At 39.9% G+C, this 72089-nt stretch overlaps 1 protein-coding gene across 2 annotated transcripts; it reads right to left on the bottom strand.

The window, feature by feature from the left end:
• Window positions 1-8072: 8072 nt before the first annotated feature.
• Window positions 8073-29246, bottom strand: LOC120932246. Of its 2 annotated transcripts, none has more exons than XM_040344496.1 (10): window positions 29039-29246; window positions 24399-24487; window positions 21393-21455; window positions 18849-18905; window positions 17262-17312; window positions 16277-16342; window positions 13874-13924; window positions 12035-12067; window positions 8691-8791; window positions 8073-8233 (listed from the first exon to the last, which is right to left on the bottom strand). In XM_040344496.1, the coding sequence occupies exons 1-9, from the start codon at window positions 29229-29231 to the stop codon at window positions 8708-8710; spliced, it is 687 nt and encodes a 228-aa protein (XP_040200430.1). In that variant the 5' UTR covers window positions 29232-29246; the 3' UTR covers window positions 8073-8233; window positions 8691-8707. The 2 variants fall into 2 exon arrangements, with proteins under 2 accessions (XP_040200430.1, XP_040200431.1); XM_040344497.1 differs by lacking the exon at window positions 29039-29246 and adding an exon at window positions 28640-28764.
• Between the last annotated feature and the right edge of the window lie 42843 nt (window positions 29247-72089).

Genomic DNA, 72089 nt, shown 5'->3' on the forward strand with positions numbered 1-72089 from the left:
TTCCCTTCAAGATTTTGCATGTCACTGACCCAGAAAAAATGCACATATCAGAAATTCTGATTCCCCTCTTGGGTCCTGATCCATTTTCTTAATCAGTGTTTACATCTCAAAAAGTATTTCAGCCAGGCAGCTAGCATTTTTGAAAGAAGGTTCACAATGACAGGATATGTTTTAATGTTAAGAACTGTCATCGCAGGTGGCATGTACAGGGGAGGAGTGTGATGGTTATGACAGAGAACAGTATGTTCAGGGGTTTAGTGCAGACAGTATATTAGAGGGCAGTATGTACAGGGGAAAGGGCACGGAGTGTTCAGCAGTGAACAGAATGTGAAGGGGAGTAGTTTAGGGGAAATGATAGTAGGCAGTTTTTAATGGGGAGAAGTGCAGAGTATATGAAAGTGGGCAATATTTATTTATTGATTCATTTTTTTTACAGACATTTATACACAGCACACAACTTAAAGAGGAAGTAAACCCTGGTGGGTTTAACTTCCTCATTTTTCCCCTGCAAAGTAAAAGCATAATGGGTTAGTATGCACTGCATTATGTGCCACTTACCTGCAATCGAAGCCCGCGCTGTGCCTGCTGGTGGCCACATTCATCTTTGCCCCTCTTCCTTCTGGGCCTGCGGACTCCAGCTTTGTGACTGGCCCGAGTCACGTGACATCACTCCCGCACATGCACGCTGGAGCCGTCAGTCACAGCACTTGCTAGGATAGAAACGGCATGGAGGGCCGTTTCTTCACAGCGCATGTGCCGATGACATCATCGGTAAACTACAAGGTAAATATCTCCTAAACGGTGCACGTTTAGGTGATATTTACAGTTCCTATAGGTAAGCCTTATTATAGGCTTACCTACAGGTACAAATTCCACATTTACATGCTGTACATTAACCTCAGCCCTTGCCCTCAATAATGCCCTTATAATCTAAACTGGTGGTGGATATGATGATGCTCAAAAACCTGCAGTGGGCTGAAATGCATTTTCAAGAAATTTTGAGTGCCCAGATATCCCAAGAGGCAGTGGTAAAGCACTGTGACACAACCTGAACATCCTGGAAGCATTAAAAAACTGATTTGAGGCAAGTTATTAGCAACAGCTTTATTTTTAAGTCATCTTTGCTGGCAATTTGACTTTGGAGGGTGGGAGGTGGCATTTCAATGGAGTGACCATATTTGATCAGCGATGTCAGCCACCATCATCGCCCCTTTGTTTACACTCAACCATTACCCAGGAATCCCAGTCAGTGAATGTTGGTTTCCTAACAACCAGCCTGAGTGGGAAGCTGTCACATTTAGCATCAATGCTCCTACCAGTGCCGAATACTGAATAGGCAACGTTCAAATTCTATTTGAAGTTCATGCCAAATCTGTACAGTAAAAAATCTTTCAAAAGGATCAATATCTGTTCCCAACAACTGTTTGATAGTTAGCTCTTCGATTGTTAACACCTTTGCTGTTTTACTTAGGTAAGTACATGTATATATGTGACCAAACCCACTGTCACTGTATGTTTTGGGGGCTGTGGGCTGGCCTCCTACCCACAGACTATGGCCCAGCAGAAAATGAGAGACGTTTGGACAAAATGGCACTGGGATCATGTAATGAGGTCTCTATGTAAGCTGCATCCCTTCCCCCATCCCCCCTCTTGTTATTGTGTTTAATTATGTTAGGCCATGGCATGTAGACAAAAGTTATGGAGACACATCCCAGCAGGGGATGTGTAAGGAGGGACTGACTGCTTTATTTCCTTGTGTTTCAACTTTAGTTGTTTGAATATACAAATTGAGTTTCCATTGGTTCTTCCTTGTCCCCTACCCCCTCTATGACAAGGCTAATGGATGTGTCCCTAATTGTGTTTAAAAGTGTATGTTTTGTATCTAATAAACTGTTTTTATGCTTTGCATGTTTAGCCCTCAACAACTGTGTGTTTTGCCTCATGATTGGGGGGTTAAGGGCTGGTCATGGCGAGACTGCTGGCTGCAGGTGCATTTGGAGGACAGGAAACACAGGTCTGGCAGAGGTGCCCAGCTGGGGTATCCGAGATCCGTAAAAATAAAACAATAAAATAATCAACATTTGCCATAGGTGATCTTAGTGATCCAGGTCTGATTTCTTTTATTAAGAGTCATCTTTTTTCTCACAAATCCTTGCCTATTCCCTGTGTTTAAATCGTTCTCTGTTACTTACTCACCTCCATGCGTTATGCAATGCTCACTCTCTACCCCTGCACTCTGTGTGTGGCACACTCCTGATCCATGCATGTTGTGCATAATGCACTCTTGGTCCAGAACAGAGTAAGTTTAGGATTTATTTAATTATACCCCTATTAGCCCCTTCAACTGTTGCAATTTGGCGATAGTGTCCAAATGGAGGCAGGTTTTGTGAGTGTGGTTAAAATTAGGCATGGTCAAAAGCATGTCCATGCATATAATTTTGAAAATCTGCTAACCTTTTCTAAATACAGTTTAAAGACATTCCCCAAGCATGTAACTTAAAGGATTTGTGTTCCTTCCATGGACCATGTACAGTTGCAATCAAGTGGTCCTCTCACCGCTGTACAATATTTTCTTAAAGCGGGGGTTCACCCTTAGAGGGCACTTTTCCCCCTTAGATTCCTGCTCGTTTTTACTAGGGGAATCGGCTATTTATTTTAAAATATGTGCAGTACTTACCCGTTTACGAGATGCATCCTCTCCGTCGCTTCCGGGTATGGGCTTCGGGAATGGGCGTTCCTTCTTGATTGACAGGCTTCCGAGAGGCTTCCGACGGTCGCATCCATCGCGTCACGATTTTCCGAAAGAAGCCGAACGTCGGTGCGCAGGCGCAGTATAGAGCCGCACCGACGTTCGGCTTCTTTCGGCTACGAGTGACGCGATGGATGCGACCGTCGGAAGCCTCTCAGAAGGCTGTCACTCAAGAAGGAACGCCCGCTCCCGAAGACCCATACCCGGAAGCGACGGAAGAAGATGCAGCTCGAAAACGGGTAAGTACTGCTCATATTTTAATACAAATAGCCGATTCCCCTAGACCGAACGAGCAGGAAGCTAAGGGGAGAAATTTTTTTTTTTTACAAATGGGTGAACTCCCGCTTTAAATGTATTTTTGTTTTTTTTAAAGTATCCAGCTAACATGCTATTTTTGACAATTGGTTGCTGATTAGCCTTAAAAATGGAATGGAATTTCGTGTAAAGATTTTCCCCTATAGACTTTAGTGTATTTTGTTGCTAAATTTGGGTTTGCAGGTTTTAAACAGAATTAAATGAAGTCCCTGCAGCAGATTCACTCATCTTTCTTTATAAATATGTCAGAGGTCTATTAGAGACCTGAGGCCTCCCATGTGTCCATTAGATGCAGAGCAAAAACAGAAAGTCACTGATCTGTATCTAAAATGGCTTAGAGCACTAGCACAAGAAGTTCTGTGTTGGAAGTGTGACTGACTTTTTCTTTCTTAGTTGTCCCCCTTTTTGCTCTTCTGTGCACATAGCTATGACACTTACCATTTACCTACCAAAAGTGTTACTTTGCGCTAAAACCTTAATTCTATTGCTAAACTATCAAATTTTCTATTTTAAAAACCAGCATATACTATAGGAAAAATAATGTTAAAAATAAACAATTCTGATTTTAGCCAATAAGGTGTCCCAAGCTGTCTGGGGGGGGGGGGGGGGGTAGAAAAGGCATATGACAGCGATGTTGCAAGGAAAACCCTTCTATTAATTTAGACTCCCTGTCACTCACAGGCTCTTTCAGGCTCCTCAGATTAGGGATTAAAATCACAGTCATCAGCTTTGAGGTCTTTCATTCTTCCATTTTTGCCCTGAAAGTCAGTCCCTTAAACTCTACCCACCTACACATAGTTCTTTTAGAGTAAATCATTATTGAATTTAAAAAGCTGCAAGTAGGGATTGTTTTGGCAGCGTCTGAAGTATTATAATACAATGTGTGTGTAGCACTACCCCTGAAGGAGCTGCTGGAGTTTTGGGTGGCATGTTACCTCTATTTCCTCGCCGTCTGGGGTATCAGATGAGCGTTGAGAAAAAGTTCAATGTCCACACTTTAGGCTTCTTTTTCTTTGCTTTATTTGCTGAACTTGGTAAAAGAATAACATAAGTAGTTGAAGAGGTGGAAGGGTAATAGGTAAAAGATTCATGTGTACAACTTCTGTCTGGAAACACTCCTGCTTCCAGCAACGCAGATTTCGACGCAACTCTAGCCAGAGTGGGTATTGCGCACCTGCTTAGGCCTCTCTCACTAGCCTAGCAGCCAGGATTTCACACGGAAATTTGGTAAAGTCTCTGCCACAGACCTTCCCAAGATGGAAGTATATTTGGTCAAAAATCCTCTCAGCACAGGATTAAGCACCCAGCCCTCTCCCGATTGACTTCTTAGGAACTTAGAACTGGCAGGCGACCATCATTCAGCCTTTCAGTAATGGTGTGTCCTTCGATGAAGATCAAGACCTCTCCTGAGATACCAGCCTCGTGATCGGTGCTCTACAAGACAGGTTCTTCTTCGAGTGGCTTCCTCCCTCAGGACGCACAGCACAGGACCACTCTGCAAACGTAGACCCAGTCTGACTACCGGGCCTACTTGGTAGATAAAAACTCTGGGCCAACGTTGTCACGAAGTCAGGAACACTGTCGTCCCACTCACAGGGGGGTGGTGGGATGACAGACTCAGGATCGACAACCCCGGCCCAATGGCGTCTGTCCCTTAAGTACTGCTCCCCAGCATGCACAGCGGGACAATCAACTCCCACTGATTGGCTGCCAAAGGGGAACACCCAAAACACCTTGACCTGACTGCTGCCACCCTTGGCCTGGGGGGTATCGGCACCCCAGACAACAATAGTGGTCACTCACAGTACAGCCATGGCTGGAACAGAGGCCCAACATTTGGAAAGAATTATACAGTCTGAGGCCTTGTACACACGACCGAGGAACTCGTCGTAAATGAAACATCATTTTCCTCGACAAGTTCCTTGTTAGGCTTGTCGAGAATCTTGACAAGCTTGCTTTGCGTACACACTGTCAAGACAAAATCTCGTCGTTCTCAAACGCGGTGACGTAAAACACGTATGACGGCACTATAAAGGGGAAGTTTGATTCCACTGGCGCCACCCTTCTGAGCATGTGCGGGTTTCTAAGCATACACACAAACGTGTTTCTAGTCGAAAACCAGCCCGACGAGGAACACGATGAGGAAATTGAGACTTCTGACGAGGAAAAACTTGTTCTCTTTTTTTCTCATCGAGTTCCACGACAGTTTTCTCGATGAAAAACATACACACAACCGTTTTCCTCGGCAAAAAAAGCTCTGCCACTAAGTTTCTTGATGGATTCTGTCAAGGAAAACGGTCGTGTGTACGAGGCCTCAGTCAACTAACTCTCAGACTACCCTCTAAATTTGGAGCAGCGCCGGCTAAAAAGTAGCAGGCCGCTACATGTGTTTTTGGTAAACAATGATTTTTGGGTTTAGCTGGGCTAATTGTATTTCAGAGCCATCCATCCAATCACACTAAGGTGCAAAATAAGGAAAGCACCAAAGAAACATGGCACTCCTCCAGCCATGGTGAGTTTCTCAAAATGAAAGGGCTCGTGTCTTAAAGTAGTAGTAAAATCCACTTGGACATTTTTACCTACAAGTAAGCCTATATTATATGGCCTTCCACAGTACACAGAAAATGGAAATGCAATAGTTTGTGTAAATATAAACTGCTAAATACCTCATCATCAGTATATAGCAGTCTTATGACTTCTGTCAGTGTCTGGCCGAGCACTGGTTAAAGCTTGTAGGAGAAGTTTTCATTCTTCTCTTACAGTCCTATGAGTCTGCATGAACCCCTGACTTTCTGTCTGGACAGTGCTGATTGGCCATGTGCTGATCACATGCACCCTCCCCCAAAAAAAACACTCTCAGCTATACACACCAAACTTGAGAATGTGCAGAGTGCCCCCAAGGCTCTGTACTGTCAGCAAATGGATTGGGGACAGTGCAGGAAGCAGAGGATCAGAGAAAAGAGGATCAAACAGACTTTTTACAAAATGCAGAGGATTCCACAGTGGGTATAACAAGCATGCTATACTGCATATACAGACTGATTATACTGTTGTGGGTTTAGTAACACTTTAAAGCTGTAACATCCTGCTTCCAACTGCTCTGTGATTGGCTGCAGTTGGCTGCATTCTCTACATATTTATTAATTAAGTAAAGAAAGTACACAATCAGTATGACATTCACTGGGTAGAACCTGCTTTTACACAAATAGTATCCCTTTATTTTCAGGTTATTTGCCTATTCCTACATTTTGTCTATTCTTTTCTATTTTTGGTCTGAGGTATGAAGAATAATTTTGGAAAGCCCTGTCAGTGGTCTATACTAAAACAAAGATGAATACAACCCAATAAAACAATTTGCAGACCATTTTAGGTCATGTTTACAAATTATGGATGATGTTGAAAATTTGAGGAAAATTAGACATTAATACTTTGTTAAAGTAAGCCTGTTGTTAACGTTACTTCTAATATCTAGTGAAACTATCCAGTTGCAAAAGCAGAAGACACTATGTTGTTTAGACCCTCCATCACCAGAGACCAACGGCAAAGCATGCACATGAAGCAAGCTGAGGCAGGCCAGAGTTTTAATTTTTACAGAAGGCTTAAGTTAAATTTAAATTGGCTATTATTTGTTGCACAGTACATCACCCTATATTTCAGGGCTCTGAGGGCACTCAAGCAGATACCTGAAGAAGGGGCCCAGCATCTATAGGTTCCCACCTTCAAAATGTACTGCCGATTTGTAAACATGATGTAAACAAAGGATCAGTATTTTTTTTTTCTCCTCACGCTGAAAGAAAAATAAGCCGATCACCGGCTTGTGTACAAGGGATATCGGTCCTGAAAAGGAAGAAGCATTTCTGCCTCATCTGTGCCCACCTGCCAGTGCCTCCTGCCACCTCTGCCAGTGCCACCTGCCAGTGCCCACAGTGCCACCTATCAATGCCCACAGTGCCGCCTATCAATGCCCACAAGTGGCACCTATCAATGCCCATCAGTGGTGCCAATCAGTGCCTCTACAGTGCCACCTAGTAATGTTTCCTATCAGTGTATCCTACCAGTGCATATCAGTGCCCATTATTGCCACCTATCAGTGTCCATCACTGCCACCCATCAGTGCTCATCACTGCCACCTATCAGTGCCACCTATCAATACCACCTATTAGTGCCACTTCTCAGTGCCCAACAGTGCCACCCATTAATGCCCTTCAGTGCCACCCATCAGTGCCACCTCTTAGTGCCCACCTGTGCTGCAAATCAGTGCCCACCAGTGCTGCCTTATCAGTGCCCATTAATGAAGCCCATTGGTGCCCATCAATGCAGCCCATCAGTGCAGCCCATCAGTGCCCATCAGTGCAGCCTCATCAGCATACATCAATGAAGGTGAACAATTACCTGTTTGCAAAATTTTATAACAAAATAAAAAAAAATACATATATATATTTTTTAAATCAGACTTTTATTTATTTTTTAACAAAAAATAAAATCCGCAGAGGTGATCAAATACCACCAAAAGAAAGCTTAATTTGGGTACAGTGTTGTATGACCGCACAATTGTCAATCAAGGTGCGACAGCGCTGAAAGCTAAAAATTAGTCTGGAGGGGGGTTTAAGTGACCAGTAAGCAAGTGGTTAAATAGCAACAATAGCCCGCCTTTGGGGCACTAATGAGCGCTATATCTCTGTTCTCCGATGGGTGGAGTAAGTTTGCCCACAAGTTTATTCAATTAACTGGCGTGGCAAGTTTCACTGACCTGGGTTTTTTATCCTTTCCTCATCCCTATGAAACCCAAGTTACAAATCTGCTTAGTTGACATCTTCTTATCTGCTTATCTTCTATTTTTTTATCTCTGGCATGTGTACCACCCACTATCAGCCCATAGTTACACCTTTACCTTTGCTTGTGTATAATTTGCAACAACTCCTTTTTCTGTAATATATCTCCCTATTATTTTTTTATCATTTTCTACCTTAAAACATTGTCTATTTAAAGAAAATAAATACAAAATAAATACTTTTTAATGAGCATGTCTTTTATTAGATAGAAAGTGAACTAAGTACATAATCAAATGTCAATAGTTAGAGAATAATAGATATATGCCAGCATGCAGCAAAAGAAAGACCACTTCCAATAAGTCTTGTTTTTTTAAACAACCTCCAATTTTGGACATCCCTGAAAGAAAAAAAAAATAAAGAAAAAAAAGATTTTCTAGAAAAACGTATCTATGTTGTGCATTGAAAAAATCTGATTTTTTTTTTTCATGTGTTACAATTATATATGTTTCAAAGTCAAGTTAAAAAATATAAAAATATCAGTTATAGTTAGTGGTAGTCACAATAAACTGGACTAGTTTAGAAAGATTGAAGCTGTTTCACAACACATCCAAACAGCTTCCTAAGGTCAAACAAGTGTCAGTAATACACCCATATGGATAATGTGTCTGTAAACTATTACATTATATTATTACTATTATTATTACTATGCATGACTTGCATATAGTAGTAGCAAAAATAAATACTTATTTATATAAAGTTCTACAAATGTTAATCAAACTAAAATATAAACATATTCTTAACATGATACATATTGTTAAGTGACATAATATTTAAGAGAAAATGTTGGAACTTACAAATTGAATTTGTTTCCTTAAAGAATGCCAACAATTTTGACTTTGCCCCCAATATTAATCTGACTTGTTAAGCCTGTGACAATTTTCAGATCCAGTCCTTTCTAAAGAGGGGGCATTAGTGTTTAGTTAGAATCCATTTAGAATTTGTTTAATTATAACATAAGCATCATTAATTAACTAATAACTAATCTCAATTGATATTTAAATCATGAGTAGACAATACAGGTAGTAGGCTGAATTGGATACACAGCAACAAAGTGCCCAAGCCAGGCTGCCAAACTTTCTTCCATAAGCCTGATTTTGCACAAAATGAAGCATCACAATAACCCTGCTACCTTATACATTTTGTAAAATAAATAAAGAGCCCAGCAGAAAAGTGGGCCCACTTACAATGGCCAATGCAGATAAGCAAAGCTATGGACACAGAAATTATTCAACCCACTAGCATAAATACAAAACTAAATGAATACATTAGTTAGAAAGACATGTTCTATCCAACACACATTTCTACTGTGTAATATGTTCTAACTTTATCTAGTTATGAAATTAAAACATTATTAGGGTTAGAGATATTTTCTGTGATTCTATAAATGAATACTTATAGATACATTTAGGTAATACATTTAGGTAACATTGGTTTAAATCCTAATATTAAAAGATCTTGTTCAATCTAGGATGAATTAAGCTATTTGTTCAAATAATAAGCTTTATCAAACTGTAATGCCTTGTCATTGCATTGCTTTTAGTCAGTGTGAGCTTTATCAACATGCTATGTTGCTAAGCAGGAGGCACAGCCTACGAATGTATTGAGCAAATATGGCTAAACACCTTTGTATTTATATAGAATTAAACATCATAAATGTAAAAGTGCATGTTCAGACATTACCTAAATTTACTCAAGTCCTCCCTCTCCCCTTCATTTCCCAGCATTATTTGTTTACTTTATTCCTGTAGTGAGAACAGCTTTTAACACTCCCTGTGACATCATCATGCATGTAAAATCAATGCAGAGACAGGTGCTTGGAGTTCAGTGCCTACTAACATAAGAATACCTCTAGAAATGCATCACTAAAGACCCCTGTTTGGGTAGGATTTTGGGTGTAAAGGCATCAATACTGGGAGTGAAATCAGTGTATACATTTGGAGAGGATACAGAGGAATGGGGCACGACAGATCTTGGAAATCCAGCAAGCAAGCCCCGGTCGAGTGTTCCATCTAGGCCTTTGAAATACAGCTCAACCACATTTTACTCTGGCCTGAGGTAGCAACTAATGTGATGTCTGAAAATATCTATGCTGGTCTTCAGATTGATCCATGTGTCCCTGTAGATCACTAGATCAAAGCTCAGACAAGAACCTTAATGTCTGCCAAATGCAAGTCAAATCCTCTTTCCTCTTGGGGCAGTACACTGCCCGCTATTATTCATTGGCAAATGCTAGCACTTCAGCCAGATATGGCATTTGACAGTTGAATGAAAGGTGTTGGGGCTTAAAATGGACATGGGAAACCTCAAAGACCTATGCACAGACTTGGGATGGGAGTTAAATTTCAATTCTGTGTTTAATGTCACTTCAAATAGTTTGTTTGGGCCAATACAGAATAATGTGTAGTGTAATGCAGTGGTTCTCAACCCTGTCCTCAAGTACCCCCAACAAGGCCATGTTTGCAGATTTTCCTTCATCTTGCATAGGTGCTTTAAATCAGAGTCAATGGCTTGCTTTTTTGGAAAGCTATTTTATTTAAGATAAATTCCCAAAACATGGCCTGTTGGGGGTACTTTAGGACAGGGTGGAGAACCATTGGTGTAATGGACTATACTAGCATTAGCTACATACAGTAATGAGGCACTGTGTTCCAGCAGCAGTATGCATGACTTCCAGCATTCTATCAAATAAAAGTGCTAATGTACACTGGGCATTTCAATTTCTCCTCTGAATACATTTTTTCTCCTGGCATAAAGCAGATTAAAAGTTTATAGATTCCATTGGCCAGAATATTATTTTGTTCTGGTCACTGAAGCGAATGAACACTCAAGCGCTAAATGGTCCTAGCATTTAGGCATGTTAAGATGCGTTTACAGGTATCAAGCATTTTTTTTCTGCCCAAAAGCTCCTCTCCTTTTTTTTCAGCCTATATACACTCCTCTTCTGATACACCAGTAAATGCCTATGTGTGCCTGGACACATAGGCTAACATAGAGGTACTTTTACAGGCTCAAAAACAAATTTCAAACACAAGTAAATTTGGTATTTGTTAAGCCTTGTGTGCACGAGGCCTAAAGAGAGTTAAAGGGTTTGTTAAGGTACCATTTTTTTCCCTAAATAGCTTCCTTTACCTTAGTGCAGTCCTCCTTCACTTACCTTATCCTTTCGATTTTGCTTTTAAATGTCCTTATTTCTTCTATTTAGGAAAACAAATTGTACCTTTACAACCCCTTTAAGCTTAGTGCTTCTTCACCATTCAAGAAAGGCTTTGTATTGTTATCATTAAATACAAGGCTTCCTCTCTATTTATCTGGCAAAAGATTGGAAGTTGCCCTTACTGCTGCTGAAACACAGCACTGCTTATTTTATGTAGCTAAGGCTACTACAGCCCATTACAGATCACCCAGAGGCAGAGGCCACATCCTTCTGTGATTAAAAAATTGTTTGCCTGGACCAGTTTGGTGACATTAAACATTGAACTTTACTTTATTCAGACTCCACAAGGAAACCACAACTGATTTGAAGAATAACATGGTTACCTACAGGAACCCCAATAAATATAAAGGCAGGCGAGGCCCTGCAACAATGAAAATGTAGGTGAAGGGGTGAGTGTGCAGTTGTTTGGAACCCTTATACTCTTGGACCTGATCATAGTAGAGCTCCACCTTCTTGAGGAGTTCATGTGTATGGTTGCAAGGAAGCAGACAGAGATGTGTGCATGTCCGCACAGTGCTGTCTGGGACAGGACAGACAGAGGCCCGAGGCCTAAGAGACAAAGCAGCAGGGCTGCCAAAGAGAGCCAGGAGGCTGAATATTGTTATGTTTGTAATGAAGCTGAAACCCCCCCTGCAAGTGAAGCTATTTGTTTGCTGTGAACTTTTGTTTCTGTTTGAAATAAAAATGGCCATGGACTGGACTCACTGGTGAGCGCTAAAATTGAGTTTTACAGCCCCCAAGTTGTCACAGTATACAGGTTTCTGTGTCCCTAGCCTGTGTGCCTATTGCTATTTACCAGAAATATATATATATATATATATATATATATATATATATATATATATATATATATATATATATATATATATATTAAATCTAATATTTTTTCTCACATTATTAAAAAAAAAAAAAAAAAAAACTTACCAGGGCATCACTCAGCTTTATGAGAAGGTCACCCTAGAGGAAAATTATTATAAATTAAGATTTAGCCACACGCAAATATATTTCTATAAGCAAACAACAGGATTGCTGATTACACAGTCATGCAAAGGTGAAATCATTCAACACTCAAAACAACTAGAGTCAGTAGAGAAAGCAAATTTTGGTAAAAAAGGTGATGCTGTGTTCAATTTGAATACCGATCATGTGTGAAGGAATTTTTTTTAAAGTTTCTATCTTTCTTATGATATATTATGCAAAGCAAACACAGCTTCATTTGTTTTACTAACATTTACTTTGCCTCTGCTTAGGTCAGTCAAACCCAGTGTTTCATTATATATTTTTTCAATGACTTGACTAATAGAATCAAAGTTGAAAATGAGCAAATAATCTTGGGTTATTTCACTAAAAGAGCAGATTTTTTTTTTATTTTGCAAAGTAAATATTCACTTAGTATAGTGTATTTGTATGAAAACGTACTCATGTAAAAAAGGTACTTGAAAACAAGCGTACAAGTGTACCAAGTGTACCCTACCTTTTCCTCTCACAACCAAGGATGGGGAGGAAAGGGAACAAATGAATGAGTCACTCATTAGTTCCTGATCACTGTACAGATCAAGGCAGCAGCAGATGCAAGTAATGTTTTTTTACCCCTTTAACAGTACATCTGATGTCCATACCGTGTCTTCCTGTATATCAACCCTATGCCTCCCTTATCCTGCACATATGCACAGGAACCCCTTCTTCTCTATCCCCCAACTGCATCTGATGTCTACATTACCCCTTTACCACCTCCTCTATACATGACCTGTATGTGCCATATTTAGTGCACCATTACCAACTCAATACTACCACATTTTTTCGTTTCTGAAAAATTTGGGGAAAACAAAGAGATCACCTTGGGGTACATTTTGGAGTGTTCACACTATCCTAACTTTTTTATGACTTTTTTAGTCTTTTTTAGTCTTTTTTTATATATAGTAAAAAAAAAAAAAACACCAAAAGAAAACTCTGTCTACAAATATATATATATATATATATATATATATATATATATATATATATATATATATATATATATATATATATATATATATATATATATATATATATCATTCATTTGGGTATGGTGTTTCATGACAAAACAATTGTCAGTCAACATATAACAGTACTAAAAACTGAAAAGTGGCCTGGCAATGAAGGGGTAATATGGACTGTTATTCAAGTGGTTAGTAAACAATATTATCCCTTGATTTACATGACACCTTTTAAAAAGTATCAGTATATGTTTTTTTTTATTTTTTTTTATTGATAAAAGTTTATTTTCTAAATCAAACTTCTGGCAAGTGTTTTTTTTTTTCCTGGTAAGTACAGTCTTTTATCATAAGGCTCCGTTCACATCTCCATGTTCTGAATCGCTGGCAGAATTGCTGTGATTCGCAATACCAGCAAATTGTGGTACGCCCGTGCGTTCCTGGTGCGTTGCCCGTCAATTTTAATAGCACCCTAAATGCTGTGCGATCTTCCCGCGATTCATCGGGTGACAATCACGGTAAAATCATGTAAACAGATTTGCGGGATGCCTGTCACCCAAAAGAAGTACATGAGCTTCTTTTGAGCAATGGGTGTCCGGCGATTCTATTTGCGCATTTTTACCATGATTATCCCCCCCCCCCCCAAACACCAAGATGTGAATGGAGCATAAAATATATGATTACATAACATTTTCTATAACATGACAAGACATAACACTCTATTAATCCACTGGTTTATTCACAAAATACATGCAAAAACATTTGGATTGTATAATAAAATGTATCTTACTGCCAGTTGGCATAGGACATTAAACAGAGTTTTGGATAATCCAAGGTCCTCCTATAAAATTCATAAGAATCAATATTAAAATAATAAAACACATTGGTTTGTCACAATATAATTTTTTTTACAGATTACCAGAACAGAAAAGGCATGAAATGCAATATTCATATACCGTATATATAGTCAAAACACAAGATGAATGTTAATTACCCATACTCAATTCCACCTACCCATTTACTCTATACTATATACATGGATAATTCTATGTATATTGCACATTTTCTCCATTACAAAGTTGAGGTGATGAGCAATAGATTCTAGACAAAAGTCAATTTCGTATATCAGGTCATACCATATCTTCATACAGAACTGCCTATATGACCATATGTTGTGTCCACATTATAGGTGTTCTGACCGACATGTGGGCATATTTACCAATGAATTTTCATTGCATATAATATATGTCTATCCCCATTATACCTGGTAACCTAGATTCTATAGGTGCAAAATTTGGACACATTTGTTTTGTTTGTTTTTTACATATATTTACAATGAAACAATTGTTATCCATTCCAGCATCTACTTCTATGAATCACTTTTTAATGATGTATATGATTTATCCAATTGTGGTCTCCCCATGCACACATAGAGAATGTAATAACTAGTGTGTTGTATTATTAGTTTATCACAAGGTCTGTTAGATTGTGAGATTGTGCTTTAATCTAGTATTATATTTGATTACATGTAATGGTGAAATAATGTTGCAAGAAGATAGCACATGTTACAGCATAAATTACTGCTATGGAAGTGCTATCAACAGGTTGAAACCCAGTGAGCCAGGATAAGATAGGGAAAAATCCCAAGCAACTTTTTTTTTCATTATAAAGTTTCATTGTGTCCTTTAATATTGTTAAGACATCATAACAGTAAGCCAGCAATGTGCAAACATTAAAGGGGTTGTAAAGGAAAATATTTTTTCCCTAAATAGCTTCCTTTACCTTGCTCACTTCCGGTTCTTCTGTCTGTAACTCAACATCGTAATGCAAGGCTTTCTCCTTGGTGTGGAGAAAGCCTCTCGAGGGGGAAGGGGGCGAGCAGGCAAGTCAGTACACTCTCTACTTTGCAGATAGAGAAAGGAGCTGTGTGTTAGTGGGTGTCCTGACACTCCTGCAGCCCCCTCCCCCCTCAAGAGGCTTTCTCCACACCAGGAAGAAAGCCTCACATTACAGGGTTGAGTTACAGACAGAAGAACAGGAAGTGAGCATTTCTCAGAAGAAATAAAGACATTTAAAAGCAAAATCGAAGGATGTGGTAAGTGAAGGAGGACTGCACTAAGGTAAAGAAAGCTATTTAGGGAAAAAAATGTTTTCCTTTACAACCCCTTTAATAGAGAATATAACAATAATAGTCAAGAAACAGTAGTTGGTCATTTTCAAATACCTGCATCAAGTATGTAATCAAACAGACATTAAGAAAGTGATGGGATTATGAAGTAAAACCGGACTAAATTAATAGGTGCCTGAAGGCCTTGTATTAACCATAAGGGCAATGCATATTTTATGGGGAGAAGACATGTCAAAGGTCTGTCTTTATTTTAATTTTTTTACTATCTGAAATAATACCTGGTGAATCCCTACCTATCGGCCCATGATACTACTGTTAAGAGGAGGAATGGATCCCTAGCTACTTACTGGATATGGAGGAGCCACTGACAGGAGTGAACATGAAGCATCATGTTTATCACCTCTTTGCAGAGGATAGATCGAATGCTACAGCCTACAAGCTGCAGTCATCCCAAATTTCTCCTTAAACCAGATAAGCCAACCATTTGAGTGCCTAGAGATACATTTTTACACAAATCCTTACACTATGCCAGTGCACAGTGTTCTTCTTTGAGGTATGGCCATGCAATTACTTTGCTCTATAATGCAAGTGTTATTAAAAATCTTACGTTTTCAAAATGGCCCTTTATGTATCACCTATTAAAGAAATAGATGCCCTTGATTAAATATTACTGAGAGGTTTTACACTTTTGCAATTCTTACTGATTGCAAATTGAAATTGTTTATTTGGGATTTCCCAAAAAGAAAGCTGAGCCTACCTACAGAGTTCATAAAAAAACACAGTTGAGGATCACCACACTGTAAAAGTTCTGGGGACCCACTTAATGGATTTTTTCTTAGGAGTGTAGGCTGCATCATCACCATGGATTGACACTATAGGCTACATTTATGGTGAAGTAACATGGGGACCATGTAACTGTGTTGAGGTATTTGGTTTAATACCAAATTCAATTCAATGTTCAATGAAAAAATGTAAGGAATGATTTTTCAATGAACTGTAGCAATTGCTTCATTCTGTTGAGCAGTTTTACTTAGCATTAAAATAATTTTGTTACTTGCAACTTACCACACAGCCTAGAACTTGCTCAACAATTTTACGACACACTACTCCAAGTTGGTCACCAACGTTTTTCTACCAAAGATATAAATGTTAGTATATTTCATTGCATGTGCAGTGTGTCTAGCCATTATATGATGGGAAGTTAATAGTATTGAAAATAGAGGTGCCTAGAGACATAAGAGATTGTTTGCCAAGTCTGATGGTTTATGATGAGATCGGGGGCCATTTGACCCTTCTTGACATGTCCCTTTAAAGATAGCATACTTGGGGGACAAAATTATCACCATATTTTCTCTCACATTAAGCCACTCCTCAAGTGTTTGCTCTACTGTCCTGCAGAACTACAAATGTTTACTATTTATTGTCCATTTTTACACAATGATCATTTGTTTAAAAAAACATTTGAGGTTGTGCATGCATGGCTGGCTGACATCTAAAATATGCACATAAGCATTTGTTCAGTACTTTCTTTCTGCTCTGCCTTTTTTAGCAGCTTCATGCTTTGAACTTTTGTAGGGGTGGAAACAACATGCTTATGCTGATGCCCCCTCCCCGGCAGTAAAGACTTTTCTTTCCTCAGCCTCCTACTACTCTCTTTAGCACATCATGAGCAAATATACAGTATATATATATATATATATATATATATATATATATATATATATATATATATATATATATATATATATACCCTATAGGCCTGTTTTTAGAGAAGTATGTGATTTGCTCTCTGTGATTGGCCTAGGGGTAGGGAGAGTCCTTATCCCTCTGTAAGGGTCTAGTAAAAAAGTTTGGAACTTATTTAAACATTTTTTTTATGTTTGTTTTTTGGCAGCTGAACCAAGCAGCTGGTGAATAAACAAAAGAATAGTATGCAAAGGGGGAGGGGGATTAGGAGAACCAATTGTTGTATTGGCAGCTTAAGAAATAACATACAACAGTCAAGTGTATTGTGAAATCATATGATCATCTCCATCAAAATCTGTTTTACCAAGACGTCTTCTAACTTCAGAAGTTGATCCACAGTACATCCGGCATCTTTCTGTTAAGATATGATAAAATACCATATTAAAGAGGAGGTAAATCGCAGGGTTATTTTAGTTTTTTCTGACCTGCAAAGTAAAGGCATAATGTCAAACTTACCTGCAAAACAAGCCCTCCACCGATGTGTTGTTACCGCTGGAGGCTGCATCCATATTCACCCATCTTTCTTCCGGGTCCGTGGACTCCGGCTGTGTGACTAGCCAGAGCCACGTAATGTCACTCCTGAGCATGTGCGTGGGAGCAGCCGGTCATGGCACAGGGCTCTGAAGGAACGGCATGGGTGGCCGTTCCTTCAAAGAGCGAATGCGCCGATGACGTCATTGGCTGCATATACAGTAAATATCTCCTAAATGGTGCATGTTTAGGGGATATTTACAGTACCTAGAGGTCTGCCTTATTATAGGTTTACATATAGGTACACTTAATCTATGGGAGTTTACAACCACTCTGCTGCAACAATCAGAAATTAAAATGAGTAATTGTGAGAAATTGTCATGGATAATGCCACGTATCAAACAGTTATTCATTATTTAATTATCTATAGTGGGAAGGCAGCAGCTGAGATGTTATTTATTGTTCCTGGTTTCAACTTTCTTTACCTACTTTTCTTACACCTTAACACTTCTGATGATTTATTTAAATGCCATTTTGACCTGTTGATGTAATTATTCTGTTAGTAGATACCTAGCTATATTTAGGGATGCTGATAAGACAGTACAGCCAGCTCTCCAGTACAGCACCCTGACCTCATCAGTTCAACAGGGGGCCCAGGCACCTGACAAGCAGAAGGGCTGGCTGTATTGCTGGATTGCTACAAACCGATTCCCCTGTGACTCCTCCTGCAGCGTAGCCAGCTTCTCCTCCTCTCCCTCACTCAGGTACTCTGGCCATGTGAATGAGGAGTCAGTCCATGTGACTGGTGTCACCTATTGCTCTATGGAGACACAGCAACTGTAAGTGCAGGCATAACTGAGTGGTCCTGAATGCACACTGTCTGTGTCCAGGGTCGTGCACTTGCACCCACACACCTGTCAAATTATATTCTGTGGCTGTGTTTATACAGCTGCTGCAAACCCCATAGCATAACATAGGCTTGCACAAAGCTCCAGGCAGCTCCAGCTACATAAACAAACCACAAGTTCAAACTGTACAGGTCACAGTGCCCATGTGAACGAGCCCCAAGACCTCATTCACATAGAGCTTTATTTATTAACTCAGTACAGTCTTACCGCTTTGCATGAATTGTGTACGTTATGTTGTGTTTGTGTCTGCTAATAATAATTTTAGTCTATTTTTTTGTAAAAAAAAAAGGTTTTATATATTCTGGTGGTGGGTGTTAGGTAGCCTCAACAGGACCCTGTGATTTCTAACAGCAGCCCTGGCTATATTGCTTTTAAAAAAAAAAACTATCTGAGTGAAATATATAAAATGCCATTGCTGCCTTTCTTCTAATAATACTTTTTTTCCCAGCACAGTTATCTTAAAAAAAGAAATTAAAAAAGTTTTAAGGGAGGAAATAACAGAAGCATCTTACCAGAAGTTGGTGGAGTGCAGTGAGGAACTCGCGATACAAATCTGCATTTTTCGTTTTCTGTTACAGAATGACAATTCTTACATAATCATTTTTAGAGCAAACAAATGTTATAAAAAAATGCACAGCATTGAGCAAAGACAAATGTTATATTACGCCTCTTCTGATTGATTTATATATATATATATATACATCTATATAGATATATATATTTATAATTATGTAGCATGATAGCTGGGTTTACACTCGCCAGGTCAGTGGTATCTCTTCTCTCTGCTCTACTTAAAACTGTATTTTTGACTGCATATTATTGGATGATGGAAGTCAGCATAGTTTCACCCCATTCAGTAAGCTAAAATTCTTTTGAAAAGTAAGCACCCTATTTGTCTTTAGTAAAACAAACCCACATTGTATCAGTTTTACTGTATCTGCATTTGGATTTTTGTACCTCCAGTTCTGTGGTTTACACAGCCCTGCTACACAGAAAAGCTAGCCTAGTAACTTTACTTTTCTCTACTGCCTTTAACCACTTGCTTACTGGGCACATATACCCCCCTCCTGCCCAGGTGAAATTTCAGCTTCCGGCAATGCGTCGCTTTAACTGACAATTGCGCAGTCCTCTACCACAAGTAGAGCTTTCTTTTGGTTGTATTTGATCACCTCTGCGGTTTTTATTTTTTGCGCTATAAACAAAAAAAAGTGTCAATTTTGAAAAAAACAACAATATTTTTTACTTGTTGCTATAATAAATAGCCCAATTTTTTTTAAAAAACATTTTTTTTTCTCAGTCTAGGCCGATACGTATTCTTCTACACATTTCTGGTAAAAAAAAAAAACGCAATAAGCGAATGGTTTGCGCAAAAGTTATAGCGCCTACAAAATAGGGGACAGAATTATTATTTTTCTATTTTTTTTTTACTAGTAATGGCGGCGATCTGTGATTTTTATCAGCATTGCGACATTATGGCGGACACATCGGACACTTTTGACACCATTCACATTTATACTGCGATCAGTGCTATAAATATGCACTAATTACTGTATAAATGTGACTGGCATTGAAGGGGTTAACACTAGGGGGTGAGGAAGGGGTTAAATGTGATCCCTGCATAGTGTTTCTAACTGTGGGGGAAGGGGACTGACTGGGGGAGGTGACCGATCTGTGTCCCTATGTACAAGGAACACAGATCGGTCTCTTCTCTCCCTGACAGGACGTGGATCTGTGTGTTTACACACACAGATCCACGTCCTTGTCTCTGTAACCACCGATCACTGGCGCCCGCGGACATTGCTGCCGCCAGGCACGCGCATCGGCATCTCAATGATGCGGCGGGCACGCTCGCGCCCCCCAGTGGCTGGAGGCCGTTGGCCGTATATATAGACCGCCTCCCGGAAATTTAGATCTACCCTGCGGCTGTATAAAGTCGTACGACCGTCAGGAAGTGGTTAAGCAACATTGTCACCTTCCTTCCCCCGGCTTGTGATTGGACATAACAGTCTGATGGAGTATATCTGGGCTCTTGCCTTCTGTCAGAATAACCCTTGTCAGCACATATAAATGTAAGGCGATCATTGGCCTCCTGGACTGTCTCTCCCAATCCACCAGGGGGATTACTTAAGTAACGTTCAGATATTTACACTAGTTGCATTTAAAATACCTTTAATCATTTTTAATGAATTACGACATTCATTGTGTATTTTTATACCTGACCAAGAATGGCTGAAAAGAGAGGTTCTTTTAAAGCCAATCAAGTTAATAGCTGCTAAGGCAAGTGCATACAAATGCATCTGATTTGTTAGGAATCGCTAACTGTCCTTATTTGTAAACGGAGTTCACAGTTACTTCCCAAAATAATTGTTATATCCCTAAAATAATTATTATTTTGACAAATGGCAGTTTCATTTTGATAGCCAAATAAAATAAATATATTTTGTAGGTTTTCATAAATAAAGGAAAATACTAAATATGTGTAGTATCCTAGTAATATTCTTATTGCAGCTTTTAGTTTATTAGCACAAATGCATAACTTTTCTTTCAAGATATAATTGCCTATAATAAAATAAAATAAAGTAGCTTCCAATTTTTGTTGTCAAAGCTTAGTTGAACAAGCTAGCATTAGAAGCTGATTGGCTACCATACACATCTGCACCAGACTTTGCACTTTCAGGTTTTAGTAAAACAACCCCTGTGTGTGGCCCGGCAAAGCAGGAAAGATTCACTGGAAAATAAATCAATATACACATATGGAGGGGGAAAAAGAGTTCTGTAGTCCAGCAGTCAGTTCCTGACATACACTTTATCCAGGATGAGCACATTAAAAAGAAAATACAGTATATACAGTATAAAATGAACACTAGTTCTTAGCTCCTCATTGAAGATCAGGTTTAAGATAACTTGAACCAGTAATATGCTTCCTTAATCCTAATGATACCGATAACTATTATTATTATTATTATTATTACTAATGTTATTATTCAATATGCAGTGTATTTGGAAATTACATTTCGCAATGGTCAGTGTGTCGTAACAGAAAAAAAAAACCTTACCTCAGCTTCCGAAAACAAGCACAACATTTCCTGGAGTCTCATAAGAGTGTCAGGGAGAGAACTCTGTAAATATATAAAATGATTTATTTTAATGCATTTTGCTGAATGACATAATGGAAGTTATATAACAATACTGACATTTCGATCTATATTCTGCCAAATGAAAAATCAGTTTGCAATGAGGTTCCACGTCACTGAAACACATGCCCTAGTTTCATTATATATCACCTGACTAGAAAATGCTGTACATGTAAACAACCTCAGCCAAAAATAACAAGACAACATCAATAACCCATTAAAAGAAAAAAAATGAAAAAACAAAACCAGCTTTTGTTGTGGTATTCACCTTCAATGCAGAAATTTCCCCACAGTACGGTTTTGCCACTAGATGTCCCCAGTCTGATGGCCAGCATAACTTAAAGCGGAGTTCCACCCAAAAGTGGAACTTCCGCTTTAAGCACTCCTCGCCCCCTGACATGCAACATTTGGTATGTAATTTGTGATCTCTAATCCTCCCCCACTCTATCAAGAACTCGAAAAAGCTTTTGGCTTGACATACTCATTAATATAATGAAACATCAGTCAGCGAAGTTAAGATATGGTAAGAGATTGTTGTACAATATACATGTTTATGCATCTATTTCACAGTGAGCATCAATTGCAATGACAGACTAAAGCTTCAACATTGCTTCAGAAGTACCCTGAAGCCACCATTTTATGCTGTCCCCACCACCCCTCCAGCACTCCAAAGAAAGATGATAGTGCTGTCAGTGGGTGTATACACACACAAACACAGACAATGAGTTAAAGGACACCAAGTCTGTTAGAAGTACAGGCTCAGTATCACTGCCTGGCCGCTGGACACATCACACAGGCAAGTGCTGGAAGTACTGCACTAAAAAATCCTGAACCTGCACTTTTTAAAGATTCTGTGTCAATGAAGAGCTTTGGACACTGCATCTCCCTATGTGAAATGCACAGCTGCTAAGAAGGGAGCTTGGGCCTTTGGTTTTATCAGGTATGAACACTCCAGCTACATTGCACCACAACTGTGCCTCTTGTGCCATCTGGGGCAACTGACTCAATTAACTAGATGAGAAGTCATTTGACTGGAACCACTAGGTGAGGGCTAATGCCACATACACACGATCGGATTTTCCGATGGAATTTTCCGTCGGAATTCCGATGAAGCTGACTTCCATCAGTCTTGCCTACACACTGTCAGACTATATTCCCGACCGTCCAAAACGCGGTGACTTAAAACACTACGACGAGCCGAGAAAAATTAAGTTCAATGCTTCCGAGCATGCGTCGACTTGATTCTGAGCATGCATGATTTTTCCACACACAATCGGAATTTCTGATGAAACAAGTCCATCTGACTTTTTCCATCGGAAAATCCGATTGTGTGTACGCGCCATAAGTGTACTGTGTGAGACAAGATAGACAGCTAGAGCTGATTTTTTTAATTTTTTTAAACTCTTGTTGGGTAACTGTTAAAAAAGTGTGTGACGTTGGACTTTAAAGCAGCTGAATCCTAAAAGTTGAACTGAGACAGGAAGTGATTCTTTTCTCATAAAGATGTATTGACTGTATATTTAACCCGTTATCTTTGGTCTTCCAGGGTAATTACCTGGTTGTCATTTAATGCACAAGACTGAGATATCCTGCAGAGGGGGGGGGGCTGCACTAGATAAGGAGGTATTGCAGCTAGAGCTGATTTATTTTAATGTTTTAAACTCTTGTTGGGTAACTGTTTAAAAAGTGTATGAAGTTGGACTTTAAGCAGCTAAATCCTAAAAGTTGAACTGGGACAGGAAGTCAATCAACAAGTGATTCTTTTCTCATAAAGATTTATTGATTGTGAACTGCCGACCAGCTGCCGTCATTATACTGTGGCAGGTCGGCATGTAGCTGTATGTTGGCCCTTTAAGCGGGGATAGCAGGGGGTGCCAATGCGCATGGTCGTGGGCACGAGAGCCAGACCAGAATTGTGTGTGTGTGTAAACACACAAATCCCTGTTCTGTGAGGAGAGGAGAGACATATTGTGTGTTCCTACTAGCTAGGAACAACAATCTGTTATCTCCTCTAGTCAATCCAATCCCCCTACAGTTAGAACACACACAAGGGAATATAGTTAACCCCTTGATCACCCACTAGTGTTAACCCCTTCCCTGCCAGTGACATTTGCACAGTAATCAGTGCATTTTTATAGCACTGATCGCTGTATAATTGTCAATGGTCCCAAAAATGTGTCAAAAGTGTCCGATCTGTCTGCCATAATGTCACAGTCCCGATCGAAATCACTGATCACTGCCATTACTAGTAAAAAAAAATAATAATAAAAATGCCATAAATCGTTCCCCTATTTTGTAGATGCTATAACTTTTGCACAAACCAATCAATATACGCTTATTGTGATTGGTATTACCAAAATTATGTAGAAGAATACATATCGACCTAAACTGAGGAAAAAAATATCTTTTTTTTAAAACAAATTGGGGATATTTTATATAGCAAAAAGTTTTTTCTTTTTTGTAGTGCAAAAAATAAAAAACGCAGATGTTATCAAATACCACCAAAAGAAAGCTCTATTTGTGGAGAAAAAAGGACATCAATTTTGTTTGGGTACAGTTAAAGTGACACAGTGGTGTATCGTAAAAAATGGCCTGGTCATTGAGCAGCCAAATCTTCCGGGGCTGAAATGGTTAATAGAACTATTGATAATTAACTGTAGCTCTTAACACAGATATCTTTGTGTGTTATCGTTATTTTTGCATTATCAAACAGGCAAGATGTATTTAATTGTACTGTTTACATGTAGTTGCTATAAAAAATAAAAAAAAACATCTGTTATTGTTGAAATAATTGACAGTGTATTGGGATGTTACTACTAAGGTGAACAAATAATATTTTTTATTATTTTACACACCAGGTAGGAAATGAGAAACAGCCCATTCAATTCTTCACCAAGCCATTTCTTATACGATCTTAGTCTGACATACCTTAAGTAAGTTTACTATGCAGTCAGATGAAATGGGACTTTGAGCAGGGCGAGGACGTTTTCCATGAGTTTTAGAAGCAGCAGGAACATCTGCAAAACAAATAGATAATGATGAGGATAAGGATGATGTCATTGTCATTATTATTATTATTGCTATTTTACGTTTATATTAATTTAGAGCCCAATTAAATCCTCCTACTAAATTATGTAAGCTCATTTAATATGCAATAAAACAATAAGTGTGCAAGTCTTACTGTTCTTATTGTTTGTAAAGCTGCTACATCTTAAAAACAGCCTGTCCCTCAGCAGTCTGCATGGAAGAACTTATGCACTTTGTGAGACTTTGTGTAGCATTGTGCCATGCCCCCTGTGAGCCTGAGCTAAAGCTCGGCAATTAGGAAAGCTCACACTTCCTGCTAATTGGAGAGATCTAACTGATTCACAGGGGGTGTGTTGGACCTCTTCAGAGAGACTGCTGCTCTTGTACAGTCCTTCTCTGCTTACCACTGATGGGGGACAGACTGTATATGGAGGTGCTTTAAAAATACAAGCTTTACACACTTGCATTTCTTATGCACCCTTACTTTGTTCACATAATTAAACAGGAAGGTTCAATCGGGCTTTATGGTAAATTATAAACAAAAGCAATTTATTATTAATGCCTGCTGTTTGCTTCTGTAGATATCTTATGCCGCGTACTCACGATCGGTGTGTCTGATGAAAACGGTCTGATGGACCGTTTTCATCAGACGAACTGATCGTGTGTGGGCCCCATCGTTTTTTTTCCCATCGGTGAAAAAAAGTAGAACCTGTTTTAAAATTATCTGATGGTTAAAAAAACGATAGAAAAAAACGATCGTCTGTGGGGAAATCCATTGGTTAAAAATCAACGCATGCTCAGAATCAAGTCGACGCATGCTCGGAAGCATTGAACTTCATTTTTCTCAGCACGTCCTTGTGTTTTACATCACCGCGTTCTGACACGATCGTTTTTTTAACTGATGGTGTGTAGACAAGACTGATGAAAGTCAGCTTCATCGGATATCTGATGAAAAAATCCATCAGACAGTTTTCATCGGATGAACCGATCGTGTGTATGCGGCATTAGTCTTGAATGCAGTATGCCAAATACAATATGTTTCCCTATTTGTGATCTAAATTTTCAAATAAATTTGCACTGTAAAACAGGAATTCATAAACAACATTAGGTTTTCAATTTATTGTGAAGCACAATCCCTCATAGATACTATTAAAACACTTAGCTTTAAAACAACTGTATAGCAGAACCCCCAAAAGATTTGCAAGGTTAACAAATGATTGTGTATCATGTATATTATTATTACTATTTACTTAACATCAATAGGCTAGATAGGAATTGCTGTAATGATCTGGCACCTGGGGTAGACATGCCATTTGTGAAGGCTGATGTACAATCTGTACAAGGGCTTTATAAAAACTTATGGGCTCATGTATGTATGAGATTTTAATCTGGTGGCTCCTCCTTTCGAGTAAAGGTGAGGCATGGAAATCATTCTTCATGATTCCCCAAATGTGATCCTGGTTTGCAATGACCAAACGTTGTAGCATAACAAACACATTCATTAGTGTCTAATGGACACTGAGATATGCAAAAGGATTCTCCCATTTCTCCTTGGCATCATTTGTTCTAAAAGGAATGTTCATTGTTCAACCCTAGTAGGGTATTATGAGCGAGTTCATATTCTATCTATCTATCTATCTATCTATCTATCTATCTATCTATCTATCTATCTATCTATCTATCTATCTATCTATCTATCTATCTATCTATCTATCTATCTATCTATCTATCTATCTATCGTATATATCTATCTATTCCCTTTGATGTTTTTGCATATAATAGGGATGGAGGCAGATGAACCTATCCACTCATTGGCTCCTTTAAAGTCCCCAAAAAACTCCCTCCTTTTTCCGCTAGGTATCTACAGTATCTCACAAAAGTGAGTACACCCCTCACATGTTTCTAAATATTTTATTATATCTTTTCATGTTACAACACTAAAGAAATGACACTTTGCTACAATGAAAAGTAGTGAGTGTACAGACTGTATAAGAATGTAAATATGCTTTCCCCTCAAAATAACTTAACACACAACCATTAATGTCTAAACCACTAGCATTGCTGCAGAGGTTGAAGGTGTGGGGGGTGAGCCTGTCAGTGCTCAGACCATACACCGCACACTGCATCAAGTCGTCCCAGAAGGAAGCCTCAGTTTTGTTGCCAGCATTTTAGACATTAATGGCTGTGTGTTGAGTTATTTTGAGGGGACAGCAAATTTACACTGTTATACAAGCTGTACACTCACTACTTTACATTGTAGCAAAGTGTAATTTCTTCAGTGTTGTCACATGAAAAGATAGAATAAAATATTTACAAAAATGTGAGGGGTGTACTCACTTTTGTAAGATACTGTATCTATCTATCTAGTCATAATAAATAGGAGGTTGTATATGGACAGTGTTTGAATGTGGGGCACTGTGGTGACTTTGTCCAGCACTGTGTTGAACTGTTTGATAATGTTATATCAACGTGTAATCAAGCAACATCTTATCAGGCCATTTCTCTTACATTATAATGCAAGTTAAGACACTTACATCAAATGTTGTCCTTGAGGTGAATGAGTTTTTAATGTCCCCCATCTGCCTTTTAGTATTGACACAAGATGTACAATGCAAAAACACATTTAGGACCCAAACCATGGAAGCTGTTATCAAAAAAGTCAATCGGAGACAAAGAACTTGACACTAGCATTGCCAGTAGGCTCTCTACAGTTTTAGGTGCCAATCCATTAATTGCATTTTACAGGAATGTGACATATCCAACAACCAGTTTAATGAAAATTATGTTACTTGCAGTAAACTATAACAGAATGCAAAGACATCTCTGATCTGCACTTAATGTCAGTGATTTCTACAACCTTTAACTGGAATAGGGGTAGATGCATAAAAATGTATGTATAGTTACCAATTAAATTTACCAGTTTTAATATTTTTAATAAATGATATGCCTCACAAATAGTAGAGCACTGAGTTTTCAGAGTTTACTAATGAATTATCTAGATAGAATAAACCAACCAATCTAAAATAATATTTTACACAAATGAGAAACGTAAAACAATACTGTTATGAAGATCATCATAAAAAGATATGTGCTCCCCGGGGACCCCTACTACCTCTCATTTCTTTCTTCCCCGTCTATTTTTTCTCCTACCTAAGACTACTTTTTCTTTTATCTTTTCTCTTCTACTTCTCCCCTTAGGCCCCGTACACACGACCAGTTTCCTCGGCAGAATTCAGCTTCCGACCGAGTTTCTGGCTGAATTCTGCCGAGAAACCCGGCCGTGTGTACACTTTCGGCCGAGGAAGCCGACGAGGACCTCGGCGAGGAAATAGAGAACATGTTCTCTATTTCCTCGTTGTTCCATGGGAGCTCTCGTCCCGCCGAGCTCCTCGGCGGCTTTAGGGCTGAACTGGCCGAGGAACTCGATGTGTTTGGCACGTCGAGTTCCTCGGGCGTGTGTACGAGGCCTCATTCTTTCTCTCTCCTCTTTCAATTTACTCTTTATATAGGTAGCAGAAATTGTATTTGCTCGGTTATCATTTTACCAATTGTACATAGTTCCAATATGTAGTATAAGATTTTAGATTCTATAATGAATTATTTCTTTATTTTTAATTTTTTAAACTATGCTCTTGATAATAATTAAGACTTATTTTTTTATTTTTTTTATAAGGTCATCTTATATTAACCTGGTCTAAGTTGGTTTTATCCTTTCTTATACAATGTATGACATAATCTTTTGAGTAGTTAGATCAATGCTAAGTTGTTTTAGTTAAAGTACTTTTAGTTTATGTTGGAACTACAACTCAATATTGTTAACATATATGTGATCTTTTCTTGTGCTGCCAACATATGTACTTATGTATGTTAATTGTTAAAATTCAATAGACACATTTCACAAAAAAAAAAAAGATATGAGCTCTGACATTCCAATAATTTAAAACTAGAACATAATTGTTAAAAGGTAAAATCAGCACATATTAAATTAAAGTAAAATATTTTAGTTGAATAACTAAGACCACTTATGCAATACATTCATTTCTAAAATCAATTATAAAATTTGGCATTTGGATAACATCACATTAAACATAATTGTTAAAAGTTATTTTTAGTAGAAATATTTTAGATTCATTTTTGCTTACCAAAGCAACAGCTTAGAGCAACCAATATAAAGACAACTGCTGTTTTCATGATGGCAATGGGTTTGTGAGTTCTTGAGGAATACTGAGAGATTACCACAAGATCTGATGAACCAATGCTAAATTAGATGGTATTTATATTGTAGGAAGATGGTTATGTCATCAGGTGACATTTCGCATGACATTTTGTCAGTACTTATGAAAGGTTTCCAAGCCACAAAACAGATTATCCTTAAATTACAATTTACCAAATGTTATGGAATCAATATTAGTTGTGGCTTAACAAAGCACCAGCTTAAAACAACCAATAAAAAGCCAATTGGTGTTTCATAACGACAGGGACTTTGTGGGTTCCCAATGAATACCTAGAGGATGCCAAGTTTTGGATTGATGTTGGTTTACCAAAGCAACAGCTTAGAACAACTAATAGAATGACAACTGCTGTTTTGGGTTTTGGGGTTCTTGAGGAATACATAGGGATTGCCAAAAGATCTGATGAACCAATATTAATATAGATGGTATTTATATGGCATTTGTTATAATTAACATTATTATTATTATATTGGGAAGAAGTAGTTATATCATCAGGTGACATTCTGTCAGCACTTGTGAAAAGTTTCCAAGCCACAACACCTAGCCATGCCAGATTATCCTTAAATTACCACTTACCAAATGTTGTGGAAGAATTTATGTTTGTAGATCTGCAAATAACAAGCAATATAAATACATTATTTGTGATATTTACCATTCTACTTATTGCATATGAGCACATAATGTAGTGCTTTTCTAAACTAAAGTGAACAACTAAAACCACTTTCAATTTTGGTAATTTGAGCATCGCTGTGCCATTCAAAGCTTTAGTGAGAAGATGAGCTCTTTAAACCACTTGACCCCTGGAAGATTTACCCCTTCATGACCAGGCCATTTTTTGTGAAACGGCATTGCCTTACTTTAACTGACAATTGTGCGGTTGTTCAAAGATGTACCTAAACAAAATATATGTCATTTTTCCCCCACAAATAGAGCTTTCTGCACCTCTGCGTTTTTTATTTTTTGTGCTCTAACGAAATAAGGCTGACAATTTTGAAAAATAAAACAGCATAGCAGAGGCACAGGAACCATGCCTTCTGTACTGAAAGAATGGCGATCTGCCTTGTTTACATAGGCAGACAGCTGTTTTACCTGTATAACGAAGCACCTGCGTGTGCCCACAGCAGACATCGAATGTCCCCCCTCCCGCTGCCCTCCGGTGCATCCACTGATTCACCCCTGCCATCGGTGATTTGGAGAAGGGAACCGCTGGGGCCAGATGCTGACAATAGAGATTTCTGGCAGACCAGATGGTCCCGGAGTCTCTATGATGGTTTGGAGGCCAGGCGCGATGTTACAATGTCACGTCTGGCCCCTGCACTTGAAAAAATGTTGCTGCCTTGGCTGGGAAGCTGAGATCTTTTTTTTTTTTCTGGCTTTCCAGCCTAGAGATTATTGACCCCATATCTCACTGTAAAGAGGACCTGTCATGCTTATTCCTATTACAAGGGATGTTTACATGCCTTGTAATAGGAATAAAAGTTATCAAAATGGATTTCTTAAAAGAAGGTGTCAAAGTAGAAAAATAAAAGTAAAATTAACAATAAAGAAAAATTACGTGCTCCTCCTTTCCGTGTGCTTGCATGCAGAAGCGACTGCATATGTAAGTCGTGCCCACATATGTAAACGGTGTTCAAACTACACATGTGAGATAACGCCACAAATGTTATGCCACATACACCAGATCAGTTCATCTGATGAAAACGGACCGATGGATTTTTTCATCAGATATCCGATGAAGCTGTCTTTCATCAGTCTTGCCTACACACCATCAGTTAAAAATCTGATCGTGTCCAACGTGGTGACGTAAAACACAACGAAGTGCAGAGAAAAATGAAGTTTAATGCTTCCGAGCATGCGTCGACTTGATTCTGAGCATGCGTGGATTTTTGACCGATGGATTTCCCCACAGACGATCGTTTTTTTCTATCGGTTTTTTAACCATCAGAACATTTTAAAACAGGTTCTAATTTTTTTCACTGATGGCAAAAAAAACGATGGGGCCCACACACGATCGGTTCGTCCGATGAAAACGGTCCATAGGACCGTTTTTATCAGACAAACTGATCGTGTGTACAGGGCATTAGAGTGAGAGCAATAATTCTAGCCATAGACCTCCTCTGTAACTCAAAACATGTAACCAGTAAAAAAAAATTAAAGCACCGCCTATGGGGATTTTTAAGTACCAAAGTTTTGCGCAAATTCCACGCACATGTGCTATCTTGAAGCATGACATGTTAGATATCTATTTACTCAGAGTACCATCATATTTTATATTATGCAAACAAATTGGGCTAACTACTGTTTTTTTTTTTTTTGCATGAAACATTTGAAAAATTGTTTTGCAAATACCGTGCAAGATAATTTTATTCTCTAGGGTCTCCTAGAAAAAAAAACATATAACATTTGGGGGTTGTATGTTATTTTCTAGCAAAAAAAAAAAAAGATGTATACATGTAGGAGAGAAATGTCAGAATTGGCCTGTTTTTGTTTTTGAGACAAAGCTACAATTTTAGAATCTATCATTAATATGTTGAGCTGACAGTTTTCACTAAGACAAATAGAGACGTTGTTAGGGAGTCATTTCATAAAATACACCAATACTACCTTCTTTTGAACTTTATATCAGCCTAACATCTCTTGGCAATAAAATATGAACCGTATAGTAAAAATTTGCTGGAGCAATAAAGTTAACTAAAATAAAATGTATATTGAATATTGAAAGTTCATTTAGTTTAGTAAAAAAAATATATAATTGTGTTAACGTTGCCCAGGGGAAATGAAACAAAAATAAAACAGTAAAAACATGAATTTGCATTATATTTAATTGGTTGATTGAAGCAAACAAATAGTCACCTTATTTACTGAGTAAGGAGAACATTTACTAAACAAACCCTAATTGACATGATTCTGTGGGTTGGATTTACTAAAGGCAAATAGACTGTGTACTTTACAAGTGCAGTTGCGCTCTGCAAGGGCACTTGGTCAAGAGTTTAGTAAATGGGGGGAAGCTTCACTGTGCAAAGAATATCCAATCACATGCTAGGAAAAAAAATCAGCATTTTTTGCTTGCACATAATTGGATGTTGGAAGTCAGCATAGATTCCCATAATTTACTAAGCTTTGGAGCAAATGCCTATGCAGAGTGCAACTGCACTTGCAAAGTGCACAGTCTATTTGTCCTTGGTAAATCATCCCCATTGATTAATAATAATATTACATTTTATTTATAGGCACCTTTCAGAACACTCAAGTTCACCATACAAAGATAAAAACAAAGCAACAGAAATACTAAAATTAAATAACAGAAAATACATTACATAACCATTAAATTACAAAAATAAATCAATTAAGTCAGACAGAGTATGCTAGTTTAAAAGATGATTTTTGAGATGTGATTTGGAGATAGGTAGGAAATCAATGTTCCGTATGTCAGGTGACAGGGTGTTCCAAAGTCGAGTGGCAGAGCAGCTAAAGCTCTCAATCCCATAGTGATCAAGTGGGCAGATGGAACATTGAGAGGAATGGAGGAAGAACACCTGAGAGTGCGAGAGGGTCTGTTGATATGCAGGAGTTTAGAAAGATATGGAGGAGGGAGGTTATGAATGATCTTAACCACGTCAGCCCCAGAAGGTTGTACCCCCTTAACCACTTCAACCCCGGACCATTTGGCTCCCCAAAGACCAGAGCACTTTTTGGGATTCAGCACTGCGTTGCTTTAACTGACAATTGCGCGGTCATGCTAAGTGGCTCCCAAACAAAATTAACGTCCTTTTTTTCCCACAAATAGAGCTTTATTTTGGTGGTATTTGATCACCTCTGCGTTTTTGTTTTTTTGCGCTATAAACAAAAAAAGCAACATTTTTAAAGAAAAGCAATATTTTTTACTTTTTGCTATAATAAATATCCTCAAATATATATATATATATATATATATATATATATATATATATATATATATATATATATATATATATATATATATATATATATATATATATATATATATATTTTTTTTTTTTTCTTAGTTTAGGCCGATACGTATTCTTCTACATATTTTTGGTAAAAAATCACAGTGTTTATTGAGTGGTTTGTGCAAAAGTTATAGCGTCTACAAAATAGGGATAGATAGAAATGGATTGCCTCCACATTAAAACATGAATTGGGGGGGGGGGGGGGCGCCATCATCCTAAATGATGAAATTGGAAAGGAGGAAGGAGATGCGTTAGGATCACTCCAACATAGGACCCTGATTGCCAGTAGTGATTGGACTGTTGCGGCACCCAGATACGAGACAATACGTTTATAAAATTAAACAATTTATTACAAAAATATATTAACACAAATTTACAAAGATAAACAATAGTCCGCCACAGACGTGACTAGATACTAGAATTTAAATTGTTACAGACTCCATAGATATGTAGAGCGCAGTTTGGCTGTGGCTAGTGACATTCCCTAGACAAGTTTTGTGACCAAGTCACTTCTTCAGGAGGCGTGTCTAGCTTTAACATCTGGAATGATATATCATATAATCAAAACATGCTTCATTATAGCAAAGCTACAGATATTACAGTTTATTTGACGAGCACGATACGAACAAGAAATCATGACTCACCCAAATAAGCCTGATGGGCTGTATGCAGCAATTATGGGACACCCAAAGAGAGGGAAGGAAGAAGGGGGAGGGGAAAGGAGAAAAAAGAAGGTGGAAAGAGAGAATGGAAAGTGCTAAGGAGGTGAAACAAAGGGGGAGGGAAGGAAGGGAAATAGTGAAACAAAGAGAAGAAAAGGTGTCCTGTCACTAGGCAGAAAGGGGAAAGGCTTGTTTACATCAGCATTTCCCCGTTCTTCCTCTCTGTAAGACGATCGCGGGACTCCCGACCGACATTGAGTCCCCGGGACCCACGGTCACACTCACAAAGCTTGCGGTGGCCGCATGCCCACAATGCCTCGTCTCAATGGGGATGTACCCATACGGCCATATGCCCAGCCATGGAATTCTGCCAATGTATATAGTCATGCAGCTATAAAACATATCCAATAAAAAAAAAATGTATTATTGCCTTGGTAATTTTACTCTATTCGCCGTGACTATACTTTCTATTCATTTGGGATTGCATCAGCACTTGTAAACCCCCCTTCATTCCCTTCCCCCTTTTTGATACCCTCTTTTCTCTATCTACTCCTATTTTTTGTTTTCTACCTTTCTTTTAATTTTGTGTGGTACTTATATACACATTGGGGGTTATTTATGAAAGGAAAATCCACTTTGCACTACAAGTACATATGAAAGTGCACTGAAAGGAAGTGCAGTCTCTGTAAATCTGAAGGGGACATGCAAGGAAAATAAAAAATAGCACTTTTGCTTGCATATGATTGGATGATAAAATCAGCAGTGCTTCCCCTAATTTCAGAGCTTCCCCTCAGATCTACAGCGATTTACAGTGACTGCACTTTTAAGTGCATATTGCGATCACCTCACGGAGAGGAAGAATGGGGAAATGCTAATGGGAACAAGCATTTCCCCATTCTGCCTAGTGATGTAGCCCATCCTCCCTACAGTTAGAACACATCCCTAGGATACACTTAAGCCCTTCAGTGCCCCTTACTGGTTAACCCCTTGACTGCCAGTGTCACTTACACAGTAATCAATGTATTTTTATAGCACTGATCGCTGTATAAATGACAATGGTCCAAAAATGGCGTCAGAAGTGTCCGATGTGTCTACCATAATGTCACAGTCACGATAAAAATCACTGATCGCCGCCATTTCTAGTAAAAAAAAATATTAATATAAATGCCATAAAACTATCCCCTATTTTGTAGACGCTATAACTTTTGCGCAAAACAGTAAATAAACACTTTTTTTAGCGATTTTTTTAACCAAAAATATGTAGAAGTATACATATCGGCCTAAACTGAGCAAAAAAATGTTTTTTATATATTTTTGGGGGATATTTATTATGGCCAAATGTTGTCACTGTTTTCTTTTTTATAGCACACAAGATTAAAAGCGCAGAGGTGATCAAATACCACCAAAAGAAAGCTCTATTTGTGGAGAAAAAAGGACTTCAATTTTGTTTGGGCGCCACGTCGCACGACCGCACAATTGTCATTTAAAACGATACAGTGCCAAATTACAAAAGGTGCTCTGGTATTTGGGCAGCCAAATGGTCAAGGGCTGAAGTGGTTAAACTCCCTTCTGGGAAAAAGTTTTATCCCTATTGTGGGGTGACCAGTATGGTATTTGTAAATTTAAATCATATCCCCTCTCAAGCATTTCTTCTCCAGAGAGAATAATTTAAGTGCTCGCAACCTTTCTTCATAACTAATGTCCTCCAGACCCTTTATTAGCTTTGCTGCCCTTCTTTGTACTCCATTTCCAGTAAATTATTCCTGAGTGCTGGTGCCCAGAACTGGACAGCATACTCCAGGTGTGATCACACCAGAGTCTTGCAGTGGGAGAATTATTGCTTTATCCCTGGAGTTAAACTATTTTATAATGCATGCCAAAATATTCTGTTTGCTTTGTTAGCAGCAGTTTGGCATTGCATGCCATTACAGAGCCTATCATCTACTAGGACCCCAGATCCTTTTCCATCCTGGATTCCCCCAGAGGTTCTCCCCCTAGTGTATGGATTGCATTCATATTTTTACCACCCAAATGCATCATTTTACATTTTTCTACATTAAACCTCATTTGCCATGAAATTGCCCACCCCATTTGCCTCCCAGTGGCCATTTAACAAAATCACATACAGGTATGTGATTTTGCACAATAGAGCCGCCTTGTCGCAGTATGTGTATGGTAGGTGGTCTTTAAGTGGTTAACCTCCCTGGCGGTAATCCCGAGTCTGGCTCGGGGTGAAATTTCAGTACCATTAGCGGTATCTCCGAGCCAGACTCGGGATCGCATCGCAGTATCCAGGCAGAGTTTACTTACCTTGTCCCCTGGATCCTGCAATGTTTACCCACTGTGTGAGCGAGCTGTCTCCTCACTCGATTCACACAGTGCCCGAGTACGACCGAGCTTCGTTCCCTGCGACGTTACAACGCACGGGGGCGGAGATCGACGCCAAATTAATAATAAAAAATAAAAACACAGTATAGATTACAGTACTGTATAAAATAGTTACACACCCCCTTTGTCCCTAGTGGTCTGTCCAGTGCCCTGCATGCACGTTTATATAATAAATACTGCCTGGAAACTGTAGATTGTCCATAGCAACCAAAAAGTGTCCCTGTATGTCAAAACTGCAATAATTAATTAGAATCACTTGCAGAATTGAGCGTTAGTGATTTGTGGGGAAATTTGTCATCAAACACTGAAAGTAATGGCAGCGACAATTCTGCAACTGAGCAAATGTCAGTGTTTTTGATTTGATTACATTTTTGAATAGTTGTTATTATTATTATTATTATTATTATTATTATTATTATTATTATTATTATTATTGTTATTATTATTATTATTATTATTATTACATTATTTGTTATAATTATTTATATTTCAATGTGTTTATTAGAGAAAAGAACAGAATAGTCAGCATACACAGGCCGATCATCAAACAATAAAAATTTCCAATGAAGGGAAAAATATAAATAAGAGCAATTCAATTCATTACACAGTATTAATGCCTTGTAAAGAGCAATACAAAAAAAAACAAAACAAACAGAAAAAGGCTAAAGACTCCACAAGCCCCAATAGGAGCTTGAATATTATTATAAAATCCAACACAAGTAGAGTGAGAATTAGAGAGCAATACTGTGTAATACGTGACAAGGAATCTTTATCAACTTCCTGAGAGTCTAAAGATCAGTCAAGATTCAATATGACCTAGTATACCATATAGTCAAACACAATCAAGCATTAAAGGAGGAAAAGAGAGAGAAAGAAGGAAAAAGGAAATAAGTGAAAAATAAAAGAGAGGAAAAAAAGTAGACGAGTATGAGAGTAAAAGAGCAGAAGAGGGTCAACTCAGAGCTCATTGGGGAACCGAGATATACTGAATCCAGGGGTCCCAAATTTTCTCAAATTTTTCAGATTTATTATGGAGTATATGTGTGAGTTTATCGTTTACCATAATCCAATTTACCTTATTTTTAACAAAACCCAGAGGGATACCCAATTGTTTCCACTGACGAGCTATTGCGATTCTTGCCGCTAACAAAATATACGTGATTAATTTCACCGATGTCCTGGGCACCTCACCAGGCAATCTATGAAATAAGGCTATCTCGGGGGATCTACGGATATTCACCCCCGTCGCTGAATGTATCAAGTTTAAAATCCTGATCCAGAACCTGATCACCGTAGGGCACTGCCACCAAACATGATACATTGTCCCCAGTTGACCACAATGTCTAAAGCAATTAGGCGAAGCAGCCATTAGGCGAAGCAGCCACCCGAGTCGGTACCAAGTACCACCGTAAAAGTGTTTTATAGTTGGCTTCAATTAACATAGTATTGATAGAAACTTTAGATAAGTTATAAGCCATATCCTGCCAATCTGACAATTCAAAAACAATATTCAAGTCTTTTTCCCACTGCTTCATATAAGGGAGCTTTGAGTTTGGTTCAGCGAGGGACGTATAGACCACAGAAACCCGTCCTGTTACTAGCCCCTTTGCCTGGCAAACCAACTCGAATGTTGTGAGTGCAAGTGGTTCAGTAACAAGATTGAGTTTGCGTCTGACAAAAGATATTATTTGGTTAAATCGAAATAATTCACTATCAGGTACCTGTAACTCGTCCTTAAAATGTTGGAAAGAATGTATCTGATAACCATTAAGATAGTCCCCAATTCTAAGCAATCCCTTATTCAACCACCAGTGAAATGATTGTGGCACCAAACCAGGTGGGAACTCCGGATTACAAAAAATGGGAGCTAAAGGGAGTGTGTGGAGATGCTAAGGATGCCCAGTGGCGTACTCTGTCCCAAACCGCCAATGAATGTGATAAAGAAGGGCATAAAATAGGAGGGCGTAGTCGACTGGGAAGCCACATCAGCATTCCTATAGCCAGAGGGTGACAGGAGAGCGCCTCAATCGAGACCCAAGTTCGAAAATAGAGTTTGAAAATAATAAAGCAGTCTGGGTAGAAGCGTCATTTTGACAGAATTTATCCTGCCAAACCATGATAAAGAATAATCTGCCCACCGACGAAGATCATCTTTCAGTTTTTTAAACAAAGGGGGGTAATTAGCCTTGTAAAGCGTCTCAATGGAAGACGTTATTTGAACCCCTAAATAAGGAAGAGAATGTGGTGCCCATTGAAAATTAAAATCATCCCTAAGGCTCTGCACTATGGAGTGGGGAAGGGAGACATTGAGGGCCGTTGTTTTGTTAGGGTTTAAGGAGAGACCAGAGAGTCCAGAAAACTGATCTAATAATGATATTAAGTGGGGGAGAATAACTTTAGGATCAGTAATATGTTATAATTATTTAGAGTTATTTATTATATTATAATTAATGATTTCGTGTTTCAAAATGTCTTAAGGACTCCTGAAAAAACAACCGTTTTTAAAACTTTTTTTTCCATTGATACATGTTCCCTCGGGCAAGACCCGGGTTTTCAAAGATGTTTTCACAGGCATACTATAGACACCCAGCAGGTATAATATTTAACCTGCCTGGCGGTCTTCCCGAGTCTGACACGGGGTTAGATTTTCCTGCTGCGAGCGGAAACCCCGTGTCAGACTCGGGCTTGCCTCGCTAGATCCACAGGCATGTTTTACTTACCTTGTCCCTGGATCCAGCGATGCCACCGCGCTGTGTGAGCGAGCAGGACCTCGCTCGATTCACACAGTGCCTCCGTGTGACGCCGATCTCCGTTCCCTGCGACGTTACGACGCACGGGGACGGAGAACGGCGCCAAATTCAAAAAAGTAAACAAACACCTTACATACAGTATACTGTAATCTTATAGATTACAGTACTGTATGTAAAAAAAACACACCCCCCCTGTCCCTAGTGGTCTGTCCTGTGTCATGCATGTCATTTTATATAATAAAAACGTTTCTTTCTCCCTGCAAACTGTAGATTGTCCATAGCAACCAAAAGTGTCCCTTTATGTCAAAAATAGTTTTAGATCAGCTAAAAAACAGCGATAATAAATTATAATCACTTGCAGAATTGTGCGATAGCGATTTGTGGGGAAATTCGTCATAAAAAAAAAAAAATAATGACAGCAACAATTCTGCAACTGAGCAAATTTCAGTGATTTTGATTTGATTACATTATTGAATAATTTTTATTATAATTATATTATTATTTGTTATAATTATTTATAATTATTTATTATATTATAATTTATAATTTTGTTTTTAAAAAAATGTCATACCCGGGATGCCTATTAGAAGCTTGTTTGGTCAGATTTAAGTGAGTTATTTCTAAAAATTACAGACCTACAATATAAAACGCCAAATTTCCTTGCAAATAATGGTACCGCTTTTAGCATGTTTTTTCTGACAGAATCATACCGCCAGGGAGGTTAAAGGAATTTTTTTTTTTTTTTATTTAAGCATCATTAAAATTACTGCTCAGGAGCAGTGATTTTAACCACTTAAGACCCGGACCAAAATGCAGCTAAAGGACCCGGCCAGGTTTTGCGATTCGGCACTGCTTAGCTTTAACAGACAATTGCGCGGTCGTGTGATGTGGCTCCCAAACAAAATTGGCGTCCTTTTTTTCCCACAAATAGAGCTTTCTTTTGGTGGTATTTGATCACCTCTGCGGTTTTTATTTTTTGTGCTATAAACAAAAATAGAGCGACAATTTTGAAAAAAATTCAATGTTTTTTACTTGTTGCTATAATAAATATCCCCCAAAAATATATAAAAAAAACATATTTTTTCCTTGGTTTAGGCCGATACATATTCTTCTACCTATTTTTGTTAAAAAAAATTGCAATAAGCGTTTATCGGTTGGTTTACGCAAAATTTATAGCGTTTACAAAATAGAGGATAGTTTTATTGCATTTTTATTAATTTTTTTTTTTACTACTAATGGCGGCGATCAGCAATTTTTTTCATGACTGCGACATTATGGCGGACACTTCGGACAATTTTGACACATTTTTTGGACCATTGTCATTTTCACAGCAAAAAAATGCATTTAAAATGCATTGTTTACTGTGAAAATGACAGTTGCAGTTTGGGAGTTAACCACAGGGGGCGCTGAAGGGGTTATGTGTGACCTAATATGTGTTTACAACTGTAGGGGGGTGTGGCTGTAGGTGTGACGTCATCGATTGTGTCCCCCTATAAAAGGGATCACACGATCAATGACGCCGCCACAGTGAAGAACAGGGAAGCTGTGTTTACATACAGCTCTCCCCGTTCTTTAGCTCCGAGGACCGATCTCCAGCGGTGATCGGGTCCGCAGGTCCCGCGGTCAGGGAGCTTCTGCCAACGTATAGCGGCGTGAAGGGGTCCTTAAGTGGTTAATGATGCTTAAATAAAAAAAATGAAAAATTCCTTTGAATATTGTACCTGCTGGATGTCTATAGTATGCCTGTGAAAACGTCTTTATATAGCACAATCACCTGCCTGCCAGTAAATTAGGAAGAACTGATCTAGCTAAACTATACAGTGTATAAATCTGTGTACAACACCTGGGATGTATATATATCCTCTACACACTGTAACATTAACTGACTAGCCTGCCTGCCTGCCTGCTCTATCTACCTGTAAAAAATGACACTCTCTCTGTCTCTCTCTGTTCTCTCTTAACTACCGCAACACACTACACAATTCCGACCTGCAGGCGGCCTTTTATAGTGTGGGGCATGTACTAAAACCCCTGAGCCATAATTGGCCAAAGCCACCCTGGCTTTGGCCAATTATGGCTCTCGGTTTTTTGCAAGCTGTGATTGGCCAAGCATGCGGGTCATAGTGCATGCTTGGCCAATCATCAGCCAGCGACGCCGCAGTGAATTATGGTCTGTGAAACGTAACTCGAATTTGGCGCGAACGACCCGAATTCGACGCGAATACGAAGCTCATCCCTAGTTAGCATATAAAAACAGAAAGAAGCTCATATTGTGTACCATTCGTGTATTCAATCCAGTAAATAAAACCACACTTACATTATAGTAGTTAAAATCAGCTTGCAATACTCAGACATGAGACATGAGACATGTAGATATTTGCAAAATGCAGGACCACTATGTATTCCTTCAAATGTGATGATGTCACTTAGCCCCCTCCACTGACGCATTGTGTCCCATTGGACTTTTTCAAAGAGTAGGTGGGGCCAGCGAAGAGAAATCCCAGGCTTCCCCAGTGACGTGCGGGTGACCCGCCCCCCTCTAATGTAACGCAGGTTTGCCATTACATCAGAGGGGGGCAGGGCCAACCCGTCACGTCACTGGGGAAGCCTGGGCTCTCCCTTGCGTCAGAGGGGGACGGGGGCCACATGACGGGTAGACCCGCCCTCACCTACATAAGAGCTGTCACTGGCTAAAGCCGCGTCATTCGCCGGGCTGTCTCCGGTGGAGACAGGCGATGGAGGGGGGTGCTCTCTTGTCCCCCCCCTCTTTTCCTGCGGCCTGCCAGGTTGCGTGCTCGGATAAGGGGTCTGGTGTGGATTTTTGGGTGAACTCCACACCATTTTTAAAAAAAAATTGGGGTGGAGTTCCCCTTAATATCCATACCAGACCTGAAGGGCCTGGTAATTGAATTTGGGGGGACTCCCACATTTCTTTCATTTTTTTTATGAATGACTTTTCTCTGAATTTCCAGGAGCTGACAATTTATTATAGCTGCGAGTGATTTTAAATTAAATGTTTTCCTTCAGAAATGACACTTTGTGCAGGGACAGTTTTAAGCACGGGAAACAAGCGCTACTTTAGATTTCTCCCATAGACTTTTAAAGGGTGTTCCGCGGCTTTTAGAATTTGCCACAAACACCCCAAATTGTTCGCTGTTCGCCGAATAGGCGAACAGGCAATGTTCGAGTCGAACATGAATTCGACTCGAACTCGAAGTGCATCCCTACTCCTTACCGCTTAACAAAATGGGAAAACTTCAGGCTTCAAGCACATTGAGTCACATTTATAGATTATAGAATGTATATTTATTGGAACCACATAGTCACCTTTATGTTTTGTTTTATTTGATCATTATCAGAAATATTGGTTTTAAAAGAGTGCTGCACTGTTATTTATTGATAAAAAAACAGGCCATGGTCAGTACAGGCGGCAGACAGAGGCAACACTGCACTGGTGTGCTGGAGATCAGGAATGCTGCTGCTGCCTGCACCGGCTCTGGTGAAACTGTACTGACACTGATGATGGCTGCACAGACTCTGGTAATAGTGGCACTAGTGTGCTGGATGCATTGGTGTGGTAACAATGAGGGACACTGTTGCTGGCTTATACTGGTTTGCTGACACTGCGACTAGTGTGGCGGTGATAAGGAACACTTTTGCTGTACACTGGAATACACCGGTCTGGTGGTAATCAGGAAGAATGTTGTTGGCTGCACTGGTCTGGTATAGTGGCAATCAGGAACACTGATTCTAGCTACCCTGGTCTGATGACACTGTGACTGGTGTAAGATTTAAACAAAATGCTCCCCTTTGGTTTTTCAACTTTACCATCGAATGCAAGCAAGAGCAGTTCTTTATGAGGATAGCCAGCAAACAGTATCACTTAAATTTCAACCTAAAGCCTTGCTGTAAAGGCCCAAGAGCTATGTCTGTCAATATTTTTCTCATCACCCAATTACATAAGGTCCCTATAGCTCTTAGTTGCACGTTTTGAACGTTTATTACTCCATTTATAACCCAAAAAGTTAATAGATCAGCACAGCCATAAAAAACAATGTCTGACCATTATTAATTTGCTTGCTTCCAAAATCATATGCTTTTAAGGGACCAAACCTTTTTTAAATAGTACAATATTTTTACAGAGCTTAAAAGAGAAGTACTGTATGGCCAAAGTGTTTTTACTTATATTTTTACTTCTGAAAAAGAGATGGACAGAGAGGAAGAATACATTTTCATGGATGTAAATGTCAGATGGGGCCACATGTCTTAGGAAGTTGTAAGTCAGCCACCTAGGTGGTGGGGATCTTTGCTTAGATTAGGTTAGGGGTCAAAGAAATGTGAGCTGGGTTTTTTTTTAAAGTAAAGTTGTTCTTTAGACTGTATAATCAACATATTGTTTTATTTTATCAACAAAACATCTATGTTTTTATGACATTGGGTGATTTGTACCAGCTCCTAATGGTTTCAGATGGAATTTATAATGTACATTAATAATTTCATTTAAATGCATCTAAAATTACATCTGACATTAAGAAAAGTATTACCAGCGTCTTTAAAACTCAATTCAATACATAAAGTACATATAATAAATAAGGTGTCATTTACCTTTGTGCTTACTATAATATATATATTTTTCATGTCAACAGTGTGCATAAAATTGATATCCCTTGCCGCGAGGCAATACTGGCTGGTATCACCATGGCTGATGGGTTGTAATTAGGTGAGCTGCTCAGCTTTGCTAACCCTGATGCTCCTCAAAGTGAAGCTTGAAAAATTGATTACTTGCTCAAAATACCAACCTAGTGCTGATGCCATGCATCTTTTCCAGATAATGGGCCCCCCAAAGAAACTAGTGAAGGAAATGGGTGGTAGTTTATGTTCAATTTGCCTCCTTTTTTGGCATTCATAGTAACTTTTATGTGGGATTATTATTATTTAATACATTAACACAACTAGAGCAATCTCATCTAGAAACATTTATTTTACAATGAGTGAAAGCAATAACAACAAATAGGGAATAGAACCATGAGACTTTACAAGAATAATATACCTGCCCCCTCCTCTGATGCCTCAAAATCTTGATGAGAAAACAAAATGAGAGCATTGCTAATACAACTGTGATCAAACTTGTAACTTATCATGGTGAACAAGAGGTCGTGTCCTAAAATAATGTAGGCATAATCTATGTTTATAGTACTGGCTAGAGCTTTGGTGGAGCAATGTTAAAAAGAAGTATGGGGTTTTGTTTTGTTTTTTTGCAAAATTATACTTATCTAGGTGGATGCACAACTGTCCCCCACCGGCTCTAAGACTTAGAACCGAGCAATCAATCAGACCCAATCGCTCAGTTCTCAGAGCTCTCTGAGCAGAGAGCTGGCGACTGTCAGTCACTGCTATCTGCTCTGCCCCCCCTGCTCACTGGAGTGCGGGGCTGTGGAGGGAGCAGAAGTGGCCAGCCCAGGTCTTTAGCGGTTTCCTGAGAGGCTGAGCCAGGTGTCGGTACAGACATATAGGAAGGTCCCGTCTTCATTGTCACGATCTTGTCCGAGCCTGGACCGGCTCTGTGATGTCAGCCAACAGTGGGCTTCACTTCACGGTTATCACACTGGTTAGACTTTAAACATGTCTGCTTTTATTGAGCTCCATTTCATGGCATTTGTAGATTACGTAGAAGCAATGATGAATAGTCAGATGAACCGTAGCATGTTTCACATCTGGTAAGTGATTAATGAGCTAAAGCAATTTCAGCTTGTTCAAAAAAGAAAACATAGAAAAATAAAGAAAATAGAAAAAAAAATATCCCTATCTAAATGGTTGCGTATCTATAGAGTCCTGAATGACTCATAATGGTCAGCAGGGAAACTTATTAAAATTTTCGAGAAGTTGGTGTGTAATGTTTGGCAGTCAATTCCAAGGTTAGTCACTGTATCGTTGGAACTTATGTGTTAAGAGTACCAAGAAGTTTGTTGAATGTGGGAAGGCAGTTGAGATCTAAACTGTTGTGGTTTCCAGCTGGGCTGTTTCATCTGAAGTAGGACTTATCTTTTATGCTAGGTAAACGTCTGAATAAGGTATAGAGTTTCTGTATGTTCGAGGTCTGAGTAGGGTCCAGGGGTGTGATGGCATAAAGGGGGAGGGAAGGGGAAGGTAGCGAAGTGGAATGGAAGGGTTGGGTGTTGATTGGGTGGGAATGGATAAGGGTGATGGAGGGGGTGGGTTACCATCTCCCTCTCCCTCCGTGGGAGTGGGTAGGGGTAAGGTTGGGTGACATGGGATTAAGGTTGTTGGTAGAGGACTATATTGATTTCGAAAGTATGTTATGGGGTATTGTTTATGAGATTGATCCTGGGGCGGTTTATGTTGGGGTATTGTGTGGGGGATTTTTCTTCTGGTGTGTTAAGGGCGATAATATCACAGTAATCTGCTGTTGTCTGAAAGTGGGTCCAGCAAGCCCATTTAATGGAGAATTTTGTGGATGTGTCGTGAGCGATGCTAATGATGAATTCCATTTCGGGTATACTAACAATTCTGGTTAGCCATTCTTTGATTGAGGGAGATTGGTGAGTCCCCAATGAACTGGTATGCATTGTTTTGCTGCATGTACCATGTGCATGGCAAGGGATTAAAGGTATCCATGATTTGCTGACATTGAGTAGTGTAACAGAAATTGAGCCGGAGTGAAATCAGGTGTATAAGTAGTAACAATAGCATTGATGAGGTGAACATCTGACCAGAACTTTTGGATGGTAGGGCAACTTCACTGTATGTGTAGGAGAGACCCACTTTCATATTGGCATCTCCAACATGTATCTGGAAGGTCCGTGCAGTATTTGTGAATAAGGGTGGGGGTGCGATACCATCTGGTTTGGATTTTGTATCCAATTTCTTGGGTTGTTGTGCTGTTCACAGAACCTTTATGTATATTCAGTAGGGATGAGCTTTATGTTAGAGTCGAACATGAGTTAGCTGTTCGCCTATTCGCCAAATAGCGAAAAATTTGGGGTGTTTGCAGCAAATTCAAAAAGCCGCAGAACACCTTTTAAAAGTCTATGGGAGAAATCTAAAGTGCTAATTTAAAAGGTTAATATGCAAGTTATTGTCATAAAAAGTGTTTGGGGACCTGGGTCCTGCCCCAGGGGACATGTATCAATGCAAAAAAAGTTTTAAAAATTGACTTTTTTTCGGGACCAGTGATTTTAATAATGCTTAACTACTTAAGCCCCAGACCATATTGCTGGTCAAAGACCAGGCCACTTTTTGCGATTCAGCACTGCGTCGCTTTAACTGACAATTGCGCGGTCGTGCGACTTCGCTCCCAAACAAAATTGGCGTCCTTTTTTTCCCGCAAATAGAGCTTTATTTTGGTGGTATTTGATTACCTCTGCGGTTTTTAGTTTTTGCGCAATAAACAAAAATAGAGCAACAATTTTGAAAAAAAATAATATTTTTTACTTTTTGCTATAATAAATATCACCCAAAAATATATAAAAAAAACGTTTTTTTTCCTCAGTTTAGGCCGATACGTATTCTTCTACATATTTTTCGTAAAAAAAACGCAATAAGCGTTTATTGATTGGTTTGCGCAAAAGTTATAGCGTTTACAAAATAGGTGATAGTTTTATGCCATTTTTATTAATATTTTTATTTACTAGTAATGGTGGCGATCAGCGATTTTTATCGGTACTGCGACATTATGGCAGACACATCGGACACTTTTGACACATTTTTGGGACCATTGGCATTTTTATAGCGATCAGTGCTATAAAAATGCATTGATTACTATAAAAATGCCACTGGCAGGGAAGGGGTTAACACAAGGGGGCGAGGAAGGGGTTAAGTATGTTCCCTGGGTGTGTTCTAACTGAGGGGGGGGTAGACTGACTTGGGGAAATGACTGATCACTGTTCATACATTGTATGAACAGACAATCAGGCATTTATCCCCCTGACAGGACCGGGAGCTGTGTGTTTATGCCAGGTACGTGCTTCGGCGTCAGGGGCGGCGGCGGCGCGCTCGACCCTATTGGCTGCTCGGCGAGATGACGTAGATCTACGTGATCTCACCCAGCAGAGCCGACCTGCCGCCGTATAACGGCGGCTGGTCGGCAGACAGTTAAAGTGAAACAATAAAAGTATCACAGTCACCAAATTCCACTCTCTTCCCTCTTCTCCCGCTTCCAGCCCCGGGTGTTGTCACAGGCTGGAAGCGGCAGAAGAGGGAAGAGAGTGGAATGTGGTGACTGTCAGTGAGGAATAAAGTTTTACCTCACACACAGGAAGAGGCAGGTAATTCTTCTTCAATCAAATGAGTAGCAGGAACCCGTGTGTCTTGTGCTGCGCCTGAAGACAGAAATTGTTTTGGAGGTCGTTTGTGAGCTGCAGCATTAATTGGTCCTATTACATCTACATCATGCTTGATTGACCCTCTTGAACGTACGTTCCTTAGGGTACAATCTCTCTGGTGAGCCTCTCTTCAGTTGGTGACGGCTTCTTCTTCTTTCCTTGGTTTTCACGTTTAGAATAATCAGAGCACTATCACTCAAATATATATTTTGGATTATCACCTTTTTTATAGAGACTGTGTTTGCACATATAATTTATACACATATTCACAGATTTATATGTATATACCATTCATTTAGTGTATTTATTATTGGTTGCACTTTAGCGCTACATTTATATGTTTTTTATGTTTTTTATCCACTTGTCTATTGGTTTTGTAGCTGCTCACCACTTAGGCCCTGTACACACGATCAGTCCAAACTGATGAAAACGGACTGAAGTTCAGTTTCATCGGTTTCATCGGTTCACCAATGAAGCAGACTGATGGTCTGATGTGCGTACACACCATCAGTTAAAAAAACAATCGAGTCCATTGCGGTGACGTAAAACACAACGACGTGCTGAAAAAATCGAAGTTCAATGCTTCCAAGCATGCGTCGACTTTATTCTGAGCATGCGCGTCCATCTGTCCGATTTTAAAGCAAGTTCTAAAACTTTGGTCTGAAGGACAAAAGTCCAATGGGGCATACACACGGTAGGTTTGGACTGATGAAACTGAACTTCAGTCCGTTTACATCAGTTTGGACTGATCGTGTGTACAAGGCCTTACAGACAGCGTGGAATTATTTTGCTTTTTGCTTCCATCCCCACAACCCTTGCCCGGTGGTTGTGGGGGTCTGTGGGCGGGAGGCTTATCGGAAACTGGAAGCCCCCTTTAACAAAGGGGAACTCCAGATCCCGGCCCCCCCTATGTGAATTGATAACGCGGTACATTGTACCCCTACCATTTCACAAAAAAAAGTGTCAAAATGTTAAAAACCACAGAAGACAAGTCCTTTATTAAAAATAAGAAAAACAAAAAAAAGGTTCAAATGATGTAGTCCACTCACGAGCGATACAAAATAAAAGAATGCTGTTACGAATGATACTGCCTCATAGGAGGCGCCTGGCCGAATGACGCTCTGCTGGGTTGACAGCTCTTTTATAGCCGAGGGCAGGGTCACACGTCACATGCATGGGTGACCCCACCCCCTCTCTGACACAAGGAGAAAGCTCAGGTTACCCAATGATGTGTACGGGTGACCCCGCCCCCTTCTTGCGCAACACCAGTGCTTAAAGAGAAACTGCAGTCTGCTTACATAGTTTGTATTAAAAACATCTTTGCCATTCTGAGACTTCGCTCCAACCACTTTGCATATTATTTTATATATACCGTGACTCTGTACTTTCCAAATATGCTGCAGAAATCTTCCTCCACTGAGCCTGGCTGCAACCATTTTAACTGAGGGCAGCTGAAGCTGCTGCCTGTTCACTTCCTGGATTTACACAGACACACAGGGGCACCCCTCCAGCTCTGCAGCTCCCATTGGCCATCTTATGACTCATTCCCCCTCCCTTCCTGGCAAACTCTCACGAGTGAGAGAGAGCGCTGTGTATGATGTCATAAGCCTAGGCTTTTTACCAGACAAGAAACAGGAGGTGGGCTGCATCAGGTATTTAATGTGTCAGTATACAGTAGATGCATAGTAATAGACTTTAATATCTACAAAACCAATTCCTCCTACTTTTTTTTCAGGAGATGTGAGAAAGGACACATTGTCCGTTTGTTGTGCCATATGAAATTTTTAAGAAGGGCTGCCAGGGAGAAAAAAGAATTTGGGTTTGAGAGGTATGGGGAGGAGCCTAAAGATATACAAAATTTGGGGAAGAATCATCATCTTGACAGTAGCTAATCTTCCAAGCCATGAAAGTTTGCATTGAGAAAACTGTTGTAGCTATTTTGTTAGATTAGAAATCAAAAGCTTGTAATTTGCATCAGTTAGTTTGAAAGCAGAGGGTGTCAAGGTAATACACAAGTATGGTATACCTTTGTCTTTCCAGGAGTAGTGTTGATTTTCTGAAAGGCGTTTCCTTATGGGACCAGGAGTGCCTAGGTCTAAAATTAAAGATATGGAAAAATGTATTTTATAGTATGATACAGCACTAAATGTCTGCAACACCTTGTGCATGGTCATACAAGAATATTGGGGGTCAGATAAGAGCAGAATAACTTCATCTGCAAATAAATTGAAGACGTGAGAGTAACTATGTGACTGGAAACCTGTAATAGAAGGAATAAAATATTGAAAGAATATACTCTAGCTGATGGTGAAGAATATAGTGCCATGATAGCAGATAAGATGTTACCAGAGAAACTTTTCTGATACCCATTTCATATACATCCAGTGTACATGGTCAAACATCTTCTCTGCATCTATGGATAAGAGCATAGGGTGTGCGACTAACCTCCTTCTGGTACAGTAAATTTATGATTAATCTAGTGGCATTAAATGTTTTCTACCTTTCTGGTCTGGCTTAATTAAAGTGGGGAGGATGTCAATAAGATGTTTCGCTAAAAGTTTGGTGTAAACTTTGACATCAGTATTTAGTAACGAGATGGGCCTGAAGTTGGCCGGGATCACTGGGTCCGTTCCAGGTTTAGGGAGAGGGACTGTGTTTGCTGCCAGAATCTCAGTGGGGAAGGTTGCCATAGTCGAAGTTGCCATGAAAAGTTGTGTCATATGTGGAGCCAGGATAGCAGCATTTGTAGTATTCAAGCGCTGCACAAACTGTTGATGCTATATAAATCCTGTATAATAATAATAATAGTATTCATTCGTGAACCCGTCTGAGCCTGGGGATTTACCATTGGGTAGAGCTTGTATCATGGAAATGATTTAAACAGACGTAAATGGAGAGTTTAAAGAGTCAAGTTGTTCAGGGGAAAGACAGGGAAGATTAAGTTGCTGAAGAAAGCTTTCAATATCTTCCGAGGATGGTTGTTGGGTATCAGGGTCATTTTTTAAGTTGTATGGGCACTACAATAATCCACAAAAGCATCTGCTATTTGTTGTGGGTTTTGTATCTCTTGTTTCTAGGAAGGATGATATATAAATGGTATTCTTGATTTTGTGGTACGAGCCTTTAACCTATCGGCTAAAAGTTTGCCAGCCTTATTATTATTGGCATAGTAACTAATGCCTCGTTTCCACTGAGCGGATCGGTTCGGTACGGTACACTATTTTGGGTGTTTCCATTATGAACGTGTGCCATAAAACCGAACCATACCGCACCATTCTGGGTCCTGCTTCAGATGTGGGGCCATAGAAAATGGAACGGTTCAGTTAGGGCGGAGATATCATACATTCCACTGATTGGTGGACACGCTAGGCATTTTTTCTAAACCCTGTATGGCCCCTGACGGTCCAACTTGCAGTGGAAATGCTCACCAGAATAGACCAGACCATTATAACCGTTCCAAACTGTACTGACCCGAACCGTTCCGCTCAGTGGAAACGAGGCATAAGTGTCAGTCGCTTTAAGTAGCTGTCATAATGGGGACTCAGCAAGGTTCGAAGCTCATACTGCAACTTATGCCGCGTACACACTGTCGGAATTTCCGGCAGAAAAAGTCTGATGGGAGCTTTTCAAATAGGATATTCCGTCCGTGTGTATGCCCCATCAGACTTTTTCTGCCAGAATTTCTGACGAACTTAGATAGAGAGCAGGTTCTCTATTTTTCCCTTGGAAATTCTGACTGAGTTTTTCCCATTGGTAAGTCCGGCCATGTGTACGCAGCATTAGTAAGAGAGCGGGAAGTAGACTCAGATAGGGACACCTCGTGTCGGGGTTCCAAATCATGGATAGACGCTAACTGGTCTGGGATTTTCCATTCAATTGGTGTTTAAGCCTGGTGCTCATTTGCAGTATCATCCCTTGCATGTAGGACTTGTGCGCATTCCATACTGGGAAGATACTCAATTTCTGGAGAAATTATTGTTTCAAAATAGCCCCGGAGTTGCTGGGAGAGCAGATCTTTGTTAGAGGGATTTTGGATAACTATGTTATTATATTGCCACAGATAAGTTCGTGGGCAGGCATCCTTCTTCTCAACCGTCAACGTAATTGCTGCATGGTCCGACCATGTAACGTCATGAATGGAGGAGGTCTGTAATGTGGAGGCAGATCTGCACAGCAAGATCAGGAAGCAGGAAGTGACATTTCAGGAGGTGTTCTGTACTCCAACTGTGTATGGAACTTCTCCTAGTTGGTATGCCAATCAACATTACAGAAAATTACAGCGCTTCTTATGGCACGTACACACAACCGTTTTTCTTGTTCTAAAAAAAAACAAAGCCTGCCGAGCCTGCCTTGCACACACACGATCGTGAAAAAAAATTCTGGAGCAAAGCGCGGTGACGTACAACACGTACAACGGCACTATAAAGGGGAAGTTTCATTCAGATTGCGTCACCCTTTGGGCTGCTTTTGCTCATTTCGTGTTAGTAAAAGTTTGGTGAGAGACGATTCGTGCTTTTCAGTCTTTGTGCTTTTCAGTCTGTTACAGCGTGACGAATGTGCTATCTCCATTACAAACAATTGTTTGCCAGAACAAGTGCTCCCGTCCCATAACTTGCTTCTGAGCATACATGTTTTTTTCCCGTTGTTAAAGCCTACACATGATAATTGTTCACGACGTGAAAAACAATGCGAAAATTTAGAGCATGTTCTAAATTTTTAATGCCCATTTTTCACGTCATGAAAAATGCTCTGGAGCCCACACACAATAGTTTTTTTCTTTTTTCAATTGATTCTTTATTAGCCTTTTTCAACATTACAATTTATAAATACTTAAAACACACCTACATACAACACTAAAAACACAACAAAAATGGTCTCAATTTACCCCAAGCATTAAAATATACATGCAATGTTGTTAGAGCTCTTCCCATAAAAACGACTCTTCTTATTTCAAATATACCCCTGCAGATATTCCCCTGATCTATATCAGCCGATTTAATGATTCAACAGGATGGAAAGGGAAGGTGCAAAGAGAGGCAGGGAGACAAAAGCTGAGTAGGTCCAGGCAGAGGGGGGGGGGAGGGACACGAGGAGGAAAAAAAAAGGGGGGGGGCAAGATCCGTATTTTTTTTAATGTCATTAAAAACGATTGTGTGGCTGCCCCCACACAATTGTTTTTAATAACATTAAAAAACAATTTTTCACTTCATGAAAAACGGCCGTGTGTACGCGGCATAAGAGATTAAAATTCTCCATTTTTCTTCACTAACCTCTTTTCTACTTTGGTGCTTTCCTTCTTTTCTTTCTCCCTTCCTTAATTCCCTCATTCTTTTCTTTCTTTCCCCCATACCTCTCCCCTCGGCCGCCCCCCCTTTTTTTCTTTTTTTCCTCTCTCCCCTATTTCTCCTTCCTCCTTTTGGACTCATTAATGCTTCTATCAAATTATTTCTAGAATATATATCTCAAACTTTTAGCTGTTCTAGAAATTATATAAATGTTTGATAATATGTTGAGCGTGAAGTTTGGCTACTAAATAGCTACCATTTAATACTGTTCTTTACAGTATGTGATCTGTTATATTGCCTTTGGCACTGCTCAAAGAAGAGGTGAACATGGATTGCTGTGTCCCAGAGCTTGGGGTGCAGGCTTGTATTGATACCAATCCAGAGGGCAAGTAAATGTAAAAAGGAAAGGAACAATAAGAATCAGCCTCAGTCTACACACCATGATGCATTTCCTTTTGCCCACCGGGTGGGGTGAAATGCATCAGGATGTGTGTGGTTTGATGGAGTCATGTAGGCTGAGGCTGCATCTTATCTTTTATTCACCCAGGCTGATCCAGAGTAGCGGCGTTCTTTACTGGATGCTTATTTTCATTTTTCTTCTCCAATGAAGACCCAAAATATTATCGTTTTCTTTGCATTGGATCCAACTGTATCCCTCTATATTTATGCAATGGTCTTTTGTAAATTGTGTAATGCTGGGCTGTTTCCTTATGCATTCTACTTCAATAAAATATTTATAAAACAAAAACAAAAGCAAAAAACTTGACTGCTTCCTGTTGAACATTTTCTTTTTGATAAAGTCACGTGTCAGTGACGCAATGGGTCGAGAGGAGCCAGGTGACATCACTTCTAGTCATGGCCAAGACCGGAAGATTGGAAGACCGGATTCTACAGCATTCTACCCATGAGTGACCCCCACGGTCCCTGCTGTTATACATATAGCAGTTATTTTAACTGTAAGTCTACCTTTGTTTTTTAATAAATCTGCTGATAATACTGCACCATGAGGATTATTATTCTTGTTACATGTGTGCGACATATTATATGGAAACTGAATCTGCAGTTGATGCGTGTTACCTTTTAATTGAAGGTAAGCAGCCATTGCACACGGTGGAGTGACAGAATTTGCCCAGTATGGAAGCATTAAAAGCTTTGTAAAGGCAGAAGGTTTTTTATATTATGCATTCCATACATCAAAGATAAAAAGCCTTCTGTGTGTAGCAGTCTCCCCAGCACCCCCTAATACTTACCTGAGCCCCATCTCTGTTCAGCAATGTCCATGCGTGCCTCGGCCATCTGGCACTCTACCTCCTGATTTGTTAAGACACAGCAACAGTGCCATTGGCTCCTGCAGCTGTCAATCAAAGTCAGTTAGCCAATCAGGAGAGAGAAGGGCAGCTCCGTGTCTGAATGGACACACAGAGCTGCAGCTTGGCTTGGGTGTCCCCATAGCAAGCTGCTTGCTGTGGGGGCACTCGACAAGAGGGAGAGGCCATGAGCACTGATGAGGAATCCAAGAAGAGGAGGATCCCGGCTACCCTGTGCAAAACCACTGCACAAAGAAGGTAAGTATATATTTTTGCAAAACAAGACTTTACAATTACCTTAACTCTGATGGCCAGGTTTTCCCTGGCTTTTTGAGGAGGTACTGCCCTCTGCTGGGGCAAACACATAAAAAGGGAGGGGACCACCTCTCAGAGGGGCAATGATTAGTAGGATGGCTGGAGGTACAGTTTAAGGGATCCCCACTTAAGGAACAGAATTCTGATAAGGATGTGTACTACTACTGGCACTTGACTGCTCCCTGTGGGAGCCCAGTCATGGCTCAAAGAATATGGACTTATGCTTTGGACTTAAAGACTTAAAGGATTTTATCAACTAATTACGGTACGACTACCTCATGGGACAATCAGGGGCACCAGTGGACTAACTAAGAGGATATTATGTACAGGAATGTGTAGTAGTGGGCAGCACAGTGGTGTAGTGGTTAGCACTTTCACCTAGCAGCAAAAAGGGTCACTGGTTCAAATCCCAACCACGACACCATCTGCCTGGAATTTGCATGTTCTCCCTGTGCCTGCGTGGGTCTTCTCTGGGTATTCCAATTTCCTCCCACACTCTAAAGACATGCTTTTAGGTTAATCAGATCCTGTCTAAAATTGGTCCTAGTATATGTATGAATGTGTGCTAGGGACTTTAGGTTGTAAGCTCATTGGAGGGTAGGGATTGATGTGAATGTACAATGTATATAAAAATTGACAGCACTGTCTATTTGTTATATTTGAACAACTTCAGTAAATAACATTTATTGTTATTTAACTTGACCTGGCCTTACCTGAGGACAATCTTAAAGGAGTGCAATACATGCATTGTGTATCACAAGAACAGGGCCTTAAAGGGGTACAAGCCAAGTCATAGAAGATGCAGTGCCAATATCTAACATACAGTGAAGCTATTGGAAAAGGCTATATTACCATAGCTAATGACTACAGTACTAGTATTGTGTGAATAAGCAGCCAGCTAGTTGGGAGGCAGTGACTTGGCAAAAGTGATGGAAGGCCCTAGAAGTGAAGGAGCTTGTGTGTTCAGGCTACTTTGCAATCAAAACCCTATTAATGCGTCCGACATCACAGCACTGGGTGTCCTAAAGACCCAGCCTGGAAACTACGGAAATTGGAGAAAGGACTTGGAAGAAGAATAGGTATGGGTTTTGTACAAGAATAGAGCTTCTTGGTATTCAAGTGAAATATACAAACCAATGTCACTGGGAGTGAGGTGACTGGTTTACTGGGCTGGTGGAGTCCAGTAAAGGCTCAGCGGTACTGACTCAGAAATGTTGCACAACTAAAGTGAAAGGGAAGTTATGAAGTTTATTGATCAACTGTTATCCATAGCACATAAATTGTAATGAGGAACTGATGTCCGTATGTGAGCAATGTAAAGAGTACAGAAGTTGGGTCACAGATTACAAGGAGTTAATTACGTTTTGTATGGAGAAGCATTGCTTTCAAGTTGGAGTGCTGCCTTAACATCAACCTTCCATTAAATAGCAACCTTAGCCCGCCTTTGGGGCTCTAATGAGTGCTATATATGGGTCCTCCCATGGGTGGAGTAAAGCCCTGTACACACGATAGGTTAACCAGAGGACAACAGTCTGAAGGACCGTTGTCTTAGGTTAACCAATGAAGCTGACTGATGGTCCGTCACACCTACACACCATAGGTTAAATAACCGATCGTGATAGAATGCAGTGATGTAAAACACAACGACGTGCTGAAAAAAACGTTCAAAGTTCAATGCTTCCAAGCATGCGTCAACTTGATTCTGAGCATGCGCAGGTTTTTTACCGATGGTTGTGCCTACTAACGATCGGTTTTGACCTATCAGTTATCAATCCATAGGTTAGTTTTAAAGCAAGTTGCCTTTTTTTAACCTATGGTTACCACTTGAGACCCAGAGGACGTCCAGAGGCATCATTCAGATATCGCCGTCTTCAGCCGGCGATTCTGTGCACCAGAAGAACGATCAAAGCAGCGGCTCCGCCACTTGATCGTTCTTCTAGGCAGCGGGAGGGGACGTCCCCCCCCTCCCGCCGCCATCCGGTGCTTCTCCGGGCTCTCCCGTGCAATCGGCCGGCGCTCCTTGGTGAACCATAGAGATGACTGGTGACCAGACGGTCACAGTCATCTCTATGACCGTCAGAGGACCGGGCGCGACGTTATGACGTCAAGCCCGGTACCCGAAAGTAAACAAAGCCGCTATCGCGGCTGTCGGCATGTAATCTGTGATTTTTTTTCACCGATTTCATGCTTGTAAGCCTGTAGGAGAGATGTGGGGTCTTATTGACCCCACATCTCTCCATAAAGAGGACCTGTCACAGTGATTCTTATTACAAGGGATGTTTACATTCCTTGTAATAGGAATAAAAGTGATCAAATTTTTTTTTTAAAAAATAGTGTAAAAAAAAAAAAATTAAGTAAAAATAAAAATAAAAAATAAAAATAAAAATTAAAACGCCCCTGTCCCGGTCGCTCGCGTGCAGAAGCGAACTTGCATGCAAGTCCCGCCCACATATGTAAACACCGTTCAACACCCACATGTGAGGTATCATCGCATGCGTTAGAGCGTGTGCAAGAATTCTAGCACTAGACCTCCTCTGTAACTCAAAAATAGTAACCTGTAAAAAAAAATAAAGCGTCGCCTATGGAGATTTTTAAGTACCGAAGTTTGGCGCCATTCCATGAGTGTGCGCAATTTTAAAGCGTGACATGTTAGGTATCTATTTACTCGGCGTAACATCGTCTTTCACATTATACAAAAAAATTGGGCTAACTTTACTGTTTTGTTATTTTTTAACTCATAAAACTGTTTTTTTTCCCTTAAAAAAGGCGTTTGAAAAATTATTGCGCAAATACCGTGCGAGAAAAAAGTTGCAATGACTGCCATTTTATTCCCTAGGGTGTCTGCTAAAAAAATATATATAATGTTTGGGGGTTCTGATTAATTTTCTAGCAAAAAAATTGTGATTTTTACATAAAAGAGAAAAGTGCCAAAATAGGCCCGGTAACAAAGTGGTTAAATAACCTATGGGACCCACACACGATCGATTTTGACCGATGAAAACCGTCCTTCAGACCGGTGTCCTCTGGTTAACCTATCGTGTGTACGAGGCCTAAGTTTGCCCACAAGTTTATTCAATTTTCTGGCGTGGCAAGTTTCACTAACCTGGGTTTTTTATCCTTTCCTAATCCCTATTAAATCCAAGTTACACATCTGTTTAGTTGACATAGGCTTATCTTCTTTATCTCTGGCCTGTGTACCACCCACTATCAGCCCATAGTTACACCTTTGCTTTTGCTTGTGTACAATTTGCAACAACTCATTTTTCTGTGATATATCTCCCTATTATTTTTTATCATTTTCTACCTTAAAACATTGTCTATTTAAAGAAAATAAATACAAAATAAATACTTTTTAATGAGCATGTCTTTTATTAGATAGAAAGTGAACTAATTACATAATCAAATGTCAATAGTTAGAGAATAATAGATATATGCCAGCATGCAGCAAAAGAAAGATCACTACCAATAAGTCTTGTGTTTTTTTTAAACAACCTCCAATTTTGGAAATCCCTGAAAGAAAAAAAAATAAAGAAAAAAATGATTTTCTATAAACGTATCTATGTTGTGCATTAAAGAATTTAATTTTTTTTTTTCATGTGTTACAATTATATATGTTTCAAAGTCAAGTTAAAAAAGATAAAAAATATCAGTTATAGTTAGTGGTAGTCACAATAAACTGGACTAGTTTAGAAAGGTTGAAGCTGTTTCACAACACATCCAAACAGCTTCCTAAAGTCAAACAAGGATAATGTGTCTGTAAACTATTTCATTATATCATTACTATTATTATTACTATACATGACTTGAATATAGTAGTAGCAAAAAATAAATACTTATTTATATAAAGTTCTACAAATGTAAATTTTAATAATCTTCATTAATCAAACTAAAATATAAACATATTCTTAACATGATACATATTGTTAAGTGAGATGATATTTAAGAGAAAATGTTGGAACTTACAAATTGAATTTGTTTCCTTAAAGAATGCCAAGAATTGTGCCTTTGCCCACAACACCAATCTGACTTGTTAAGCCTGTGACAATTTTCAGATCCAGTCCTTTCTAAAGAGGGGGCAGTAGTGTTTAGTTAGAACCCATTCTAAATTTGTTTAATTGTAACATAATCATCATTAATTAACTAATAACTAATCTCAATTGATATTTAAATCATGAGTAGACAATACAGGTAGTAGGCTGAATTGGATACACAGCAACAAAGTGCCCAAGCCAGGCTGCCAAACTTTCTTCCATAAGCCTGACTTTGCACAAAATGAAGCATCACAATAACCCTGCTACCTTATACATTTTGTAAAATAAATAAAGAGCCCAGCAAAGAAGTGGGCTCACTTACAATGGCCAATGCAGATAAGCAAAGCTATGGACACAGAAATTATTCAACCCACTAGCATAAATACAAAACTAAATTAATACATCAGTTAGAAAGACATGTTCTATCCAACACACATTTCTACTGTGTAATATGTTCTAACTTTATCTAATTATGAAATTAAAACATTATTAGGGTTAGAGATAGTTTATATGATTCTTTAATTGAATACTTATAGATACATATAGGTAACATTGGTCTAAATCCTAATATTAAAAGATGTAGTTTATTTGTTCAAACAATAAGCTTTATCAAACTGTATTGCCTAGTCACTGCATTGCTTTTAGTCAGTGTGAGCTTTATCAATGTGCTATGTTGCTAAGCAGGAGGCACAGCCTATGAATGTATTAAACAAATAATGGTTAAACACCTTTGTATTTATATAGAATTAAACATCATTAATGTAAAAGTGCATGTTCAGACATTACCTACATTTACTTAAGTCCTCCCTCTCCCCTTCATTTCCCAGCATTATTTGTTTACCTTATTCCTGTAGTGAGAACAGCTTTTAACACTCCCTGTGACATCATCATCATGCATGTAAAATCAATGCAGAGACAGGTGCTCGGAGTTCAGTGCCTACTAACATAAGCATACCTCTAGAAATGCATCTCCAAAGACCCCTGTTTGGGTAGGACTTTGGGTGTAAAGGCATCAACACTGAGAGTGAAATCAGTGTATACATTTGGAGAGGATACAGAGGAATGGGGCAAGGCAGATCTTGGAAGTCCAGCAAGCAAGCCCTGGTTGAGTGTTCCATTTAGGCCTTTGAAATACAGCCACATTTTACTCTGGACTGAGGTAGCAACTAATGTGATGTCTGCAAATATATATGCTGGTCTTCAGATTGATCCATGTGTAATTGTAGATCACTAGATCAAAGCTTAGACAATAACCTTAATGTCTGCCAAATTCATGTCAAATCCTCTTTCCTCCTGGGGCAGAACACTGCCCCCTATTATTCATTTGCAAATGCTAGCACATCAGCCAGCTATGGCATTTGACAGTTGAATGGAAGGTGTTGGGGCTTAAAATGGACATGGGAGGGGAGCTGCGGTGGCTCAACGCGATTGGCACTGCGCTGACAAGCCATTCACCTCTGCAGCTAGGGGTTCGGATCCCAGTCTCGGCTTCATGTGAATTGAGTTTGGTGGTCTCAGCCCGGCTCCCGGTGGGTGTGCTATGCAAGGTAAGCCTGTGCTTAGTACGCCCACCCCCCTCCCACAAAAACCGCCACACTTACACGCACTCGAAATTGGGTTAACACACACACTTTGACCATGCGGTCTCTAAAAGAGAGGCGAAGGACTAATGGGGCTGGTTGAGCGGGCTAATCCTCTCACTCCCTTATAGGGAGTCCCTCTGCCCTGTTGGGCTTCAAAGCGGAGCAGGTAGGGTGGGCTGTGTGGGAGGACCCCCTCACACACCCGCCATTACCACCCGGGGCATGGAGAAAGATGGCAGATTGCCTCTGGGGGAGGCCTGCCTACTCCCAACTCCTGCAGTCCGGCTCCTCTCTCGAGTACATGCACAAAATACACTTTAAAAAAAAAAAAAATGGACATGGGAAACCTCAAGGACCCATGCACAGACTGGGAATGGGAGTTAAAGTTCAATTCTGTGTTTAATGTCACTTCAAATAGTTTGTTTGGGCCATTACAGAATAATGTGTAGTGTAATGCAGTTGTTCTCAACCCTGTCCTCAAGTACCCCCAACAAGGCCATGTTTGCAGATTTTCCTTCATCTTGCACAGGTGCTTTAAATTAGAGTCAATGGTTTGGTATTTTGGACAGCTATTTTATTTAAGATAAATTCCCAAAACATGGCCTGTTGGGGGTACTTTAGGACAGGGTGGAGAACCATTGGTGTAATGGACTATACTAGCATTAGCTACATACAGTAATGAGGCACTGTGTTCCAGCAGCAGTATGCATGACTTCCAGCATTCTACCAAATAAAAGTGCTTATGTACACTGGGCATTTCAATTTCTCCTCTGAATACCTTTTTTCTCCTGGCATAAAGCAGATTACAAATTTGTTTATAGATTCCATTGGCCAGAATATTATTTTGTTCTGGTCACTGAAGCGAATGAACACTCAAGCGCTAAATGGTCCTAGCATTTAGGCATGTTAAGATGCGTTTACAGGTATCAAACGTTTCTACCCAAAAGCTCCTCTCCTTTTTGTTCAGCCTATAAACACTCCTCTTCTGATACACCAGTAAATGCCTATGTGTGCCTGGACTCTCCAGTAGTCCAAGGGAGGGGGCAAGCACAACACTCCACACCAGGGAGAAAGCCTTGCATTACTGTGTGGAGTTACAGACAGAAGAACAAGAAGTGAGGATTTCTCAGAAGAAATAAGGACATTTAAAAGCAAAATCGAAAGGATGAGGTAAGTGAAGGAGGACTGCACAAAGGTAAAGGAAGCTGTTTAGGAAAACAAATTGTACCTTTACAACCCCTTTAAGCTTAGTGCTTCTTTACCATTCAAGAGAGGATTTGTATTTTTATCATTAAATACAAGGCTTCCTCTCTATTTATCTGGCAAAAGATTGGAAGTTGCCCTTACTGCTGCTGAAACACAGCACTGCTTATTTTATGTAGCTAATGCTACTACAGCCCATTACAGATCACCCAGAGGCAGAGGCCACATCCTTCTGTGATTAAAAAATTGTTTGCTTGGGCCAGTTTGGTGACATTAAACATTGAACTTTACTTTATTCAGACTCCACAAGGAAACCACAACTGATTTGAAGAATAACATGTTTACCTGCAGGAACCCCAAGAAATATAAAGGCAGGCGAGGCCCTGCAACAATGAAAATGTAGGTGAAGGGGTGAGTGTGCAGTTGTTTGGAACCCTTATACTCTTGGACCTGATCATAGTTCAGAGCTCCACCTTCTTGAGGAGTCCATGTGTGTGGTTGCAAGGGAGAAGACAGAGATGTGTGCATGTCCGCACAGTGCTGTCTGGGACAGGACAGACAGAGGCCCGAGCCTAAGAGACAAAGTAGCAGGGCTGCCAAAGAGAGCCAGGAGGCTGAATATTGTTATGCTTGTAATGAAGCTGAAACCCCCCTACAAGTGAAGCTATTTGTTTGCTGTGAAATTTTGTTCCTGTTTGAAATAAAAATGGGCATGGACTGGACTCACTGGTGAGCGCTAAAATTGAGTTTTACAACCCCAAAGTTGTCACAGTATACACAGGTTTCTGTGTCCCTAGCCTGTGTGCCTATTGCTATTTACCAGAAATATATACAGTATATATATATATATATATTAAGTCTAATCATTTTTCTCACATTATTAAAAAAAAAAAAAACTTACAAGGGCATCACTCAGCTTTATGAGAAGGTCACCCTAGAGGAAAATTATTATAAATTAAGATTTAGCCACACGCAAATATATTTCTATAAGCACACAACAGGTTTCCGGATTACACAGTCATGCAAAGGTGAAATCATTCAACACTCAAAACAACTAAAGTCAGTAGAGAAAGCAAATTTTGGTAAAAAAGGTGATGCTGTGTTCAATTTGAATACCAATCACGTGTGATGGAAGTTTTTTTTAAAGTTTCTATCTTTCTTATGATATATTATGCAAAGCAAATGCAGCTTCATTTTTTTTAATAACATTTACTTTGCCTCTGCTTAGGTCAGTCAAACCCAGGGTTTCATTATATATTTTTTCAATGACTTGACTAATAGAATCAAAGTTGAAAATGAGCAAATAATCTTGGGTTATCTCACTAAAAGAGCAGATTTTTATTTTTATTTTGCAAAGTAAATATTCACTTAGTATAGTGTATTTGTATGAAAACGTACTCATGTAAAAAAAGGTACTTAAAAACAAGCAAAAAAAAAAAAGTGTACCAAGTGTACCCTACCTTTTCCTCTCACAACCAAGCATGGGGAGGAAAGGGGAACTAATGAATGAGTCACCTGCCGCAGATACTAGGAACACAGCCAGTCAGTCAGTCAGTCAGTCAGTGTCAGAGGTGGAGTAGGGTGCTTCGGACCTTCCGTTACGAGCCTGCTCCCACCCAGACCTGACAGTCAGCTACTAGGCAGACTACCATTACCTGTCCTGCACAGGGAACAGCTACTAGGAACTACTGGGAACCAGGAATCCAGCTCTCTTCTCTCCTCGTGGACTCCTTCATTCGCCGCAGGTAAGACCCTGCCTCTCAGGGCCTACCATCCAGGGGAACCACTGACGGCCGTCCTTCTCAGGGCAGCCGTTACTCAGACCCCTCACTGCGGCTCTCTATTCCCCTCTTGGGCTCGGCATCCCCACTCGCACGGCCACCCACGATTGTGGTGGCCCCTAGACACCCCACCTGGGTGTATTCTCGGCGCTTCTCGGCGTTTTTTACACGCCCGCGCCAGCCTGCTACTTTCCGCGGCCGCCGCGCCTCAGGAAAGTCCGCGGCTTCAGCCGCAGCCTACCGGCGCTCCGTCCGTTTTCTCCCTGCGCCTGCCACCAATAGTGCGGGTCTTTCTGATTATCGCCCCCGCACCCCCAGAGGTCCCCTCCACCCCCCCTGCTAAGCAACCAGATTGGGGGAATCATTTTCTTACCAACCTGGTTGCCCCCCCAGCCTGGGTCCTGTATCTTTGCCTGGCGGCCATCTTGGTGCACCCCAGCAACAGTGACACCCAGCATCCCCCCCCCCTCTTTTTCCCCTCATTAAGTTCAGCAGTCTTTGACCCAGGGCTTGAAGCCGATCGCCTTTAGGGATCAGGAAGGAATTTTTTTCCCTGCCGCAGCACATTGGCCAGCTTGCCCAGGGTTTTTTTGCCTTCCTCTGGACCAAGGACTGCTGAGAGCGAGGATTCTCCGAATCCTCTCTCACCGATCACCCGCACCCCCGCCCACGGTGACTGGCAACAATGGTTAAATTGCGATACTCTGCGGAAACCATTTGGGGTCTGAGACAATTCGCAACAATATTACCTGCCGTCACCAAAAAAGCCTTAAAATCAGATCAACTTTTGAGAATCGATCGACGATCGATCATCAAAAATTTCAACCATTCAACACAGCTCAAGCACATATCATGTGCGTTGCTTAACACTAGATCAGCAGTTAAACACCGATCAGAAATCCATGATTTCTTACTACAAAACGATCTGGACTGCCTCTTCATTACAGAAAGTTGGCTGTCAGACGATTGCAACACCATTCTTGGAGAACTGGTACCAGCAAATTATCGTATCCTAACGGAAAATAGAATAGGGCAAAGAGGAGGAGGCCTGGCGGTGATTCATAAGTCTCATATTGCAATCACTAAACCGGTCCTTCAAAATCCTCTACCTTTTATGGAAACTCTTACGCTTCAACTTCAAGCTCACTCTCAGGAGACCGTTCACATTCTCCTCTGCTATAGGCCCCCTGGGCCCAAATCGCATTTGATTTCAGCATTAACGGAGTTCATATCCACTTACTCCCTTAACAGCAATCATCTTTTGCTGCTCGGGGATTTCAATTTGTGGGCCAACTCCTCACAGGATCCCATCGCGGATGCCTGCATCGACCACCTGGAAGGGTTAGGTCTTCAGCAACTTATATGCGGACCCACGCATGCTTCAGGTCACACTCTCGACCTAATTTTCAGACAAAATCTGAAAATAAACATTCTGGGTATTGAACCTTTGCCATGGACAGACCACCATGCAATTAGCTTCATAATTCCCAGAATTCCACTAGTCATGAAAGTACCCAAGCCGGTGACAATACACTGGGCTAGATCTCAGAGGAAGCTCCACTCGGAACTCTTCAGATCTACCCTGGGAAACCGAATTGGGGCTATTCCTCCTCAGCTAGCAGCCTCAGATACTTTGGATGCCATAAATGCAGCTCTGCTACAGTCAGCCGACTTAGCAGCACCAAAGCGCAAAGTCCGCAGCCGGGCAAAAAAGTCCAGCTGGTTCAATAACCAGCTGTCGCTATTGAAGCAAGAGCGCAGAAGGGCGGAAGCCGCCTGGATAAGAAGTCCTTCAGAAGACCGCCTCAACTTCTACAAAGCAGTAACTACACGATATCACAAGGAAATTTTCAAAGCCAAGAAACTTCACTTTTCCACGGTGATTAACAGCGCAATGAATCGCCCACGTGAACTCTTCAGGATGGTCACCCAGACCATGAATCCGGGATGTCTTGAAGTCCCCACTTCAGACACCCAAGAGTTCTGCAATGAACTATCGGATTTCTTCATCAACAAAATTGAAAAAATTCGGGTAAGTATTCGGCAAAACAATACTCCACTCAGCCCCCTCTTCAATCAAAACACCGACGGAACGCCTCTACAATCAACTAAGTTCACTTTGGAACCCATCTCCATTGATACCACAAAAAAATTCATTGGTGCGCTGCGCAACAGCACAGCACCCAATGACATCATTCCCACCAAGCTACTGAAGGAATGTGCCGACATCCTGGCGCCTCCGATCACACAGCTTATAAATCAGTCATTTAAGGAAGGCATAGTGCCTTCCCTGCTGAAAGAGGGCACAATCCTGCCGATCTTGAAAAAACCTAATTTGGATCCTATGGACCCAACTCACCGCCGTCCCATAACAGGTCTAAATGCTCTGTCCAAGATAATGGAGAAAGTGGTGGTAAATCAGCTGCAACAGCATCTGGATACCCACAACCTACTCGATCCATTTCAATCCGGGTTCCGTCCCGGACACGGGACAGAAACGGCCTTACTGAAAATATGGGATGATGCGCTCGAGGCCGCAGACGAAGGAGAATCGTGTCTCCTGGTTCTGCTGGACCTAAGCGCAGCCTTTGACACAGTAGACCATAAATTGCTACTGAGACGACTAACAGAAGTCGCCGGAGTCTCAGAAGATGCCTTACCATGGTTCTCCTCTTTTCTCGGTAACCGTTCACAAACAGTGAAACTGGGATCTTTCACGTCAGAAAAACGCGCGGTGCCATGTGGGGTCCCCCAAGGATCCCCCCTATCACCGGTGCTGTTTAATATCTATCTTCGTCCTCTCTTTGATATTATCAGTAGCCAAGAACTACTCTATCACTCGTATGCAGACGACACGCAGTTGTACTTTCGCATCTGCCAAAAAAAGGATCATCAGCTCAGATTAGAGAAATGTCTCTCTTCAATAGAAAACTGGATGACTAAGAGTTATCTCAAACTCAATAGCGCTAAAACAGAACTCTTTATGTTCAATGCCAGTCGGAAGAGACAACCGACAACTAACTGGACACCTTCGCCCATCCTGGGTCAGACCATCTCCCCTAGCTCCAAAGTCAAAAGTCTAGGAGTCACGTTTGACACCTTCATGACAATGGACGCACAAATAGGGTCAGTAGTCAGCGGGACGCACCATTTGATGCGCCTTCTACGCAGACTTATTCCATTTATTCCCAAAGAAGACATAGCAGTCGTGGTGGGAACAATCGTGAATTCCAGACTGGACTATGCAAATGCCCTTTACCTCGGGCTCCCCAAGTACCAAATCGCTCGTCTTCAAGTCGTACAGAATACGGCCGCTAGACTTGTGACTGGGAAAAAATCTTGGGAATCAATCTCACCTTCGCTGAGATCCCTTCACTGGTTGCCAGTGAAAGACAGAATTGCATTCAAAGCACTCTGCCTGACACATAAGTGCATCCATGGGAAGGCTCCTCGATATCTTTGCGACAAGATCAAAACGCACAATTGCAACCGCATTCTGCGATCCACCGACCAAAATCTGGTCAAGGTTCCTAAAACCAAATACAAGTCCAAAGGAGAAAGAAGGTTTGCTTTCCAGGGCCCCAGGCTTTGGAATGCTTTGCCAACCAGCATTCGGTTGGAGCAAAACCACCTGTCTTTCAGAAGGCAGATCAAAACCCTGCTTTTCTGAAAGGCATGAGACACTAACAACTAGCGCCCAGAAGCGATTCAGTTCGCATGTGCCGCGCTATATAAATTTTTCATTCATTCATTCATTCATTCACTGTACAGATCAAGGCAGCAGCAGTTGCAAGTAATGTTTTTTTTACCCCTTTCACCCCCCCCATACAGTACATCTGATGTCCATACAGTGTCTTCCTGTATATCAACCCTATGCCTCCCTTATCCTGCACATATGCACAGGAACCCCCTCTTCTCTATCCCCCAACTGCATGTGATGTCTACACAACCCCTTTACCACCTCCTCTATACATGACCTGTATGTGCCATATTTAGTGCACCATTACCAACTCAATACTACCACATTTTTTCGTTTCTGAAAAATTTGGGAAAAACAAAGAGATCACCTTGGGGTACATTTTGGATTATTCACACTATCCTAACTTTTTTAGTCTTTTAGTCTTTTTTTTATATATCATTTATTTGGGTATGGTGTTTCATGACAGAACAATTGTCAGTCAACATATAACAGTACTAAAAACTGAAAAGTGGCCTGGCAATGAAGGGGTAATATGGACTAGAGGTTAGTAAACAATATTATCCCTTGATTTACATGACACCTTTTAAAAAATATCAGTATATGTTTTTTTTTTTTTTATTATTGATACAAGTTTATTTTCTAAATCAAACTTCTAGCAAGTGTTTTTTTTTTCCTGGTAAGTACAGTCTTTTATCATAAGGCTCCATTCACATCTCCATGTTCTGAATCGCTGGCAGAATTGCCGCGATTCGCAACACCAGCAAATCGTGGTACGCCCGTGCGTTCCCGCTGCATTGCCCGTCAATTTCAATAGCACCCTAAATGCTGTGCAATCTTCCCGCAATTCATCGGGTGACAATCACGGTAATATCATGTAAACAGATTTGCGGAATGCCTGTCACCCAAAAGAAGTACATGAGCTTCTTTTGAGCAATGGGTGTCCGGCGATTCTATTTGCGCATTTTTTCCACGATTATTGCCCCCCCCCCAAACGCCAAGATAGTGAATCGAGCCTAAAATATATGATTAAATAACGTTTTCTATAACATGACAAAACATAACACTCTATTAATCCACTGGTTTAGTCACAAAATACATGCAAAAACATTTGGATTGTATAATAAAATGTATCTTACTGCCAGTTGGCATAGGACATTAAACAGAGTTTTGGATAATCCAAGGTCCTCCTATAAAATTCATAAGAATCAATATTAAAATAATAAAACACATTGGTTTGTCACAATATAATTTTTTTTACAGATTACCAGAACAGAAAAGGCATGAAATGCAATATTCATATACAGTATATATAGTCAAAACACAAGATGAATGTTAATTACCCATACTCAATTCCACCTACCCATTTACTCTATACTATATACATGGATAATTCTATGTATATTGCACATTTTCTCCATTACAAAGTTGAGGTGATGAGCAATAGATTCTAGACAAAAGTCTATTTTGTATAATATCAGGTCATACCATATCTTCATACAGAACTGCCTATTTGACCAGATGTTGTGTCCACATTATAGATGTTCTGACCGACATGTGGGCATATTTACCAATGAATTTTCATTGCATATAATATATGTCTATCCCCATTATACCTGGTAACCTAGATTCTATAGGTGCAAAATTTGGACACATTTGTTTTGTTTGTTTTTTACATATATTTACAATGAAACAATTGTTATCCATTCCAGCATCTACTTCTATGAATCACTTTTTAATGATGTATATGATTTATCCAATTGTGGTCTCCCCATGCACACATAGAGAATGTAATAACTAGTGTGTTGTATTATTAGTTTATCACAAGGTCTGTTAGATTGTGAGATTGTGCTTTAATCTAGTATTATATTTGATTACATGTAATGGTGAAATAATGTTGCAAGAAGATAGCACATGTTACAGCATAAATTACTGCTATGGAAGTGCTATCAACAGGTTGAAACCCAGTGAGCCAGGATAAGATAGGGAAAAATCCCAAGCAACTGACTTTTTTTTTTCATTATAAAGTTTCATTGTGTCCTTTAATATTGTAAAGACATCATAACAGTAAGCCAACAATTTGCAAACATTAAAGGGGTTGTAAAGGAAAATATTTTTTTCCCTAAATAGCTTCCTTTACCTTGCTCACTTCCGGTTCTTCTGTCTGTAACTCAACATCATAATGCGAGGCTTTCTCTCTGGTGTGGAGAAAGCCTCTTGAGGGGGAAGGGGGCGAGCAGGCAAGTCAGGACACTCTCTACTTTGCAGATAGAGAAAGGAGCTGTGTGTTAGTGGGTGTCCTGACACTCCTGCACGCCCCCTCCCCCCTCAAGAGGCTTTCTCCACACCAGGAAGAAAGCCTCACATTACAGGGTTGAGTTACAGACAGGAGAACAGGAAGTAAGCATTTCTCAGAAGAAATAAAGACATTTAAAAGCAAAATCGAAGGATGTGGTAAGTGAAGGAGGACTGCACCAAGGTAAAGGAAGCTATTTAGGGAAAACAAAGTTTTCCTTTACAACCCCTTTAATAGAGAATATAAAAATAATAGTCAAGAAACAGTAGTTGGTCATTTTCAAATACCTGCATCAAGTATGTAATCAAACATACATTAAGAAAGTGATGGGATTATGAAGTAAAACCGGACTAAATTAATAGGTGCCTGAAGGCCTTGTATTAACCATAAGGGCAATGTATATTTTATGGGGAGAAGACATGTCAAATGGCTGTGTTTATTTTTATTTTTTTACTATCTGAAATAATACCTGGTGAATCCCTACCTATCGGCCCATGATACTACTGTTAAGAGGAGGAATGGATCGCTAGCTACTTACTGGATATGGAGGAGCCACTGACAGGAGTGAACATGCAGCATCATGTTTATCACCTCTTTGCAGAGGATAGATCGAATGCTACAGCCTATGAGCTGCAGTCATTCCAAATTTCTCCTTAAACCAGATAAGCCAACCATTTGAGTGCCTAGAGATACATTTTTACACAAATCCTTACACTATACCAGTGCACGGTGTTCTTCTTTGAGGTATGGCCATGCAATTGCTTTGCTCTATAATGCAAGTGTTATTAAAAATCTTAAGTTTTTAAAATGGCCCTTTATGTATCACCTATTAAAAAAATAGATGCCCTTGATTAAATATTACTGAAAGGTTTTATACTTTTGCAATTCTTACTGATTGCAAATTGAAATTGTTTATTGGGGATTTCCCAAAAAGAAAGCTGAGCCTACCTACAGAGTTCATAAAAAAATACAGGTGAGGATCACCACACTGTAAAAAATCTGGGGACCCACTTAATGGATTTTTTCTTAGGAGTGTAGGCTGCATCATCACCATGGATTGACACTATAGGCTACATTTATGGTGAAGTAACATGGGGACCATGTAACTGTGTTGAGGTATTTGGTTCAATACAAAATTCAATTCAATGTTCAATGAAAAAATGTAAGGAATGATTTTTCAATAAACTGTAGCAATTGCTTCATTCTGTTGAGCAGTTTTACTTACCACACAGCCAAGAACTTGCTCAACAATTTTACGACACACTACTCCAAGTTGGTCACCAACGTTTTTCTACCAAAGATATAAATGTTAGTATATTTCATTGCATGTGCAGTGTGTGTCTAGTCATTATATGATGGGAAGTTAATAGTATTGAAAATAGAGGTGCCTAGAGACATAAGAGATTGTTTGCCAAGTCTGATAATTTATGATAAGATCGGGGGCCATTTGACGCTCTTGACATGTCCCATTAAAGATAGCATACTTGGGGGACAAAATTATCACCATATTTTCTCTCACAATAAGCCACTCCTTAAGTGTTTGCTCCACTGTCCTGCAGAACTAAAAATGTTTACTGTTTAATGTCCATTTTTACACAATGATCAATTGTTTAAAAAACCATTAGAGGTTGTGCATGCATGGCTGGCTGACATCTAAAATATGCACATAATTATTTGTTCAGTACTTTCTGTTCTGCCTTTTTTAGCAGCTCCATGTTTTGAACTTTTGTAGGGGTGGAAACACCATGCTTATGCTGATGCCTCCTCCCCGGCAGTCAATACTTTCATTTCCTCAGCTTCCAACTACTCTCTTTAGCACATCATGAGCAAATATACAGTATATATATATATATATATATATATATATATATATATATATATATATATATATATATATATATATATATCCTATAGGCCTGTTTGTAGAGAAGTATGTGATTTGCTCTCTGTGATTTGCCTAGCCAAGTCACATGAGGGGTGGGGAGAGTCCTTATCCCTCTGTAAGGGCAAAGTAAAAAAGTTTGGAACTTATTTAAACAATTTTTTTGTGTTTGTTTTTTTTGGCAGCTGTACCAAGCAGCTGGTGAATAAACAAAAGAATAGTATGCAACGGAGGAGGGTGATTAGGAGAACCAATTGTTGTATTGGCAGCTTAAGAAATAACATACAACAGTCAAGTGTATTGTGAAATCATATGATCATCTCCATCAAAATCTGTTTTACCAAGACGTCTTCTAAGTTCAGAAGCTGATCCACAGTACATCCGGCATCTTTCTGTTAAGATATGATAAAATACCATATTAAAGAGGAAGTAAATCGCAGGGTTATTTTAGTTTTTTTCTGACCTGCAAAGTAAAGGCATAATGTCAAACTTACCTGCAAAACAAGCCCTCCACCGATGTGTTGTTACCGCTGGAGGCTGCATCCATATTCACCCATCTTTCTTCCGGGTCCGTGGACTCCGGCTGTGTGACTAGCCAGAGCCACGTAATGTCACTCCTGAGCATGTGCGCGGGAGCTGCCGGTCATGGCACAGGGCTCTGAAGGAACGGCATGGGTGGCCGTTCCTTCAAAGAGCGAATGCGCCGATGACATCATTGGCTGCATATACAGTAAATATCTCCTAAATGGTGCATGTTTAGGAGATATTTACAGTACCTAGAGGTCTGCCTTATTATAGGTTTACATAAAGGTACAATTAATCTATGGGAGTTTACAACCACTCTGCTGCAACAATCAGAAATTAAAACGAGTAATTGTGAGAAATTGTCATGGATAATGCCATGTATCAAACAGTTATTCATTATTTAATTATCTATAGTGGGAAGGCAGCAGCTGAGATTTTATTTATTATTCCTGGTTTCAACTTTCTTTACCTACTTTTCTTACACCTTAACCCTTCTGATGATTTATTTAAATGCCATTTTGACCTGTTGATGTAATTATTCTGTTAGTAGATACCAAGCTATATTTAGGGATGCTGATAAGACAGTACAGCCAGCTCTCCAGTACAGCACCCTGACCTCATCAGTTCAACAGGGGGCCCAGGCACCTGACAAGCAGAAGGGCTGGCTGTATTGCTTTATTGCTAAAACCAATTCCCCTGTGACTCCTCCTGCAGCGTAGCTAGCTTCTCCTCCTCTCCCTCACACAGGTACTCTGGCCATGTGAATGAGGAGTCAGTCCATGTGACTGGCGTCACCTATTGCTCTCTGGAGACACGGCAACTGTAAGTGCAGGCATAACTGAGTGGTCCTGAATGCACACTGTCTGTGTCCAGGGTCGTGCACTTGCACCCACACACCTGTCAAATTATATTCTGTGGCTGTGTTTATACAGCTGCTGCAAGCCCCGTAGCATAACATAGGCTTGCACAAAGCTCCAGGCAGCTCCAGCTACATAAACAAACCACAAGTTCAAACTGTACAGGTCACATTGCCCATGTGAACGAGCCCCAAGACCTCATTCACATAGAGATTTATTTATTAACTCAGTACAGTCTTATCGCTTTGCATGAATTGTGTACGTTATGTTGTGTTTGTATCCACTAATAATAATTTTAGTCTATTTTTTTGTAAAAAAAAAAAAGTTTTTATATATTCTGGTGGTGGGTGTTAGGTAGCCTGAACAGGACCCTGTGATTTCTAACAGCAGCCCTGGCTATATTGCTTTAAAAGAAAACTATCTGAGTGAAATATATAAAATGCAATTGCTGCCTTTCTTCTAATAATACTTTTTTTCCCAGCACA

Source organism: Rana temporaria, chromosome 3 (genome assembly GCF_905171775.1).
Source record: "Rana temporaria chromosome 3, aRanTem1.1, whole genome shotgun sequence".
In the NCBI taxonomy this organism is placed as follows: Eukaryota; Metazoa; Chordata; class Amphibia; order Anura; family Ranidae; genus Rana; species Rana temporaria.

What these genes read in the sequence shown, in the direction of transcription:
- LOC120932246 (XM_040344496.1), bottom strand. Translation starts at nt 29,231, where the DNA reads ATGTCACCTGATGATATAACTACTTCTTCCCAATATAATAATAATAAT. An exon ending in TGAAGTTAGAAGACGTCTTG is followed by an intron (nt 16,343 to 17,261) that starts GTAAAACAGATT and finishes TATCTTTGGTAG; the next exon opens with AAAAACGTTGGTGACCAACT. An exon ending in AGCAAGTTCTAGGCTGTGTG is followed by an intron (nt 13,925 to 16,276) that starts GTAAGTTGCAAG and finishes TGAATTTTATAG; the next exon opens with GAGGACCTTGGATTATCCAA.